Source organism: Crotalus tigris, unplaced genomic scaffold (assembly GCF_016545835.1).
Source record: "Crotalus tigris isolate CLP2741 ecotype Arizona unplaced genomic scaffold, ASM1654583v1 scf7180000023689.1477605, whole genome shotgun sequence".
Taxonomy (NCBI): domain Eukaryota; kingdom Metazoa; phylum Chordata; class Lepidosauria; order Squamata; family Viperidae; genus Crotalus; species Crotalus tigris.
This window is the reverse complement of record NW_024100120.1, coordinates 1,337,373-1,409,461: the sequence shown is the minus strand read 5'-3', so window position 1 is coordinate 1,409,461 and position 72,089 is coordinate 1,337,373. Positions and strand designations below refer to the sequence as shown.

At 41.2% G+C, this 72,089-nt stretch overlaps 1 protein-coding gene across 1 annotated transcript; it reads left to right on the top strand.

The window, feature by feature from the left end:
• The first annotated feature begins 30,258 nt into the window (after positions 1–30,258).
• Positions 30,259–52,015, top strand: SHOX (short stature homeobox). Its single transcript, XM_039320798.1, has 5 exons — positions 30,259–30,894; positions 34,583–34,791; positions 41,438–41,495; positions 41,573–41,661; positions 49,699–52,015. The coding sequence occupies exons 1-5, from the start codon at positions 30,594–30,596 to the stop codon at positions 49,942–49,944; spliced, it is 903 nt and encodes a 300-aa protein (XP_039176732.1). The 5' UTR covers positions 30,259–30,593; the 3' UTR covers positions 49,945–52,015.
• Positions 52,016–72,089: the final 20,074 nt, after the last annotated feature.

Sequence of the window (72,089 nt, the reverse complement as noted above, 5' to 3'; positions counted from 1 at the left end):
TGGACTCTCCTTTCCAAACTTCCCCCCCCAAACTACTTTCCTACCTATTATTCCTGCCTGCCCTTTTCCATACCTATCAACTCCACTCTCTCCTGTTTCCTCCCCCCCTCTAATCTGCAGCTCTACCTGCTGTTCCTGACTATTCTCCTCCATTCTTACTCCCTTCTCAAATATCCCCTCTCCACCCGTGAATATGCTTCCAATCTTACGTGCCTCAGGGGCATACCCCTCCCCCGTATTCTGGGCCGTACGATCAATTCCGATGTTCCCAAGAGTCTTCCCTGGTCCCCCTCTCCTTGCAATCCTCCATCATATCCCCCTCCTCTTCCTTTACTACCCTTACCTATCTGTGACCCTAATATTCCTTCATCTGTCCCCACGTGTGATGTGTCTATGGGATCCTCCCTCTGTCTAGTCATGTAGTGAATACCCCCCCCACCAGTCCTGGTTTCGCCTCTGACAATCGGCATCCGTCTCTTGACATGCTCTTCCTGCACTCTTAGTGCCTGGTACGCCGGGGGCAGTTCTATACATCGGTTGATGGAGTCTGTGTTGGAGAACCAGGCCTCCTTTAATAAGCGTCCTCCTTTGGAGGCGTCCTGGGCAATGGCTTCTGCCTCCTTGAAATCAAAAGAATGTCCGGTATTGATCATGTGCGTCCATATTTGAGAGTATTGCTCCTGCCTTCTGACAGCCAATTTATGTTCATGTATCCTCGTTTTTATTCGTTTGGCTGTCTCTCCCTTATAATTACATTGGCAGTCTTTGCAATGCACTCTGTATACGACCGCTGATCTTTCTCCCTTTGGCAGAAGGGAGTATCAGAAGCAACAGCGCGCATATTGGCACCTTACAATATTAAAGTTGCTCACCAGCCTGATCAAACACTCCGGATGAAAGTCATGCGCCCTAAAGAGCCATTGCCCTCGTGACAGGGCCACTCTTCCTGATTGCTCGTGACTGCCTCAACTGTTCTGCCCTCTCTTTTTTGCACTCTAACCTGGTATTTTCTTGCTTTGTCATCCTTGTGCTGTCTCCCCCTCCCTGTGCTGTTATCAGGAAGAGTGGCCCTGTCACGAGGGCAATGAGTAGGCAATTGGATCAGCAAGGGGATAAAAAGAACTTCCCACCCCCTAAGCCCCACTCTGAGGACGCTGGCAGAGGACCAGCGAAAGCTAAGTTGTTTTAATTTTTGTATATAACTGTTTTTATTGTTTTAAATGTGGTTTTAACAATAAATAACTGGAGTATACTCTTCCCGGAGATCGAAGATTGCATCATTGAACATATATGCATATATATATATATATATATATATATATATATATATATATATATATATATATATATATATATATATATATGTATATTCTGGAGTTGAAAAAAAATGTTCAGTCTTGTGAATGTAATTTTGAAGTGCTTAAATTGATTAGGTGATTTTTGCCTATAATAATATGTTCTGATAAGGTATGATAACTAATTGGATACTTGAAATTTGAGTAATGAATTGAAAGGAACTAAGGTTTAACATTGTTTTTTTTAATTAAATTAGTTATCACTGGAAGAAGAAATTAATGAGATTGGTAATAAGAAGAGGGTTGAGAGAGATTAAAAACTATACATGGTAGAGATATTTGAAGTGATAATTTGTTGATGTAAAACAATATTTGATTATGGTAATTTTAAATTGATAAAGCTTTAAAACAGGTGGAGTAGTAACAGAAATTTAAGCTAGAAATGGAATATATTAAATCTATTATGTTATTTGTGAGAAATAGAGAGATGATAGTGAATGTATTAAGTTGAGCTGTTGATGTATATTTTTCACCTTGAATTGTTTGTTTACCCAAACACCACAGTATGTCTAAAGTACTCTTTGTTAAAATTAAAAAAAAAAAACAATAATATATATATATATATTTTAAAAAGGCAGCAAGCCTCAAGGAAAGTGTTACAACTGTGGCAAACTCGGTCATTTTAAAAGGGAATGTAGAAATCAGGGGGGGGGGGTATGTCTGCAGCATCTTGCTCCCCTTTCTGTCTGGGATCGAAACCAAAAACAAAATGCCCAAAGTGTCAGAAGGGTTATCATTGGGCAAGTGAGTGTTGGTCGGGAAACGGTCAACCGGGCCGGTCTCTGGCCCCAGTCCAAACAGAGACAACAGACTAGCAATAGAAAATACTCCTGCAGCTACAAGAGATAGTGCCGGTATTGATTTGATACTGCAGGAGGAAGTGAATTTTAAATTTCCTGGGGAGGTTCAAGTAGTTCCATCCCAATTATCAGGCCCCCTACCACAAAATAATGTAGGGCTTGTCCTTCCACGGTCAAGCATGGGTAAAAAAGATATTTTTGTTATCCCCGGGGTGACAGATTCAGACTATACCGGAATTATTTATGTTCAATTGTGGACCAATTTGCCTCAAATTTTGCCCATTTACACTAGCCCTGCTCAGCTCTTGCATTTGCATTATTTTGTCCCATCAGGGGGAGAGCTAAAGGAGAGAGGGGAAGGAAGCTTCAATTCTACTAACCCAGCCACTTCCATTATAGCTACCATCACTACCCCGATCACATTTCAATGGCCCCAACAGATCATTGTGCTGCAGGGTAAGCCATTTGAAGGAATTTTGGACACTGGAGTGGATGTTTCAGTGATCTCTGCCAAACAGTGGCCTGCCACCTGGCCAACTGAGCCCTATCCAAGTGTGTGGGCTGTGGGGGGTCGTCAAAGTGCACGTCAAAGTGCGCAAATTCTTTCAGCCCATTTGCTTAATTCAGATTTGGTCATTCAGGTCCGCCCCTTTATATTAGATATTCATGTCAGCCTTTGGGGACGTGACCTACTCAGTAAATTGGGTGCCACCCTCATTTTGGAAGACAGATTACTGCCTTCCCGTTGACTTGGCTGCTTAAAGAGCTGGTGTGGATTGATCAATGGCCCATGTCACAAGAAAAATTGACGGCTCTCCACCAGCTGGTTAAAGATCAGCTGCTTGCTGGTCATGTTGTGCCTTCCACTAGTCCATGGAATACCCGTTTTTGTCATTAAAAAAGTGGCAGGTGGTGCTTCTTGCACAACCTTAGGGCTGTTAATGCCTGTATTCAACCTATGGGCCTTTTGTAGTGCAGAACGCGTAACCCTAATTTGATTCCTCAAGATCATGAAGTAATAGTAATTGACTTAAAGGATTGTTTTTTCTCTATTCCTCTATGCCCCCCTGATCAGGAAATGTTTGCATTTACTGTGCCTGCAGTGAACCATTCAGAACCTAATAAACATTATCACCAGACAGTTTTGCCACAGGGAATGCTGAACAGTCCCACATTATGTCACCTTTATGTCACTGCAGCATTAGCCCCTTTTCACAAATGTCATCCATTTGATTTGGTATATCATTATATGGATGATATTTTAATTGGAGCTCCAAAGATACAACCTAATTGGCTTTCCGAAATACAAAATGATTTAGGTATCTATGGATTGCAGGTTGCCCCAGAAAAAATACAGCTGCACTCTCCCTATCTTTATTTAGGGCATAAAATGTTGGAATCTTATTCTGCTCCAGCTTTTCCTTGCTTGAGCTTGCCCAAAGTTACTTCGTTGGTCAATTTGCAGCAATTGCTGGGCACCCTCAATTGGGTTCGCCCATATTTTTCTTTGCCTACACATTTACTTAGTCCATTATTTGACTTATTGACCAAAGAAAAACAACCTGGAGATCTCATAATAGTTCCATCTGCAGCACTTGCCACTGTTGAGTAAATTAACAGTACTCAGTTTGTGGACCGTATTCCACGTAAAGATTGTCAGTTAACTCTTCTGATATTCCCTACTAGTAAGCTACCTACAGGAGCATTAGCTGTATTAGAAGTGCAAAAAGTATATTGTATTGAATGGCTTTATTTACCCCATACCCCATCCCCAAATATTTTGCCATTTATCCAGGCTGTTGCTGAAATAATAACCTTAGGACGCACTCGAGCTTGCCATAGAAATGGGACCAATTTAATGAATATTGGTTTTCCTATCCCAAAATCTGATTTTCAATTTTATTTTCAGAATAACTTATCTCTTCAGTGCTCGTTAACTGACTATATAGGCTGTATTTCATATCATTTGCCTAAAGATCCTCGGCTTGCTTGTTTAATGACTTCTTCCTTTCCTGTCTGCCCACTACTTTCTCCTTCTCCATTGCTTCAAGCTCCTACTGTTTTTTCCGATGGAGGGGGAATGAGAGGAGTGATTGCTTACAAGGATCCTCATGATGATACCTGGAAAGTGTCCTACACTGCAGTGCAATCCTCACCACAATGCTCAGAATTATCTGCTGCTATTTTAGCTTTCCACACCTTTTCTCAACAGCCTTTTAATTTAATCTCTGACTCTCATTATGTGTGTCAAGTTATTTTTAATCTTCCAGGTGCTTATATCACATCCAGGATTGACCCCAATCTCATGGCTTTGTTTTTAACTTTGCGGCAGCTGCTACAAGATCGGAAGCATTTATACTTTGTTTCTCATATACGCAGTCACTCATCCCTTCCTGGCCCTCTTTCTGAAGGCAATAGTCATGCTGATGCTGCTGTTCATATTTTACCCACTTTATTTTCATATCCTTTTTTTAGTCACTCTTTTTTCCATCAAAATGCTAAGGGCCTGGCACAAGCTTGCCATATTCCACTCGACCAAGGCAAACAGATTATTTTGTCCTGTCCCCAATGTTCTGGGGCATCTCCTTCAGGGGACATAGGAGTTAATCCCCATGGTTTCACCTCTAATCAACTATGGCAAATGGATGTTACCCATGTTCCCTCTTTGGCTCCCTGAAAATATATTTATTTATCTATTGATACCTATTCAGGAGCACTTTGGGCCACGCCTCAATAAGGGGAAACAGCTAAACATATTATTTCTCATTTTTTTCAGCCATTACAGCCTTGGGTAAGTCCTTTTCTTTAAAAACTGATAACGGGCCAGCCTATTCTTCAGTGGCCTTTTTGCAATTTTGTACAACCTGGAATACTGTTCTTACTCATGGTCTCCTCTATAATTCCACGAGTCAAGCCATCGTGGAATGTGCTAATCAGTCCTTTAAGGACTGCCTCCACAAACAAATAAAAAAGAAGGGCTCTCGGGTACCCAATTTGTTGTGGGTAACACAACAGGTTAAAAAAGTATTATTTATATTAAACCAATTGAATGTTTCCATTCAAAAATTGACTGCTTATCAAAGACACTTTCAACAGAAAACAAGCTTGCCTCCCCCTCTGGTATATTATCGGGCTTTACCAGAGAAAGCATGGTTGGGACCGGTCCCTCTGATCACTTGGGGATGAGGCTATGCTGCTGTGCTTGCTCCTACAGGACCTTTGTGGATTCCAGCGCATTGTGTCTGCCCAGCCAAGGATATTGTGGCACCAGTCCCTGGATCCAGTCCCAGAAATGGCAAGGGTGACTCTAAGATGGCACAGCGACCAATCCGATCCCATCATGCCAGTCGGCCAGTGACGTGGGAAGATGTGAAGAACTTGACTACCAAAGCGCAGGCAGTGCTGCAGCAGCAGCAAGTAGAACAAACCCCCGAGAACTTGTGCGCTGCCATTTTTGCGGTTTTAACTGAAAATTCCTTAGCCATCATTTGTTTATGTTTGATTGTTAACTGCTGCCCTTTGGCAACAGCAGCTGTCATCCCACCCAAACAATCACTCAAGCAATGAATGAAGCAAAATCTATGGGTGCAGCTGGCTGACATCACACAAAGTGATGTCTTTTGCTTACATGAAGCGTATGACATGGAAAATTTGCTTTCTACATGTTTAGTCCCTGTTTGTATCCCTTCTGCAGTAATTCAAAACTTCACTGGCTTGAGCAGATTTTTATTAAATGAGAACTTTAACTATGGGACTATATCTAATTGGGGGTTCACTGCCTATTATCCACTCCCTGATGCAATTGCTTTGCACACCCTGGTGGTAGCAATTCCTGTAAATATAGCATGTGCAAAAATAATTAATTGTACATTTTCAAGCAAAAAACCTCACTGTCATCATATTCGCTTACCTGTTTTAAACTGCACAGCTTTTGAAGAGACTTCCTTTAATTTTGCCCATGTTTGGCTACTGCAAGGATGGTTTTTTTACATGTGGTCAAGAAACTTTTAATTATATTCCTGCTAATATTAGTGAAACGCAGTGTTGCCTCAGCTGGCTGATTCTTGTTTTGCTTTCCAAACAACAATTTCACTCGAACCGTTCTCAGTGTGGGGTCACGCTAGATAACACTTGTGATTCTGAGACAGCCTTACTTAATAAAGTGGAATATATAGTGCTGGCTGTGTCTATAGTGGGTGTGCCAGCAATTGCTGCTTGTGCTCACCTTAACATTAACGCTGTTGCGTGTAATTTAGCAAAAACAATTAATGCTACTTTTTCAGCTACCTCAGCAATCAACCATGAGCTGCAAGATTTGAGAAAGGCTATTTTACAAAATCATGCTGCTATTGATTATTTTCTTCTGCACCGGCATTTGGGTTGTGAACATTTTGAAGGAATGTGTTGTTTCAATATTTCAGATAGGTCACGAACCATCCAGTACCAGCTCAATATTTTACAAATTTACACAATTTGGCCTCTGATTTGAAAATTGATATTTTAGGATCTTGGTGGGAAAGCCTTTGGGCTTGGTTACCCACAGGATTATTGGGAATTGTCCTATGTTATTTAGTCATTATTTGTGCTATTTTGATTAGTGGGTGCTGCTTTGTTCAGTGTCTTCCTTCCTTTTGCAACATATGTATCACAGCTTTTTGCCTCAAACCCCCTCCCACACTGCCTCAGGGTCAGGTTTATGCCCTATATAAACAACTGCAAGGATGTTCCTTTCCTGATTATGACCCATTCACTAACCCCTCTTACAACAATGCTTTGGTTAACAAAACAAAAAAGAGTGAGATGTAGAGATAGAGTGCAGCACACTGCCACGATTCAAATACCTAATGATCTCACCTACATGATCTCACCTAGTTCACACCACCAGGATGTTGCAGAACACTGCCCCTGGCTGGTGCCCCTGGCTGGTATATTCTTAAGGACTGACGAGGAGAATCCATCAATAAAAATGCTGTTGCTATTTTATCTTTTGCTGCTTGGAAAAATTGTATAAAAGCAATAAACACTGCAAAGGCAGTCAGACATCTTTTCACCCTGCAATGATTGCTTTCTGATTCCATCAGTTGTCACTTCTGTTATTTGTATTTTCATTGGTGCCATTAACAAGCATTTTGAACAAAACAAATTGAATTGGCTAAAAAATTGGCTGAAAATTTCCCATTTGCTTTATATGTATGATTTAAAACTATTTGGAAAAACAAAAGCTGAAAAGCACTGAGGACATTAGCAGAGACATTGAAATACAATTTGGCATTAACAAATGTGCAACAATTGCTGTTAAGGCAGGAAAAATTGTTGAAGATAATGAAGAGCTGATAAAAGTAGTAACACCAGAAGAGGGGTACAAGTATTTAGGAGTTTTGGAAGCCTCTGACCTGTTGCACAACCAAGTCAAGGAAGCTACTTCAACAAAATACATAAAGCAAATCTTGAAAATCTTAAGATCAAAGCTAAGTGGAGGAAATATCATAAAAGCCATTAATACCTGGGCAGTGTCTCTAATATGATACTCAGCTGAAATAATTGATTGGACTCAACTAGAACTTTATAACTTGGATCGAAAGACAAGAAATGCTCTGCACCCAAACAGTGATGTTGATCGATTGTACTTGCCAAGATCTCAGGGTGGCAGAGGTCTCTTATAGGTGAAACAAACTGTGGAAGAGGAAAAACACTGCTTAAATGGCTACATGAAGAAAGCAAAAGAGCCTCTCCTGAAGGAGGTGAACAAGGGAAACCTCTTGAAAACAAGCTTGAACACAGAATATTGAAAAGAGACAATTTTAACTGGAAAAAGAAGCCTATGTTCAGTCAATACCTGAAGGACACTGAAGGAAAGGTGTATACAAAGCTAACATGGAGCTGGTTGAGATCAGGAATGGTGAAGAAAGAAACTGAAGGCTTTGTTTTGGCTGCCCAAGAACAAGCCTTGCAGACCAATTCCATGAAAGTAAAAATTCAACATCTCAGCAACAACAACAAATGTCGCTCATGCAATGAGAAAAAGTAAACAGTGGATCGCTTTATCAGTGGCTGCAACAAAATCTCACAGACTGATTATCTACAACATCATCATCAATTTGCCAAAATTATACATTGGAAGCTTTGCCAGAAGCTTGGGTTCAAATGCAGAAAATATTACTGGGAACACCATATTGACAAAGTTCTTGAAAATGAGCAAGTCAAGATCCTGTGGGTGTTTTGGATCCAAACAGACAGACATCTAGCCCACAACATGCCTGACATCACTACTGTGGAAAAGAAAAAAGTCTGGGTCATTGATATTGCAATACTAGGTGATGCACAAATTGAAGAGAAACAGCTAGAAAAAAATAACAAAATATTGTAATTTGTAAATTGAAGTTGAGCGACTATGAAGGAAGAAATCAATGGTTGTACCAATTGCAATAGGAGCCCTTGGAGCAATACCCAGAGGGCTGCCTAGATATATGGGAAATTTTGAATGTATCAGACCTGAATATCCTGACTTTGCAAAAAAATCACCTTACTCGAAACTGCCTATATACTCAGATGCTACCTTAATAGCTCTTAGGTTCTTGATTAGAATTTGAAATGTTAAGTTTTTACCAGTTCCAGACGATGAAAATGAAATTTAAGATAATAACAATAACAGTAACAGTAACAATAACAGTAACAATAACAATAATAATATGTTGACGATGATGACGACGACAATGATGATGATGATGATAATGATGATGATGATGGATATAGCAGCACCAGAATAGAAGAGAAAGAACTGAAGAAGAGAGCAAAATACAAAGACATGCAAATAGAAATAGAACAATTGTAGCAAAAGAAAAGAAAAGAAAAGAAAAGAAAAGAAAAGAAAAGAAAAGGGGAACTAATGTTATAGATTATAGATGCTTTGGGCACAAACTGAAGATAACTGGAGCACTACTTGAACTCCATTGGCACTGACAAAATCACCATCAGTCAATTGCAAAAGGGACATTTACTCAAAAGCGCTTACATCAACAATATCTTTAACATAATCAAAAATCAACTATACCAGGTTCTTGGGAAGGTCTCAATAGAAAGACATCTGGCTGACTGTGATGAACCAATAATAATAAAGAGTTTTCATATATGAGGAAATCCGTTGATGTGAAGAATTACAGCCAAAAAAATACATCAACTGTATAAAGATGAGTAGGAGGTACTGTCTTGGACTTTTTGACTTTGGTTTTGTATTTATTGAGTTTGTGTGTATGCAATAGAGATTAATCTGCATCTATGGTTGTTGTACTCCAGCCTTTAGATTTACAAATAATTGGACATTATTGCAAAATATAGCATAAATCTCTAGTGTCTAAAGAAGGGGGTCACAACCTTGTGATCTTATGTGACATTAAAAGTGGATGGGTTTTTTGATTGAGATCACAGCCATCGTTTTGACTATTCCAGACAATATAATTTAACTTTCTTTCTTGTTCACATTCAGCTTCTCAGCTTTTGTGAGCTGCTGGAATGGCTTAGAAAATGATTTTATTGACCATAACAATTCTCTGATCATTTGTCCGTATCCTTTTGACTTAGTCTCTGTGGGTAGCTGCCACAATGATAGCAAAGTTATAATACGAAAGTGCTATTTATTATATTTCATATCCTGTTCACTAACTGCTATATAGTTTTGTTAAGCCCCAACACCTAAGATATAAGAAATCCAGTTTGAATAAGGTTTATTTCTAACAGATTTTGTTTTTAATTCCTAAACTCCTATAGATTATATATTTATAATTCACATTTCATTAAAGAAAAATAATACACATACTAGATTTAGAATATATCTATAAAGATAAAGCTGGATTATCAGAAAGGCTGCATGAAGTCAAATTGATGTATTTGGATTGAGTGCTGGAGGAAATGAAAATTCTTGAAACCGGAAAAGAACAAATTGTTCAGTACACAAGAAAAACCAGACACACTAACAACATAGCTAAAGTTTAAATATTTGGGACAGCTTATGCCAAGGAAAGAAGAATTTGATGCTTGGGGGGAAAAATCAAAGATTTCAAAAAGAGGCCTAGAGGAGAGAAGATAGCTAAATGCTATCTGATGAAACAAAACAGGAATTTTCAAGCACTCCCATAAACAGTTATTGGCAGATAATTCTGGTGATGTGATGTTGATCAGGTCACCTAGAGTTGGAATCAAATAAACAACTGAACATCATGACCACCAAAATCTCAGTAAAGTTGATGTGTCTCTCCAATGTTTTGGCAACAGCATGCACAAAACAAAGTTTAATATTTATTCTTTGCATGATTACTGACATTGTTAATAGTAGTATGAGCATAATTTTGACATAAAATTGAGTTTTCTGAGTTTCACAACTACAGATAGTCCTTGACTTACAACAGAGGGCAAAATTTGTTGTTAAAGCAAGGCAGTTGTTAAGTGAGTTGTGCCTCATTTTATGACTTTTTGCCACAGTTATTAAGCAAGTCACTACAGGTATTTATTTAGCGTATGGCATATCATACATGGACTAGCAATATATATTAACATTTCACCTAGGTTAGTAAAACACAATAAAATATGAATGTTAAAAAGATCTATGTTTAAACACCAATGTCTAGAGAAGGGGTCCCCAACCCCTGGTCCGTGGATTGGCACTGGGCCACGGCATGAAACCGGACCATGCAAACAAGGGAAGCCACATCCATAGGATGCAGGCAGCATGCAAAACCACGCCTCCTCTGGTCCATGGAAAAAATGGTCCATGGTGACTAAAAGGTTGGGGGCCAGTGATCTAGACCATCTAACCATTGAAGTGCAGCATCATTTATATTAAAGAAATCAGATACTGAACTGTATATGCCCTCATCTTACAGCCAGTCATGATGTGATCTACAGTTTGAATCACTGTAGTAGCACTGGCTTTCCCCATTGACTGCTTGTCGGAAGCTGGCTGGAAAGGTTACAAATGGTGATCACATGATCCTGGGACAGTGCAACTGTCATAAATAGAAGCCAGTTGCCAAGTATCTGCAACAGTCATTAAGTGTGAAAAATTATCATAAGGCACTCTTTTCTGTGCTGCTGTAACTTTGAATGGTCACTAAACAAGTGGTTGTAAGTCAAGGATTATCTGTACTTACCAGAGGCAGGGGAGAAACTACCGTGTTTTCCTGAAAATAAGACCTGGTCTTTTTTTTCTCTTCCATAAGAGGTACCAGGTGTTATTTGTGTGTGTGTGTGTGTGTGTGTGTGTGTGTGTGTGTGTGTGTGTGTGTGTTTTCCACTTAAGTCCAGCACTGATAGCCCCACCCAGCTGGCCCACTTCTGCGACCGAAGGAGCAGCTTCATTCTGCAACTGAGAATGGAGCTTGGCCTGCATTTCGCAATCAAAAGCCTTTCAGGTTGGTTATCGGCTGCAGTGGCCTTCCAGAAAGACCTGTGACTGCAAAATGCAGGCCTGGGTATGCTGCAGACGAAGTGGGCCAATGAGGAGAGGCCTGGTTGCAAGGTAAGTGGGTGCGGGATGGGTGGGGCAGCTCCACTCCCCACCCCCACCCTAGCTTGATTTTTAGGTGTGTGCCTCGCCCCAAAATTAGGACTTATTTTTGGGGTAAGGCTTACATTAGGCCCACCCCCCCAAAAATCAAGCTAGGGCTTATTTTCGGGGTAGGTCTTACTTTCGGGGAAGCGTGGTATATCAATTATTTATTTACCTGAGGTACATCATAAAATGGTTTAAATTAGGATCTGAGAGTGGATGATAGCTGTTTGTGTGGTCAAGGGAAAACATTTGGATTATCATGACATTACAGTTCTACTTTGAACTACAAGCAGAGAATTTCAGTAGGGATGTGTCCACAATTATAGTTCTCCAGATGAATGCACTATTTGTGATGAAAAAGCAGAGCCTACAACTATTGCTGTATCTCAGAAAGTGAAGAAAGAAAATAGGCATATTGGAAAGCAGAGCGAGAATTTAGTTTCGGGCTTGGTGCAATAGTAAACAGCTACTGGGACAGGGTCTATGTATAGATACATAGTTCATCAGCATGCAAGTTCAACATGAATAAAGAAAAAGACAAGAGTCTTTGGGAGGTATGAGTAATTTTTCTTCTTTTGGTCACTATACAATCTCCATGATGGCCTTCCTGTTGCAGAAGTTTCTCTCTCCACTAGTGCTGTTTTTCCTACCAGCTACCTCCTCCATATACAGTACTTGAAGGGAGATAGGAAGAGACCTATAATAAAAAAGGATATTCATTCATTCATTCATTCATTCAGTATGGCAGCCCAGCTCCACCAATGACTCTGAGCAGCAAACAATATTAAAATAAATGTTAAAAAATATATTGTGTAATTGTCACAATCAACAGTCACTAGCAGAGTCAGGAGATGGGACCTTTCACAACACTCAGGGCCCAGGACCTGGTTATTTTGAAAAATCAGGAGAATTGGGGCCATCTGATCAGAAATGTTCCATAGGGTGGGTGCTATGACAGAAAAGGCACATATTCTGGGCCCACCAACCATCATTCCTTGACTGATGTGACCTGGAGCATGTCCTTCCTGCCATAGATTACGTGGGGGAGAAACAACTGGGTTTTTGCAGCTTTTTTACAAGTTTCGCTGTACTTGTCAGTTTCAATCACTTGAAAGAAACATACAGTCGGGCCAGTTTAAGTTCATCTACTGTATAGGACCTTGCTGTTTGTACAATCAGGACAGTTTGTCTCCCTCCTCACCAAGGCTATTTCTGCTTTAGTGCCCACACTTGTGTCACTTTGTTTTAAATTGGGATGTGTCCAAACAGGGTGTGTGAGGAGCCTTAAGCAAACCAGTCTAGAAAACTCCTGAGAAAACTCTTCCTCCCTACCCCATTCGTCCTGCGGTGTCCCTCCACTTTTCCCTAATGGCTGGTGAAATCCCAAAAGTGACCAGCAGCAAAGCCACAGGAGGCAGCCCTTCACTGTTGCTTATTAGAGTGCTGTTTTTAATCCCAAATTATGGATTTGGGGAGTTTTCCACAGTATCTATAAACCTTGCAAATAAATAAATAACCTGGCACTCTCACCAACTCATTCAACAAGGATGGAAAATTTGGAACTGGCAACTGTAACTAGTGCTTTAATTTAATCGTGAGGAAATAATAGAGCAGGCAGCCCCCCCCCCCAGTCACCTCTGCTCACCTGTCCGGCTGTTAGCTGCCTTTCACGCCCCCGACTAAGGAATTAGTGGGACTCCCCCACTTTCATCCTCCTGGATTCGACTTTGCACCATTCCAGGAAAGCGGGGTAAAAGTCTCCGCCGCCAAGACCCGGAAAGAACAGGTCAGCAGGGCCTTTGGAAAAGGCGAGGAGATGAAGTTTTTACCAGAAACTGAGGCATTTCGGGGGATTTTGGAACGAGCAAGACCCCAGAGAAAGCTTGGCTGGGGACAACTTCCACTTGACTGCCCTCCAACTATATCAAAAAGCCTGCTTTGGGGGGCTGGGGTGTCCTTCGGCTGCTTTGGAAGAGCCGGCGAGCTTTCTCCGTTCATTCGCTGGCAAAGGAATTCAGAGGGAAAACTCGGGATGTTTTTCCCCGGGAGCGTCTCGCGGCGGTGGCAGATTGACCTCATTGCCTCCATGAACGCCTGGCGGCGGCTTGGACTGCCCCGCGTGAAACTCGCTAGGCGGAGCGCGATAAAGCTACACGTTTGAATCAAGACTGAAGCGCGCTTTTGCTGCTCGGGTCCCAACACTACGGCGTCCTTGCTATCGTAGAGATGATAAGGCAGGGCTTGGAGACGGGAGATACTCCAGGCAGACCTGAATGCTGTACCAACAACTCTGCAGGCTTGATTGCAGTTACCAAAAGAAAAAAGAAAAAAAAAGGACCATTACAATTCTTAACTAGGGAACATATTTCAGTGAAGTGAAAAATGAAGATATTATGGATATGAAGTAGATAAGGAAGCATTTTTTTTCCTTCAGTACCTCAAAGGTGTTTCAGAATTGTTTTTCTGGCATTGCGGATCTAATCTTAGAAGCCATATCTACTCGCAAACAATTACTTGTTCATGATCACAATTCCTACTGGTCGTTCGTACTTTTGTTTGAAATATAACAGCCTAGTATAGCATCCTTGGTCATCATAAACAGTTTCTAAAACTAATAATTGTTAAAAATGTCTCAAGACAGTTTGTATGGAAAACCTAATACAGAGAGGCTATTTCTACCTACAAGAATATAATAATCCCGAGCAATGTTCCTTATTTATAGACATGGAAGGGATATTTAATTAATTCGATGGGATGCAATAGGGCATACATCCATTGGAATCAACAGGGCAAAGTTATGTAACTAAGAGGTCCATTGCTTTTAATGAGACTTATTTGAAATTGATCTGGAGGCTAAAAAGAACTGGGACCAGTAAATTTTGAACCTACAATTCTCAGTTTATTTTCTGAAAAAGAAAATGAACATTAACTTTAAATTTAAGAAATTTTTAAACATGCAGTGGCGTTATTTCCTCAAATATGCTGATCTATTTATCCTGTCCAAATTGAATTCTGACTTAAAGAGAAGAAATCCAATTTGCAAACTCTTCCTAGTCGACACTCCCAGGAAATCGAGAAAGCAGAAGCCCCTGCCCCTCTAGAATATGCTAAACATGTCCTATTTGACTTTTGGCATTAAGAAGCCCTTTGGAAATATTTTGTGTCCTATAGTGATGGGTCTTCTTTTCTGAACTCCAAGATCAGCTGACTTCAGGTGGCAGAAGGTTTGGTCAAAATAGAGGAATCCACATTGCTTAATTCCAATGTCTTTATTGTAGTATTTTTAGACAGTTTTATCATAGTGGCTAAAAATTGGAGTAGCGGCTGTCTATGCATTAATCTGAGAGCTTAAAAATCCACCCTATGAACTAATGTCCAGGGCAATGAGATCCTGAACAACTCAGTACATGAGAAGTGCTCCTTTGCCTCACTTTATGAACATTGAATGCTGCTTTGCTGCTTCTCTCATTTCCTTCACCATCGCACAAAAGCATTCCAATAGAGTGACCAAGTTTCATGACCAAAATTACCTAGAAGCAACTTTCAGTAAAGTTTACAGTACTCCCATAATCTTTTGCAGATTGAGTTGGAAGGAAGTCCCACTGTGCTCAGCGGAACCTATTCCTATTCAGATCAGAATTAATTTCTTTAAATCTTCCCCAACCCCAAAGACAAGGAGAAAGGTCCCATTCTTAGTGGTTCTCTCCTCTGAATAGATGCTATACCGAACTTCAAAACCGCTTGGCCCATCTTTTAGGTTCTAAAAATACAATTCCAGGGGAAGTCAGGATCCCCCAAAACGAATGGGACCCCTTGCTTCCAATAAAATAAAGATCAGGATCTTAAGAGATTTCCCTGAGCTCCCTTTTCACGGCTGAGTTTTATATTTCTTCAGCCAGAGAGGACTCTTCGGGTTCTCATTCGCTTGCCCTAATTCCAACAATGAAAAGCCTCGCTCTGTACTCTTTAACAGCGCTGTCTCTTCGTCTGGCTTGATTAAAGAGCAGAAAAGAACATACAAAACATCGAATAGAATTCTGAGCGCCATTCCCTATTCTAACAAGGCTGAACAGACTTCCGGTATCAAGACCGCGTTCAGCTGACTTTCTCATCCCTCGCCCCAAGTGAAAAGGGCTGATCTCTCCTGGTTGAACTCAGTTCCGAAGCAGAAACCCCTTAATGATTCGAACGAACTATTATCTAATTTCAAGACAGCTTGCTTTAAATACACAAACTAACAAGACCCACACCTCGTTCGGTGATGTTGATTGTTGAAGATAACCATTCACCAATGTGCAATATAGCTATTTGGGAGGAGGGGGGAAGTCAAACTGACGAGGCAGCAAATTGTTTACTGCCTAGGTATTGTGTATATGGGGGTGGGAACTCAAGCAGTTTCTTGAAGGGAAGAACCCTAAAGTTTTAGGTACAATTAAGTTTCTTTAAAAATCGAAGTTGCCCCCAGAATAAATTTCTTCTCTTTTCTGGTGGATGCTGCACTGGAAAGAATGGAAACTTATATGTGGCATCCTTCGACGTGGAACTTATCTAAAAAGAAAAAAAAAATCGAAGATAATTGAACAAAAATGAATCCGGATTTAACTCCTGTGACGATCTTTATCCAGCAGCCTATTCTGGTCATGATTTTTAACTTTATCCAGAAAAGCAGTGAAGGAAAGGAAAATGTCCACCTTTCCCCTCCTCTGCAGCAGTTCCACAAAGTGAAGTGATTGTGCGTGAAGATGTCTGTCTGTGTAGGGGTTATTAATTGATAAATGATGTCCTATTTTTACAATTCAAGATATTTATCTTAGCAAAGGTCTGTTCAGATGCTGCTGAAGTTCTGAAAAATCTCACCCAGTTCCCCATTTGGAAAGTACTTCTCTTCTGATATCCAAGGGTTAAGCTCTACCTCCAGCTATCCAAAGGGAGCTCTAAGAACGTCCTGGAGTTGAAAGCATTTTTTGGCTGAGCCCATCTCATATTCATGTGTAATCAGGTGGATAGAGGTGATTAGATTGATTTCTATGTAGCCAACCAACCTACTAAACCCATTTTCTTAAATTAGCTAAATTGTCAAATTGTTTATCTGGTTTGATTTCAGTATGCTGCAATAGGAACCCAACAGTTGTGACATGCACACAATAATTTGTAGGCTAGGGGTGGATGTTAATTCAATTAAGAGTTACTCAAACCTTAATGAAGCAAATTATAGAGGCTGTGTGAACCAGGTCTCTGGTTATCACTCAGGAAGAGACAAAAAAGAGTTCTGTGTCATTTTGAAATTTAATTCAGAAGTATCCTTAACAGATTCTTAATGACAACAAGAAGTGAAAAATGTATGGCAACCACCAAACTGGTTTACTTAAACTTGATTTGGCTATTTGACCAAAACTAGCAGTGTTACATTCCACAAAGTCTTGCCTAAGCCAATCAATGTCTCTGGGAGGAGCAACCATCAATCCAGCTGCTTCTAGAATAAAGAGACAAAGTGCAGGTCTGGACCTTAAAATCTGGCCATCTGTCTCATGAGAAAGGAAACTGGAGCTGGTGCTGGACAGGAATGTGGATTGTCCTTTCTCTTCAGTTAATTAAAACTTTCTACTCCAGAGATTGTTATGAATTATTCTGCATATGAACATTGACCTCTGCCCAGTCTACAAATGTATTTCCTGGAGGAATTGCATGAAGGGAAGGAAGGAAGGTGATGTAGATGATGATAAAGACTGTCCACTGTGGTGGCTTTGCCTCTTGCAAAGAGGAATGTGGTGCATGAAGCTGTACTGTTACCCTTCAGATACAAATAGCAATCAGTTTCTAGCAGATATTTTTCATAACTTCTCACCCATCAAATTTGTATTGAGAAACATAAAGAAACCTGTTGCCCCAATATTAAAACTCCAAAGTTTGGGTCGAAAGGTGATATTACTGTAAATGGAGCATTCATGATCAAAAGGATAGTTGGACAGAGGAGCTGTTGCATTCATTTCCTTTCCAACCACTTTTGGAAACAGGATTGACTGTCACTAACAAATCTTTTAATACAGAAATAACTGAATATTCCCATCATCCCTCCACTATTAAGAGCAATAATACATCATGTCTTCATTTTTGTTCTTTGAGGTTAGGTTCAATCAAGAAAAGGCTGCCTTTCAATCTCTCTTTATTAATCTGTTCTTCCTGCCATTGGAAGGAGAATAGGGGGGACTCTTAATGAGGATTCATCAGGTGAGCAGGAAACTGGGTGGAATACAATGGCTGTGTGTAATCAGAATTTTAAAACGTCTTAAAGATTTTAACATTGCCATTTCTGTAAACTGAAAGTCTATTTATAGGATGCACTCCTCTGTATGCTTCAGAACTAGCCACTCTGGTCATCATGGCTAATACAGTCTTCTGGAAGTTGTAGTTATGAATGATATAGGGAATTTACAGGTTTGCCACATAAATGTTTGTCATGTCAGTGTGATTAAAGCAGGTGGAAGACAAATGAGCACTCTTCAGAATTTTTGAATCCCAATTAACCAATGGAAAGGGACTAAGAGAGTTATAGTCCAAAACATCTGCAAGGCAAGAGGTCACCCATCTGCAGTTAGAATGTTATAAGGCATTAGAACCTGCGATAAGGATTGGAATTCCCTGTCAGCAAGAGAACCTATTTGCCGATTTGAGACCAATTATTTCTCGCTAAGTCTTTTCCTTATGTTGTTCTAAGGGTATATAAAAAAACAGAAAATCCCTGTCTTGAAATCTTGGGGGAGAGAGCAAAACATAAGAGCAATTAATTGATTATGAAGTGGCTCTAGACAATTGCTGCCTTGGATACCTTAGGGCTTACCCACAGTTAAATGAAAAATGGTTTGCTTCATCAAATTTTCTGATTAGCACATATTAGGCTAAAGTGCTGCTGGTTTGTGGTTTACTGGCTGAAGGAAACCCAGCTCCTAGTTATCCCACTTGACTGGGCATCAGAAAAATTGTCGGAAGAAGGAGACGGAGAATGTGCAATGTCTTTGGCTCTTTAGAAGAAAGGTGTGAAGTGAAAGTAATAATCACGGCTTTAGCATGGCATAGATTCTAATACTAATAATGATAGTGTGTCAATTTGCCTGTGGGAGAAGAATAACATCTCCGTCTAGCCCTTCTTAAGATTAAATTAGATTAGATTAAAGAGTTAAGAGAGCTCAAGTAAGGCTTAAAAGGTTTGCTGTCTGGGATATCTTTTTTACTTTGGTTTCCAAGAAACCTCGAAAGCCAGGTCTGAATAGTCCTGGCAAAATCACTTAATCACTTTTATTAAATATTTCAATGGGCGTTGTGTTCTAGGAGACGGAGATTTCCTTGATGGCTAGAGCAAGACATCCCGAAGTGCTCAGAGGGTGGCGTCTGAATCTGGGGCCGAGCGCAACGCGAGATCGTCTTCGGCGGGACCTGCTTCTCTCCTTCGCTCAGCCGCAGAAAGAGGCCGGAGAACCCGAGAATCGCGCCAGCGCCTAGGGGAGAAGGAGCCAGCCAGCATCCCCGCTTTAGCAAACTCACCCGAGCCTCCCCGCTAGAAGAGCTTCTCCCCCGGCCGGGCAAAGGAGGCTGCAGGGGGTGACGGACGCGTGAACCGAGCCAAGCGGCCGTCTGTTTCTTTTCGCCCTGAGCTTCGCCTGAAGCCAGAAACCCCCGAAGAGGGGGGAGGAAAGGAGCGGCGCCCGAGCTCCGGCCGGCCAGTGGCTGCAGCTGGATCCCGGCGTCTCAGTTAGATCGGCCGGAGGCCAAGCGAGCTCTCCCCCTGCCATCGGCATTGACTGCGCCAGCCGAGGGAGATCGAAAGCAGATGGACCCAGCCCCTCTGCCTTCTCGCCCGGCCCCGCCTCCTTCCCTTCCCGGCCGCGGCCGGTCCTCCGGGGCCGAGGTAGACCTGCCGCGCCAGGCGCCGGACTTCTTCCCGCTGAGCCCCTACCCCAAGCGAAATAGCGAGGCCGGGGGCTGGCGTCCAAGAGTAGGCTCCTTACCGGAGGCTGGACGAGTGCGCACCCGGGCTATCGCGGCTGGGACGTCGCCGCCTGGTAGCCTTTCCGCACATCGCGGGCGAGAGATGAGACCAGTTAAGTTGGAGCAAACTTAAAAGTGAACTCCGGGAGAAGCAGGTGGTGCCGGCGGACTGAGCAAGGAAGGAGAACGAGCGCGTCCACTGATCGTGTGGGACGATCAGCGCTTAGCGGCGATCCTAAATGCCTCAATAAAACCCAAAGCATTAGTTTGAGTCAGCCTTTGGCTAAATTCTATACTGTAAATGCTTAAACCCAAAAGATTAACTGCCGAAGAGCTGGACTCCTGCGCAGGTATTTTTGCCAACAAGCCAAGGTATTTTTGCCAATGAGTCATTAAGCGGTTTTTCCTCGAGTTCTTTCAGGAAGTTTTGGGAGCTCTCAGATTAACTCACAGTCTGGGGTTTCCTAATGATCTCCCATCCTAGGACTAATTAGGTCTAAGCCTGCTTAGCTTCTAAACTCTAAGTTTGGTCCATCAGGATCTTCTCCTTTCGAGATTGACACACTTACTTGAGAGTAAGCGCTACTAAATTCATTAGACTGACTGCTGTATAAAACTTTCTGAGAGGGCAGCATAGCCATGATTTTTGTCTCCACATCCACACAACATAGGTGTGACTGGTTTGCATGTTTGATTTTCTGGTGAACCCTGACATCTGAGATTCATACTGCTACTAACTAAACAAACCCTACATAATTTGTATAAAAATTGTATGCATTGATTATGGGTGCTAAAATCTCCACCTCCACTACTAAAGTGAGGAATGAAAAGATATCTCTACCATCACTGCCCTCCACCATATAATGATTTCAGTCCTATAATTAGCATGATATCATGTTAATGGTCCTACAAACAAGTAGTTGATTACTTATCAGTTCTTATGCTTCCCAGCTGTATTGAACAAATGAGAAAGTGGGTGAGCAAGAAGCAAAAGGAAGTTATTCCCTGGTAACTCTAACGGCCTCTTCAGAAACAGTTCAGATTAGCACCATCTCTTCCCAGTTGCAGTGACATAATCTGTCCATCCTTTCTAAAAATGTGTCATGTTTGTTTGTGTACCCTCAATGGTATAAAGAACAAATACAGTTCAATTTTTATAGCATCAGTTCTACAGCCCTGAAGGAGAGAGTAAGGTGGACTTAATAAAGAGTTTGATTTCAAATGTAAGTGCATGTGAGGGCATGAAAAATGAAATAAAGTATATTAATGTATGGAAGTGATTATCAAATGGTGTGCAATCCCAGAGAGATTTCCAGTGTACAATATTTCTAGGAATCACCTTTGTAATCTTTTCTGAAAATAGTGAGGAAATAACAGTTACTTGTAATGGCATCCTCAGTGATGAAATACTTTATGGAGGCTGGTTGTAAGACCTTTCTTTCTTTCTTGTTCCTTTCTTCCTCTCCCTGCAGAAAATTCTTCTGAACATTGGAAATCTATGAAAAGATAACCAATGTTTTTTTCCTTCTCCCATTAATGAATTTTCCTTTCTGCCATCCACACATACAGAAAATGACACAAGGCAGTGCAGGTTCTCCTCCACCCCCACGGCCCATGGCAGATTTCTATTTTAGTGAGGATGGAGAAAGTCACCCATTTTACTTTGACTTAAATATCTGGAAAAGAGAATCCATTTCCCCAAAGCTGCTGGGAGGTCAGATCTTCCAGACAAAAAATGACTATCCTGCCAAGAGAGTACCTTTCTCCTAGGGAGAGTATAGGTAACTCTGACCAACCAAATTTGTCAAAATCAACTGGAATATCTGGTTTCAGCTTTTTGGTATCAACAACACTAAAACTTTCAGTTCCAGGGGGAAATTTTTTGGTTTGATAATGATAGGCACAATGTGGCCTTTCAGGTTTGCTACATATTCTAAACTGAGAGATGGGTATGGGTTACAATTACAAGGATGTCCACATACTTTCTACATGGGAAAACTCCTCCTTTCATAAATGTATGTGAAGAGGTAATTTTATGGCCAAAGAAAGGCTACTGCAGTTACTTTAAGTAATCATCTTTGTTGTTGTGAGGTTCTCAGGGCTGGGCCCAGTTCATGCTATGGAACTGAGCACAGAGTGGTTCTGCTCATAAGAAAGCAAAGGAATAAAATTAAGCTACTTTGTGGGTGTATTGTCATATAATTACAAAATGGGCATGTGGATACTCACAAACTGATAGAAGTCCCTAGCACAGTGATGGCAAACCTTTTAGAGACCGAGTGCCCAAACTGCAACCCAAAACCCACTTATTTATCACCGGGTGCCAGGTGGGCGTGGCCCACTGGTTGGGCCTGGCTGTGGTGGTCATGGCAGACTGGATGGGTATGGCCAAGATGAGCGTGGGGAGGGATGGCTGTGGGGGCTGGGCAGGGTTGGGTGAGATGGGGGAGGGTCTCTGGCAGGTGGGGCAGGAGGCTTGTCCTGCAGGATGAGGCATGCGGGTGAGGCAAAGCAGGGGTGCCATTGTCGCAGGGTAAGGCGAGGCAGGGGCTGGGGCGGCTGCTGCCTGACACCATCGGCCACCGCACACAGAGGCCAGCGAGTGCATGGGGGCCGACAGTGTCTGTCAGCAGCCACAGCCTGCTGACCCCTCAATTGGCGCACTCTGGGGCTCCACAGCCCACTGCCAGCAGTTCAGAGAAACCTCCTCTGAGCTGGACGGATAGCTGACAACTGAGCAGGCGATGCAGTGGGACCAGGAAAAGGAGAGCATGCAAAGGCAGAAGGGATGGGACAGAGGGGAGAGAAACCAGTCGTGCTGGGATGCATCTGGTCACGTGGGACCTTGGCAAGTTAGTGAGCGGCTGGTTGAAGTGGGATGGTTGCCATCTCTGGGTCACGGCGCACGGCGCACGTGCCCACAGATTGGGCTTTGAGTGCCACCTCTGGCACGTGTGCCATAGGTTCGCCACCACTGCCCTAGCAGAATTTTGAATTGGCTGCCTTCTAAATTAAATTAGATTTTCACAATCTAATTAAAATGAGGTGCCATTGCAAATGAAGGAGGTTCCATACAAGGCTCCTCAAATAATCAGCTACATTAACTATTATCTTAAACAGACTGTGACCAGGGAATAACATCTTTAAAACTCTGTGTGGTTCTACCTGGAATTCCTAAGCTTCCACCTTGCGATCTTCAACTCTTGGCCACATCTTTTCTACAGCAGAATATTGTTCCCCAGTCTGGATAAATAGTAGCCATACCAGACTGATTAACACACAGCTGAATCATACCATGTGCATCATATGGGGCACAATAAGGACTATCTCCACTTTCTGATTACCGGTTTTGAGCCATATTCCTTCACCATGTCTACGAAGGGAAAATGCTTTACTGTGAGAGTATAGGAAAATAATAACATTCATCTGTCTATCAATGCAGATACCACTGATGCTATGAACAACGGGCTTCGCTCCAGACATCAATCTATTAGGACAGCTAGAAACTTAAGGATAACAACTTCAATCTGCTTCAAGTCTGGGCACAAGAATGGTCCTCTATTGCTCCTCTATTGCATTCTTCAGAGTGACACATCATCCCCCACTTTACAGCCAAAACAAAAGAATCAATTTAGCTGCTAAAACTAGACTGGCAATCTAATTTCACTCCTCAATAGGATTAGGACTCAACACAGCAGGTGTGCTAATTCATAAATGGGAAAAACTCTCCTCTTTGGACTGCAGCAGTGGTGCTCCAAAGCAGACAGTGCAACCCTCTCAGCACATACCAGAAGAACCCTGGAGACTTTCTGTATGCAACTCCATTATGAATTGGCTATATAAATAGTCTACCTTTGAATTTATAAATAGAGTAAATAGTTTCATATTTGATCATTGGGAATGTAATTGTGATATGTTTTGTTAACATTTTCGCCATATACCAAACAAACAAACAAACTACGTTGGAAAAATACATGAATTGATTGTTTATGATGATCAGTGTTTTTGGCGCCAGCCAAAACTAACTCTGGTGGTCCTGAGTGAAAGGATTCCCATCCCGGTGTCCTCCTATGGTCCTACATTTTCGTGGAAGGAAAGTGTAGAATTTCAGAGGCAAGCACCGAAGACACTTCAAAATAAATCCAAACCATTCACTTTGCTTGGATCACACCCTGCAGGCTAATATTTGCCAACAGGACATGTTGCACTCAGTCCGTGTGATCCTCGAAGCTTCCGGATAAATCCTTCTATCTTAAAAGCAACGCGGGGCCATCTGGTTATCTCCTAAAATATAGAAGATAAGGGGAGAATGTTCCAAAAAGAAAGAGAAAAATGACAAGTCAACCAGAATCAAGTGTGATTCTGAGGGTAGAAAAATGTGCAAGGGCAAATTAGCTCCCTTTCAGGGAGAGGCTGAGTTCCAGCCTTCCCTGCCGGCTCCAGAGGCCCCCCCCCTTTCGCCTTGGTTCCTCCCACTGCATTTCCCTCCTGTGGTGACCACCCGACCAGAGAAATGGTTTAATTTGGGTTATGGGGAGATTAAGAGGAGAGGAACCACAGGACAAGGAAGACATATTTCGCTCCCTGTAATCACACCTTTTTATTACATTTTATGGATGGGCAATGTGGCCGGGATGGATCAATCCAATCCATTCATAATCAGGATTGAGGACACCTATTTGAATTAAAATCTATTAGCTCTTCCACGAGAGACGTGGCCCAGGCCCAAATCAATAAAACGCACAATAGAGTCTCACTTTCTATTTTTTAAAAAACCCTCTCGTATAAAATGTGCTAAGAAAAAAAAAAACTCCTCTTGATCGATTCGATCCTTATAAATATTTAACCGGCCTAGAAAAAAGGGGGGAAGGGGGGAGCAATGAGAACTTAGCGGAGGAAATGGAAGGCTATCTTAGTTAACACACCCAGCGTTCAGATTATAAAACATATTGTCCCGGGATTGATGTCTTTTGGAAACGGTGTGTGTGTGTGTGTGTGTGTGTGTGTGTGTGTGTGTGTGACTGGAGAGACAAGCTGGCTTTGGGAGAGTTGAAGATGATTTTTTGAGAAAGACCAAGACCCGGGTGTGTTAGTGTGTGTAAGCCAAAAGGGGTCAGGCGGGATCCATAGTGGGCCGAGTAACACATTCAGGGAGAGAGACTCAAATGCTGAAAGTGAGAGAGACTCAAATGCTGAATTGCCCAGCCAGGCGGCGGAAGCCTCGGGCAGAAGGTAAAAACAGTATCTCTCAGCGCTCCACCCACTCACCACCACTTCCCTGCATTAGTCCGGGATTGGGCTAGGGCAGAATTGGCCTACCGGTCCGGTCCGGCCGTTGCGTGGCAATCCTTTCGGAAGCCTAATTAAGGAGAACATCGCCAGAGCAACGTCCAAGAAAGAGCCTATAGGGAAGGCGAATGGAAATGCAGGAATAGCAGCGCTCTCTGGGAAAAAATTCCAGGCAAATCCCTGAGAGCTCCCTGAGATCTGGCCATTCGGCCGGGTGATGCACATTTGGGCATCCCTCCCCCGCGTTTCCCAAACTGCAGAACTTCTCGTAAAGACTCAGGGATGCCGAGGTGCGGATTGAACCGGCTTTTTTTGGGGAGGACGCTCCCAGGGAAACGAGATTTTAGCCTGGAGGGTGACACACATAACCACACACCATTCCTGCCCTTACAAGAGGCCTATCGATCCTCCTCCTATGCACACTGCCAAATGTCTGATCCGGGAAGCCGCGGCTAAGGACTAGGGACTTTTGGAGGCGAGGGGAAACAGGCCAGAGATCCGAGGTGCCAAGCCAAGGTCAAGTCCTTCCTCACCCGAGAAACCCTACAAAGGAAGAGGTCGCCATCTAGGGGCAGAGAAGCCACCAGGAAAGCAGGACAGCTACAGGAAGGTGCAGCTTCTGTGCAGATGCCTCAGTGTGTGCCTGCCTATTGAGGCCCCCATTCTTCTTCACAAAGCATCAGGGATTCGTTAAAATGTTAGGAATTCATATTTTGTTATCGCCCCGTTGATGCTTTTTCAAAAATAGAGATTAAGAATAATAGTGGGAGGGAGAATCCATCTTTAAATCCATCTTTAACAGGTCAGGAAGGCAAGCAGAGATTGTTTCAAATCGTAGCGGAACAAGGCAGATGGAGGATCGCGTTTCTCCGAGAACCGGTTGATTCGATTTCAGAGGGAAATAGACAAAATCAGGACTTAACCTACCCACCTCCAACCTCCCCCCCCCCTGCACCGACTAGTTAGCAAACTCGTTAAGTTGGTCTGTTTCCAGATCTGAGTCTACCGGGGCGCCCCCATAAGAGGTAATGATTCTCCAAGGACAGATCGCGGGAAAAGAGCGCCTGCGAACAGCTATTCCTTTTCTTTCTTGAGTAGGAAAAGCTCCCATCCCCACTCCAGGGATATAGCCTAGGCAAAGCAAAGGGACCCAAAGGTGGATTCAGGGATTTCATCCAGTCTGGACCACGCGAAATAGGAGACGCGGAGAAAGTCCGCTCCTCCTACTTGGCGATTAAGATCACAGTTTCCAAACCGGTCCTCTTGAAAAGCAAAAGTTTGGGCATTAAAAAAAAACTTTTCTTTTGTGCCCCCTTCTTTCTCGCTCTACCTTAGCTTAATTCGTCAACTGCTCCGAACGAATTCGCATTTGTGTTGAATATAGGCGAACCTGTCGTTGACATGGGATATCGTAAAAACGTCAGGAGCAAAAATATGACAGTGGTTTGGCTTCATGGTTTCAGCCCCGCTTTGAGATTACTGCATAATTGGGAATGGCAGAATCCCTCTGCTCTCTAGGATCCGAAAATGTCCAAAACAGAAATGCGCTCTCTCTCTCTCTCTCCCTCCCTCCCTCCCTCCCTCCCTCTCTCTCTCTCTCTCTCTCTCTCTTACACACACACACACACTCACTCACTCACTCCCTTTCTCTCTCTCAAAAAAACAGTTTAAACAACTCCCATCTACCAAGAAAAAATGGCCTCTGTCAAGCATACAGTGTAAGGTCATTTTCTAAGCACCCATGTCTGCACGGAATCCGAGGTTAAAGCGTCTTGTCCAATCGGGTGGGCGGGCAGGGCAATTGGTGGGGACACAGACATTATTGCTGAGAAGGAATGAAGGGACATTTTCAGGTACATCTCGGAGCACATTTCTTTGATGCTTGCCCTTCCCCCTTTTCTGATGACCCTAAGTAAACTCTTAAACAAATAAACAAATAGGATCTATCTGGATGGTTAAGAAAGCGGTTAAACATCGTAGCAGAGTTTTAGCAAGAAATATAAAGTATACACTCTGTACTAATGTTAGCATGGGGTTTATCCTTTTCATGTAATTGATTCGGTTTAACATGGGGAATTCATTAATTTGGAATTTAGTTAGGAAATTGTCCCCCCCCCCATTCGTTTGAAACAGACTTCGTCAGAAGATTGCCAAGGCTGTTTAAACTTTTCAAACACGCCTAGGGTACAGAGGGAAAGAAATCCAGGCGTCGGGAGATCACATCTGCATATCTTGCCAAGACCCAAGATTGGAAGCGAATAAGCACTTGACTTTATTCCTTGGGTGCAGGGTTGTAGTATTTGAAAGGGTCGGGAAAAGATCGCAACTGCACTTGCAAGAATGCGAGTGGCGGGAAAGATGATTTAGGAGGGTGTGCGGAAAGACAAGAGGAAGAAACTCTCCCCCCTATTGGTGAGAAGGTTAATACCTCACTGAGGTCCAGCATTTCCCAATTTGGTGCTGTTCAGCTGGGTTGGACGGTCCCTCGGAGCCAAATAGAGGGATAGGGGGATAGGGATGATGGAAGTTGTGGCCTAACCCATCTCTGGATTGAGGATTTCAGATTCCTTCTGGTGGTGTCTGTAGAGACAAAACAAAAATATATAGCAAAGATGAGAACCAGCCGTGCAAGAAAGAAAACAGAAAAAATATCCTAGGAACTGTTCCTCAAACAAGTACCCAGAAAACAAGCCAAGATTGACTGCATAACATTTGGGGCCAGAAAATGGCTTCTCTGTTTGATGCTCGCTTTCTGAAATCACTGCTATCCCCAAAGAACCACGGGCCAGGTCCAAGGGCAATCTACATTTCTGATCACCTCTGGCTTTTTTAGTGGCTGCTCAGGTGGTTTACTTCAGAATACTTGCCTAGAGGTCTTAATTCACTGGCGGGGTTGCTTTTATTCTGTCTAAATTTGAACTTCCCTGTCTCAGGTGCTGGAACTGTGTGAAACCTGCGATGCGATTAATTCCTTCCTCTTGTATCCAAGCAAACCCTGCGGGTCGATTTCTCTGTTTCTGACCAATCCGACAGAGTTGTTGCACGGCCTAAAGTGAGATAATCACAATGTGCCCCGAGTTTCCTCCAAGAGATACAAAGGAAGTCACTAGACTATTGAGAAGGGTGGCGGTGGTGGTAAAGTGAGGTGGTGAGGAAAAAAGCCAGATCTGATCAGACAACAGGCTTCACATAGGCCCGGTAACTTCTCCGAAATGTCTGCTTTAGAAGCGCTTTCTCATCCGGTGCTGCCTTTAGGCTTTCCAAGCCGCTTGGTTTACTGGCGCTCGATTGGCGCTGTCCTCGATTGGCGGTCTTCATTGACCGAACCCTCCTTGTACTCCTGAAGCAGGCGAGGCCCCTCGGAAACGTCCGGAGATCCGCCGGCTATACCGAGATCAAACGGCCAACCCTAGTTCCTCCAGATAATTTTTTAAAATTCTCGCCGGAATGGATCTCCTTTTTTAAAAGCGCTTTTATTGTTTCCTCTTCTTTTTCTCCCTCCTCTCTTCTCCCTTGGTGGAAATGCCAAGACTGCTGCTGTTGTGGGTATCAGCGGATTAATTAAAAAAAAGGCCTTCAGAGAAAAGGGGGGGGGGACAGGAAAGAAAAGGGAGGGGAAGCCCTCTACACTAAAGGAGACTCACTCCTAAAAGTGCAGAGAACGTGTATACTTAGTTTTGCAGAATCATTTACAGCACTCAAAAGATTCACTGAACTCGGGAGCAAAATTGTGTGTGTGGATTTAAGTCTGGGCACTTCGAGAGCGCATGCACAGAGAGAAACAAGAGGGAAGCGAGAACGTGACCTTGCAGACAAAAACCCCGAAGAGGCGCTTTCCCCCAGGGGCTGGAGTAACCCTTGAAGGGGTACAGCGGAACGCAAAATCGGAGAATTGTCTTTCAAACTCCGCTGACACCGGATCTGCTCTGATGCGATCTCAGAGTGAGACTGGGGGAGTCTGTAGGAACGTTCTGCCAGCCCCTGACCCCTACGGCCACACCTTGATTCGAAGGGAGTTCACTTTTAAGTACAAGCGCTGGTGTGAACTCAGCCTTAACCGGAGGGAAAGGGGGGCAGTCCGTCAGCCAGCGCGGAGCTTTGCTGCCTTCGGTCTGGGCAAACCTCTCATCCCCGCTTAGACGAATCTCCCTCCTTCCCTGGGGCGATTTGTAGACACCGCTTCGATCTACAAGGGGGGGGGGTCGATTCAATCGCCTCGGGTGTTGCTCTGGCAGATTGAGGGGCCGCAATAAGAAAGCTCAAGGGAAAGCCTTGCGGGGCCCCGAAAATGCAGGTTGCCTTCTGAGATCCGCTTTTGCCTAAAAATTTCCCGGATCTCAGCGATATTGGCTTTGGGGCACGGGGTTGCGATGCAAGACCCGCAAGGGGCCGTTAGGTTTTCTGGAGCAGGCCTTTGCTTGGTGAAACCCGCAGCCCCCAGAAGCATTTTTTCCTCCAGAAACTCGCCCATCTTCAGGCGGTTACGGAACACAGGGTTGCATTGCCTGCAAGGGCAAACAAGCCTGCAGTTTGTCAGGTGAGAATGGAAGCTGATGGGCTCTTTTTCTCTTGGATCCCGCCCCCTCCCTTTTGATACCTGAGGGCTCTCTCTCTCTCTCTCTCTCTCTCCCCCCTCTCTCTCTCTCTCTCTCTCTGTGTGTGTGTGTGTGTGTGTGTGTGTCCTGGCCTAACTTGTAACAGAGCGGCAAAAGAAATAAACGCTGTGGGTCTCGCCACCGAAAGTCTGCGGGGGGCCCACAGCGAAACTACCCCAAATTGAGAATTTAGGGAAGGGAAGGGCGACAAAAATCAAGAAAAATCCAACACTCATAAAAAAAATACTGAGCTCTCCAGCTGGACCGGATTTACCTTTGGATTGAACCATCAGCTTATTTCTCTCTGGCTTCTCCTCCCCGGCCCGCTTGTCCGCCTCCTATAATAAGTCCACAAGCACTCGCGAGCAGGCAGTAAAGGCTTCTTCGACTTTTGTCCCCCACACACTCCCCTCATCGGCTGAGTTCCTGCAAACCTTGGCAAACCACGCCGGCCAAGAGGTACCTGTGGGGAGGGGGCTGGGAGGGAGGGGCTCATTGGCTTTCTCCCTCCGCCTCTTTCTGCTCTTTGGTTCCCGAAATCAAGGTGCTGCGGACGCCAGCGCGTGATGAAACGTAAAACAAGCCAATTGCTGGCCCGAGGAGGGGGAAAACGTTCTTCGGCGTCTGGGAAAGAGGCAGTAATTGCTGGAGACAGCGAAAGCTGGGGGGGGGGGCTGAAGTAGCTCAGTATAAATAGTGGGATCTCAAATTAAAAGGCATAAATAATAGCGGGACTGATCTAACCCCGATTCAGCCTCTTCTGTTTGTAGAGCTCCTGGGCAAGGGGTATCTGAGCGCGTGCCCGCTCATCCATACATTCACACATAGGCGGGAGCGCGTGCGCGCTTCTACACCCCTCCCTCCCCAGCCTGGACCCCACGACCAGGACTCCAGAGCGGAGCCGCATCCGACAAGTAGCGCAAAGCCCAAGAGCAGGATCCCTGGCGGTGGAACAAACTGGCCTGGCGGTTTGGAGGCGGCGGGTTTTTTCAGGGCCCGGCTTCTCCCCCTTCGCGGCCGGGTCGCCATGGAAGAACTTACGGCGTTTGTGTCCAAATCTTTTGACCAGAAAAGCAAAGAGAGCAGCGGCGGTGGAGGCGGTGGAGGCGGTGGAGGCGGTGGCGGCCACAAGAAGGAGTCCATTACGTACCGGGAAGTTTTGGAGAGCGGGCTGGCGCGGACTCGGGAGTTGGGCGGCTCCGATGCCACTGGCCTGCAGGAGCTGGCCGAGGGCGGCCCCCACTGCCCGATTCACCTTTTCAAAGAGCCTGGGGAGAGCGACAAGGACAAGCTCAAGGACTTCAACCACGCCAACAGGACCTCGGAAGGTAAAGAGGAATCTGTCACCCCCTGCCGTCTTGGGCCGTCCCCTGCTTCCCCCGGGTTCCGCTTTGACGAAACTGTAGAATAGAGATGGGGACGAAGGGGGTGGTAATAACAAGAGTAGAGGTGGTGGTGGTGGTGGTGGTGGTGGTGATAGCAGCTGAAACAGCAGCAGCGAAGAGCATTCAAATAGGAAAACGAATCTCAAACTTCAGCAGTCCCGGGTCCTCTTTCCTTTCTTTAGGTGAATTTAAACAATAGAAGGAAAGAGCTTTCTTCATCGGCTACCACGCGGCCCGTTTTCCTTCGCGGCCAACTTAAAATCGAAGCATTGGGCAGAATTGGTTCTAGGGCTAATCTCGGCGGAATAGCTAGAATTATTTTAGTTAGGAGATGTGGGAAGGTTTGTGTGTGTGTGTGTGTGTGTGTGTGTGTATGTATGTATGTATGTATGTATGTATGTATGTGGACCTTTGGGGTGGGGAAGAGCTAACAAGCTCAAGATGAATTGGCCGGAGGCTTGTCAAGCAAAGGGAATAAGAATCCGCTTGCTTAGGATATTCTGCAAGCCTTTCACCTGAATACTGCACTGCTTTTGGTTCTGGCCTTTAAGGGTTTGCCGAACTGAATAAGGATCCCCTTTTTTCAGTTAGGGCTACAGTATAGGACACTATAAATACGGTCCAGAGAAAAGGGGAAAAAAAAACAATATAGGAAGTTAAGCAAGCATTTCTTTGGCCACTTAGAGGGAGTTTCATGCCACTTCTGCTCCTGGGCAAACCCGATAGAATTAAATCCAAGTATCTCTTAGGTTCAAAACGGAAGCATCGCTGGCTCCTGGCAGTTTCGGTGGTGACTGTTTAAGCTGAGCAGGGAAGGGAAGGACCACTCCTTTAAAAACTGTAATTCGTTAATCCAACTAACTGTATTTTAGGGGGTTCTTCTGTTCTAAATGGGTTCAGATATACAGATGTTCAATCATTGTCAGAAAGACCCTTTCACTAAAGTCTCATGTAGTATCAGCTGGACTTGCCTTATGCTTTTTATTTATTAGATCTGTTGTGATCTAAAAAAGATTGGCTTTAGGATGAAGTGATAATTTATATTTCCAGAGGTTACTGTAATGATTTTAAGATCGATCGATCTCTAGCTATCTGTTTATCAGTTCAAGAATGACTGAATACAAAGTTATAACGATTATCTAGGATACTCAGGCGCTAATAAACCCAAGCACCCGTATTATTTAGAAAACACTGTAAAGATTAAATAGTTTTACAACATGCATGTATGCATAACCTCCCAAAATGCATGAATCCATGTAGTCTGTATATCACATCTTGAAAATGTACTATATACAAATATCTATTGTCTATCTATCTATCTATCTATCTATCTATCTATCTATCTATCTATCTATCTATCTATCTATCTATCTAATCTTTATATAGAAAAATGATTTTCTAATGTTTACCAAACGTGCTGTTTATCCACAATATCCAAATCTCCCCTATCCAGCGGCATAATAAATATCGTGGATAAAACACCCAAAATGTGCTTGTAAGGAAGGGCAGCTGGGTGGAAAATGGGGAAACTCTGGGCTGGAAGTCGGTGCCACAAAACTCGATAAAAGTCCCTGGATCGAGACTTGACGGGTTTAAAAAGAATCGAGTATTCGGGACCATAGTTGCTTAGATTTCTATAGCTTTGATCAGGTGGTGTAAAAAAAATCTAACTACAGTCTCTAATTCAATACTATGGGCTCCCCTCCCCCGCCGCTTTTATGCTCCTTGGGAGACTTGGACTGGGAATTCAAGTAGGCTAAAGCTCTAAAAAAATCTCCGCTACAATTTTCTTGGGCTGCAACAGTTAAATCCTCTTCGAAATGACTTTTCAGTGTGTCTCCTAAAATGAGTAATCTCCGAATTTTAACTTTACAGTATAGTGAACTGATTTCATTGAGTAGGGGGGCGGAAGTTAAAGGAAATGAGCAGCCGGTTTCCATTGCAGCCATTTTTTAAGGGTGCAATTATGGAAATCCATCTTTAAGGAACACATCTTTTGTGCCAGCTAAAAGAGAAATTCGGGAGCTTCTTTTGCTGCACGTGCCAAGAGAAAACTTTTGCTAGAAAAGGGAGCCAACAGGGCTCAATCACACTCCTTTTCTAAAAATGGTGATTTTTGAACCTGGGAACCTAATCCTGAGCTTTCCAGAGCAGCCCCTCAAAATCAAGGCGGAAGTCCCTCTCCTTAAGCCTTCGGAGACCGCTGCTTTCTCCAAGACAGAACCAGGGCAGAGGGCTCTGTTCCACCAGCCACCTTTCATACTCCTGTCCCGAACCTGCCCCATTCCTCCTTGGCCGGGCCTTACAGGGTGCCTTCTTACCAACAACAGGGCCTTGGGCGATTACTTTTCTTTCTAGCTTGCCAACTTATGCCCACACATTTTTTCTTTCTTCCCGAATTTGGAAAAAAGGACTCTCTCCTCTCTCCTCGCGGATCCGGCTAAAATTCTCCTGCGCCCTTCCCTGTTCCTCCTACGGTTAGCTCCCTGAGGTCGGGTGGGCTATGCGTGTGCTGGTGTGTTTCTCATGGTAGCAAGCCCTTTGGTGTCTAGCGAGGATTCTTTCTCATAGCCAATAGCTCTGGAGAGGGGACACAAGTAGAGTGAAATCCTTGGGATCTGTTAACATTTGTACAAAGTGGTTAAGAGGAGGATCCCCCCCCCCCCGCCTTCCAGGTTTCAAGCATATAAGAGCAAGTTAAGGACATTTCCCATCACCTCTTCCTGAATGAAGACGTGGTCCGCTCTTCATTTTATGTTCTTTTAACATCCCCCCTCCCAAGTCTCACTTAAGCTGACGGTATGGAACAGCTTTTAACTCTGATACGAAGGTCTGTCCATCTCTAAGCTTTTGCTGAGCCTCTGCTAGCCCATTTCTCTTATCTAGCAGAACTGGACCGGTCTTAACACAAAACCAAGCTTAAGAACACTTAGTACTTGGATAAGACACCATCTCTGTCTGTAGACTAAACGATAAAGTTGAAAACTTTCTGCAGACCACTTCCACATGTTTGCTAAGAATGCTATTACATGGACCTGTCTATAAAGTTAATAGGCAACAAACTCATGTATGTATGGAGAAAATGCACCGCTTATAATAAGGGATGGGGCTTAAATTGATTTCTTGTTACCTGTTCCCTGAATTGTTTACAGTATCATGAAGGGCAGACTGTGTTCTGATTATCGAGATTTGAGTTAATTCTACATCGAATACCAGAGCTAACATTATAACACTTCGACTGGTGGAGTTGATTCAGTCTTTTGAATTGCCCACAAGAAAGAATTGGAAATAGTGACTTTTAAAACAGGCAGATGGCAAGATTAAGGCATCCCTGTTGCTCAGCGAATCTGTCTGCAGATCACCATCAGGTCTCCTATCAAAGGAAAGAAATCCCACGAGACCCTGGAAGTATCTTTGCGAGAGAAGAAGTTTGCTTAAATCATCCCTTAGACTCCTTAACAAATATTGACCAAACCCTATTTGAGTTACTCTCTCATCTTTTCCTATTCTGGGCTCGCGGGGTCAATAGCCTGTTCGATTAGTTAGGAAAATTTCTCCCTCTTTGGAAGAGGCTTCCGATACTCAGCTCTGATGTTTTTCCTTTCTCCTTTTCTTCGTCTCCCCACCCTAGGGATCTATGAATGCAAAGACAAGAGAGAGGAGGTGAAATCTGAGGACGAGGACGGTCAAACTAAGTTGAAACAGCGGAGAAGCAGAACGAATTTCACCCTGGAACAACTGAACGAGCTGGAGAGGCTATTCGACGAGACGCACTATCCGGATGCTTTCATGAGGGAGGAGCTGAGCCAAAGGCTTGGGCTGTCTGAAGCTAGGGTGCAGGTAAGGAGGAAGAGAGATCGTCCGTCCTCTGTTCTGGACATTTAATTCAGAGGTTGGTTTCCTTATCGAACAATATCAGGTAAACGCGTCCTGGAAGCTGGGGAGAGGATTGTAGCTTGGACTACTGTGGTCGGTTGCTTGCCCCCTCGGAGCCTTTCGTTTCCACCGAACGCTCGGCCTCTCTTGATCCCACTTCCAACCAATCAGCTGCTTGATTTAATAGATCCAGCCAGGAGCGAAGAACCTTTCGCTTTTTTCTTTTGTTTTTGTTGCACTCTGTGATGAGGCGGGGATAACGGCTATAGAAAAAGCTGGGTGCTTAGGGAGTAGATAATCCAGAGCGGGGGGGGGGGGATGTGCCTCTGTTTGACTTGCATAACAAGAGCATGAATTCATAGGGCCCCATCTGCTCTTCTCTCCCTGATGCCCCTTAAAATATAACGTCTCTAAATCCTTAAGAATAGGTTTGAATTATGTACTGATAATTCGCCAAGGCATCTGTGACCTGTGTGCATCTCTATATCTCCTATCATCTTCTCCCTGTCTCTTTTCACCCATCTATTCATCTCTGGGGTTGCCATATTAGGGCAGCAAAAAGATACAAATACTTGTAATCACTGGTTGAGTGTGTTTGAATATTAGTAGTTTGGGTTGGTAGTTGAGCTGTTGGATTGATCTCCGAGCTTGGCGATTTGGCTGCAAATGTTTCCTCTGTCAGAGCACAACTCAAAGCGCACTGAAGGCGTCCCCCCCCAATGGAGATGAAACGTTTGCAGCCAAATCGCCAAGCTCGGAGATCAAACCAACAGCCCAACTTGTAATCACTTACTAGTAATTAGACCTACTAGCTATCTGGACTTCAGTTCTTCAAACTGTTAAGCCTAGGGTTTTATTAAAAGCTACTGGCCACCTTTGATGAACAAATGGACTCCAAAGCTAAAGTAATGTCAGTATTTCTAACGGTGTTGCATTAACAATGATACTTAATATCGGTCAGATATTAAGTAAGGAAAGGGATTTTGATAAAATTATCTTGTGGGATTATAGCACAAGGTTTTAAAGTCAAAAGCAGGTGAAGAAAAATTACTCCAGGGAGTTTACCGTTCTTTCACAAAACAGATTTTCCTTGCCTATTTTATGAGATGAGGGAGAAAGACATCCTTAGGAGAATCTCAACGAGATGCTCTGATTTCAGACTCAGACTTAGTTTCCATCAGATCGACTTCCTCCTGGATTTAATATTATTGAGTATGTTCTAAGCTAATAGCCAGAGTTAGATCTCTAGAGACCAGCATATACTCCTGGGGAAACAAAATTGTTGTTTAGATTGTAATCAATAATCGTTTCCGTTGTAATTTCCCCCTCCAAATAATTGATACTTATTCTTTTTCTTTTTTATGACAAGTAATGGGAATATTTCATATACATTTGCCGATTTTGGAAAAGAAACAATAGGGAAAATGACCAAGAAGGTTGCAGTGATTTCAGTTCTCCCCATATAATCGGCTACAATAAATGAATTAAGAGATTAAATTTTGGCTGAAGGCGACATAACTTTTACGTCATGTTTTCCAGTTCCTTACAAGAGAAAGGTTCCTGTAGAGGGCTTTGATATAAAGTTTCCATTAAAATAAATTATTTGTAGCATTTCTCTAAAAATAAATTACTTGTAATTGAATTCTGCACTCTTTTAAAACAGTTTATTACTGGGGTTAATCCAGCACCCTAACAGGATATTCATAGTTACAGGAAAATTGGCGTTCCAAGTGTTTGCAGGTTTTTGAAGTTCTCCGCTCCCCTTAACCGTTTCCCTCCTCGAGGCAAAATTGACCACTCTTTCACACGAAACCCATAAAGGCCATATACTCCGAAAGAGATCAGCCTGATAGAAAAGAAATATTTAAAAGAGAACGGGCCTCCGAGAAAAACGACAGCCCTTAATTAAAGCATGAACAAGGTTTGATGTGCCTGATAGGAGTAGATCAAGATCTTATTCTTGTTTGGTAAAAGGAAGGAACGGAAGAGACTAGGCAGACCCCCAGCCCCTCTTCCATTCCAAAACAGATATTTTAGTATTTCCAGAATTCTCTTCTAATCCCAGTCAATAGCGCCTGTCCCTTGTTGTTAAAGGATCTAGTTTCAATTTAGTGTGGAAATCTGCTGCAAATAAATTGGAGCTCCTACGGTAGCTACTCCTTATTAACCTTTTATTTTTAGTGTTGTACCAGCAACTCATATCGCCCAGCTGTCAGTGTTATAATTGAAAGTTATGAGACTGTAGTGAAGGGTAGGCAGTAATTCAATTACGAGCAAATAACTTTGGGTTTTATGGCGCAGGGCTAAATTAAATGTCATTATTCACTGTCTCTAATGGAAATCAAAAGGAAATCAGATTAAGGCATTTGTGAAAGAAATCACTGAGTGATCCTTAATGAAGAAATAACTGTCTAAAACACTGTCCTGCGCTTTACTTAGCATATTCATGACTAGTTGGAATTGATCGGGAATCACACCCGGGCTGATTTATAAAGACTCTGCGCTTGGGCTAATTCATCACTTCCATGTCTCCTACTCACTTTCTCCTTCGCCTCTTCCGGAGCTGAAAAGGGAAGGGGCGTTCTGCCATGTTGAGCTGGCAGACCCCTGGGCTTAAGTGGACGGGACCGAGGGCAAGAGCGGGGCTCACGGCCGGAGAGTCAGAGAGGTTTAGTAAGGTATTAAGGAGGTTTCGCTAAGAAGACCTGTCTGTCTATAGATCCGCACTTGGCAGAGGATCCACCTTTGTGAGTGGTGTCAGACTTCTTACCCGAAGCAGAGAAAATCAGGTTGCTCTTGGGTGCAGAAAAAGGAAGGACCCGCTTCTTTTCACGCCAAACCTCTAGAATTTAGCTACTTTTCCTCCTCGGCCTAGGAAGCTAAAAGCTCCTTTTCCCCAACGTCCTAAATGCATATCCGTCTTTTTTAAAAACCATGTAAACAAATTAGAGAGACTTTTTCAATAATTGCCGATTAATTGACCTGGCTTTTTAAGATCAAGAATTTATCTTGGTGGATATTATCACTTATTTTTATGTCAAAGCTGTGGTTGATGGCGGTTATGGTTGGAGTTTTCATTTCAAGGGAGATTCGTTTTGCTCTGGGTCAAAACAAAATCCAGTTAAATCCGAAACTCTCCGCCTGAAATTGATTAAAGCTGTTAGTCTGAAGACACGCCTACGAAAAGCCATTGTTTCCCAATGGAGACGAAGGAAGATAGTTTAGAGTCGACTGGGAATTTTATTTTGTTTGTTTTTATGCTGGGAAGAACATTTCGAGAACCTCTTAAGGAAAACAAGGGGTGGTGCTGCTGATTTTTAGGCAGAAAGAGTAGAGGAGAACCACGGAGAGAAAAAGAAAAGCTCCTGTTTAAAAAGTTTCAGGATTCCTCAAAAACGCTTTTTTATTAATTTTAATTTGGCTACTCGGTCGCATATTGGTGACTGAGGGTGGCAGTGGGGAGAGGGAGAATATCCCACGTGCTGCACTCTAAAGACGGCGGATTCCTGTTCAAAAAACCATTCCAGTAGCTCTGGATAATTAATGTCCTTGGAAGCCTTTCTTTGCACTAATTACTCCGTTGTAAATGGCCATCATTAAGGCAATTGAAGAAAGCTTGGAGGCGAAATGTGATGTAGGAAGTGCAGTTAGTATTAATTAAGCGTATGATCAACTTGGCAAGCGGAAAACCTCGGCAGGGGCGGGGCAAAGGGCCACGGAATCAACTCTTAGATTTGATCTGTCTCCATCACAAGCAGTGGCTGGTAGGCTGGCTGGCTAGGAAAGCAAAGGGTGGGCTTTGCAGGGAGGCTGTATCTTTTCAAACAAGGTTTGAAACATTTCTAGCGGGGGATAAACTCCTTGGCTACTGGTAGACCAGTGAGATGCTTCACAAGAAGACATTTCCAGAAGTAGGATGGGCAGATTTTCTGGATTGCAGCAATTTTAAAGTAAAATACAACAAATCAGCTGGGAGGGCAGGATTTATATTAATCTGTTAAACCCAGATCTGGAAATGTTTTGATTGCCTGCTGGAAGAAATACCTGTTTCCACAGCCAGAAAGAATGTCAAAAAGACATATTTACATAGACTGATTATGGATTTAGCCTCATATCCTCAACCTAATTAAAACAGAAGTTTAAAAGCACAACTGAAAATCAGCCAGACTTGATACTTTCCCTAGTGCCTTGTAGTGACTTGTGTTTTAATCACAACCAGAATTGCATCTTCCTTAACTACAACATTCATGGATGATGCAAAGGCCACAGGTGTCAAATTGCTGGCCATCAGGCGGGTGCATCATGCCAAAACTGTGCCCACCCCATGGCCAGCAATGGGAAAAAAGTCAAGATAAGTTGCCACATGTCACATGACATTGCAAGTTTGACACCCATGATGCAAACTCAATCCATGTGATTTTAGGGTTCATTGGGTTATAAAAAGATGGGCTTCCCTCAGTCCAGTTCATCTCCTGATGACTACTTGGATGTGTTTATGTTCTGTAATGGTATGGAAATGCTTCATCTTTGCCTTCTTCTGAGATTGTAACTTCGTACTGCACTCAGATTTCCAATGCTCTCCCTTCTAAATACAGTAGCTAACTAAGTATAACTTGATTTAGCTTTTTCCTGATCAGCCAAGGTTATCTAGATGCTGCCACCTAGCTGTAAGTATATGTGTGGGAATCCCAAAAATTTAGTTGAGAAAAACATGATTCCATTGAATCCTAGCTAAGCATGTTCAAAGAAGATAACTAAAGTGTTGCAATTTGAATTAGTTTTCAGGAAGGTGGATGTGACACTTAGAACTGAATTCACACTTCATAACTGGAAGACTTGCAATCTCAAGTTTCTTCAGATTTTTTTTTCCTCCTGGGGAGGAAAGCTATTGCAAATCTAGACAGCATACTAAAAAGCAGAGACATCACTCTGCCAACAAAAGTGCATATAGTCAAGGCCCTGGTTTTCCCAGTGCAATGTATGGCTGTGAAAGCGGGACCATAAGAAAGGCTGAGCACCAAAGAATTTGGAACTACAAGAATAAAGGTTTGCACTGTATTCTTGAAATCCAGACTGAGAAATTTCAGGGTGTTTTCCCAGCTTGGAAATTTCCATAGAATGTTGAACTACAAATCCCAGCATGCACCACCCCAGAAAGGAATGTTGGGCTCCAGATTAGCAAGTTAAAAATACTTGAGCATAATTTTTGCTATATAATGAACTTTCCTTTTCAATTTCCACAATGCTTTAAGCTTGTAAACATGGGCTCCCAGCATGTGCGAAGGCAGCTAGGATTGTCACACTATTGAAGGTGGGTGGTTTGATTTGGAGAACCCAGCCATTGGGTTGGAAAGGCAGCTTGCTTTTCTTCTTAGGCCCTTCAGAGGCAGCAACCTCAGTGGGAATGGATCTGGTCTCCAAGCAGGTTTGTGTAGGTAAGCTCAAGAGATGCTGCAAAGTGATTTTGAATTGGATTTTATCTCCTTGTAAGGAAACTTCTTATGGCTCTTAGGCACATCGAGGAAGACCTCTTTACAGTGATCCAGGCACAGTATATCTTTTTGCAGAAAGGGATGCTGGTGATCTATTCATATCAGCAGCAGTGAGTCCAATCCCACTTTCCCCCACTTGTAGGCTATTTAATTGGATTTCCCTTTCGGAAGGAGCTAAAACTATTTGCACCTGTAGCCCTTTCATGGAAAACTGTCTCAGGCCTTGTATCATTTTGATCCAATTACTTTAGTAGTCATAGGGTTATTAAGACTCAGAATGCTAGTTAAGAAGGTGGGCAAGACATATACAGCCCATTTTAGCATAGAACTGGGACAGTTAAGTAGGTGTGTGGATGCAAATAACTTTATGCAGTGAATGTCCTGCATCCTTCCAACTCTTACAAAAAAAGGTCACATCTGGATGGTTTGAAGCACATCCCCTTAATCTGCATTATGCTGGCAGTTTTTCCCACTCAGATGCCATTCTGATGGTTGGACTATAACTTCCAACATTCCCAGTGACCCAGCCCTGGCTATTGTCATTTGCAGCTGAAGGGTGAAACATTTTAACACATATGGAAAACAGGAGATTGGGAAAGGCAGATCCACAACTGAGTAAGGTGGGAAAAATGGAGGGGAGTCAAGATCCCATTAAATTTTAAAATTATAATCTGTTGAAATGTTGCTTGAACCCAGTGGCATTTAATCATGAGTAGAACCTCAAGGGATTGTATTATACCAGTATTCTATTACCAATTTTTTCTTAATTTAGCCATGAAGAATAGGTTTTTATCCTGTGAGCATTATTGTGTATGGCTTTTCTAAAAACCATCTCTTGATATCAAGCAAACAAACTGAAATGAAAAGATTCTCTGCTCAGGAACTTATTCTGAGTATTAGAACTGAACAAAAGTTACCTGAGACATTTGTCCTCACCTGCTTATCACAACCAAGAACAATTTCAGATCTTCCTTCTCATACCAGCATTTCTGTAACCACATTTTTCCCCATCTTTCTAGCTTTTAAGAAAGTTTGGGGAGTCATAGGCTAATATCCCTTAACTCAAGGCTGCTGCTGACTGCTTTTACTACTGCCAGCATCTCTTCTCCTCTTGGCAGGTTTGGTTCCAGAACAGAAGAGCCAAATGCCGAAAACAGGAGAACCAGATGCATAAAGGTAGGTCCTGGAAGGAAGTGGGGACAGGATCTGACCTTTCTGAAGACTCTTTCCTGACTCTATACCTTTGCTTGCAGGTGTGATCTTGGGGACAGCCAGCCATTTAGATGCCTGCCGAGTGGCCCCCTACGTGAACATGGGAGCCCTAAGGATGCCTTTCCAGCAGGTAGTTTATCTGAATTTTCATCTCCAGGCTGACCTATCTAAGATAGCTGTTAAGTTAGCATTTGGACAGAGGGAGAGAAGAAATGTGCGATAGAAGGACATATTCTGTATATCTGTACACAGAAGGGTTTTCATTACCAATAGTTCCTGGTGCCTTGGCTCCCTGGCCTTGAAAATAGAATTCCAAAAAGTTTTAGCAGAGTAGGTTTATTTAAAAGTCGTCCCTTCAATATTCTGTAGAATTCTAATAAGCAGGCTTAAATCTTTGCCATACTCTTGTAACATAGTCGCTCTGTGAATGAGATGGGCGGTCTCTAAATTTGACATATAAATAAATAAGAATAAAATAAAATAAAACTATATACCTATTGATTGTGACCAGCATCTCAGTTTGATTCCAAAATACTTGCTAATAGGTAAAACTCCAGCCAAAAGAAGATGTTGCTGAAGTGCATTGGCTGAATTTCAGCTTTTTGAGCACTTTGAAAAGGCACACATCCAAAACAAGTTATTGCAGTGAATGCAAAGTGAGAAATCTTTCCAGCTGTGTGGGATACATCCTTAGCATGTAGTCTGAGTGAGTGGAAAATAGGATTTGGTTTTTTTCTTTCTGTCCAAATCCACACACTATATTTCTTCAGTAGGGCTGGTTTTCTTTAGATATGAAGAATAAGCAGCTTTGAGTCTGGTTAGTACTTAAATTGGAGAGCTCCAGGAAATACAAGGATTAGGAAGTTGAAATTGAAAAAAAAAAAAAAATCCAGAAAAAGGAAATGGCAAACTACAGGGGTAGGATGTACTGGTGAAGTCAAGCTCAGTCAAATTCAACTCAAAGAAAACTTTTTTACATGATGTACAATGGATCTTTAGCAGAGCTAAATTCTTGTAGCATCAAAGCTTAGTGGTATAGCCTGTTATATACTGCTGGTTGGAAAGGAAGCACACTGTGAGTTGCTGATTGGCTAATCAGTAGTAGCAGCCTGTGTTTTGTGCTCCTCGTCTGAAAATTTAGGCACCCCCCCCCCGTGAAATCTGTCAATGACTGATGAAGGCTACATTGTACACACACATATCTCTGTGCAGGAAATAGAACAAAGTTGGCAGATTAATCAGGAATTTTTGGTTATTTCCCAGAATTCAAAGGTGCTATAAAGCCATTTAAAATGTAGAACAAGATAAGGGCAGCATAACACAGGGGAAGCATTGGAGGATTTTTGTGTCAATAATAACTGAGAGGAAAGGACTTTAACATAGTGTTATACTACCCTATCACAGGATGTTATCTATATCTTTAATACTTTCACAATTATTACAGATGTAGCCTCTGTTAAGGTTGAACATGGAACAACTTGATTTCAAATAGCACAAAGAAGGCAGTTTTGCTCATGACAAGGAAAAACAAAACTAATGGGGACAGAGGCAGCTATGTTAGCATTTGAACATGGATCCTGTATTCTTGAGTGCTAACGTTTTTCCTTCCCATCCCCTTCTACTATTTTTCTTTCTTCTTAATGTCAATATTTTCTAGGTTAGATGATTATCTAAAATCAAGTATATTCATAACATTAAAAAGAAACTTATGTGTAACACTGCTATTGAGTTTATTTTTTGCATAAGATTTTGTTGTATGTTAAAAAGCCTAAGTAATAACATCAGTTCTGCTGGGCTTCTTTTGAAGCTATTATTTAACTTCTTTTTTAAAATTAAAAAAGTACCATCATTTTTGGCTTTTTGGAGTAAGGAATTTAGTGGGTGAATGAAATAAGCCTATCTGTGTTTTTCCTACTTTAATTCATCAGAGGAGTTGTGAGAAAAAATTTAGTCTTCCTCTTTTTTCCAAGAAACATTTTTTCTTAGCTATTTTGTAAAAGTCTTTCAGGGAAAAGTGGCAGTCTGAATAAGCTGTTACAGAACCATTGTCCAGCTTTATTTGTGAATTTTTTTGTGGAATTTTAGGACTGTCTCTAGACTCCCTTGCATGGTATTTATAATTTTTATATTTTCATATCAGATCCTATATCATTTCTCTTTTGAGAGAAAACCTATTAAAGGGAAAATGAAGGAATGTGCTTTAGTGGAATGCATGTGATCAATAAATTTTTATATGTAATGGTAGAAAGCTAAGAGAATTTGGAGTCAACATTGTAAAAAAGAGCCACATTGATCACCGACAATTAGAGCAGGAGGTTGCATAGGAGGCATAGAGAAGCCAAATGATTCTAAAGCAGCATGTAATTATTCCTTCATTTTCCCTGGGTGCTTGGCAACTGACCTCCATTTACAGCTTTTTGCAGGATCCCATAGTCATGTCACTGCAATTTATGACTGGCGTCTACTGGTTTCCACAAAAAATTCCATTGTGGACAATGGGTTTGCTTAACAATTCTGTTGATTTGCTTAAGGACTGACACAGAAAAATGTTCTAAAATTGGGTTGGTCACTTGATGACTGCTTAACCAGCATGACCTACGACTGTAGTTCTGGGTTCAGTGATGTTCATAAATCAAGAACTACCTATACTGTACTTTTATCAAGGTCATCTTCCTTATCCTCTACATTTTTATTCCCCAAATAAACTCCTAGGTAAATAAATCTGGTTTTGGCACATGTGATAGCTAAGTAGTGCAATACAAATTCCAGAAAGAAGAATTTGCCTGAAGGAAAATAAGACCAGAATCAAAATTAAAAGGGAATGAGGGGAAAAAGCAGGGGGAGGAGAGGAGAAGAAATATATAGTAGATAACTACACAGGAAAAAAGAAAGAAAAATAAATGATGTAAGCAGAAATGACTGCCAGATACTGGATCTTTGGAGCAAACCAAAGGAATGCAGGGATTGGAATATTCAGCAAGAGGGAGACTGTGGAAAAAGGAGACTGTTACTGATTAAAAAAGAAAATGAAACTCCAACTCAGCATAGTATCTTGTATTTTAGATTTTAGGGGGCAAAATAGGATAATAGAATTGAGATGAAAAAGTCTTGCAGTCAGCATGAAAAAGAAATGTTGCAGGTTAAAGCTGAAATACATTTTACTCCTAAGGACTGTGACTGTGATTTTCCAGGAGAAGATCTGCCCATTTTTGTGTCAGTTGCTGAAAAGTAGAATTTGAGAGCAGAAGACTTTGTGAAATTCATTTCCAGTTTCACTAAAGCAGGTCCAATGAGTTCCACAATAATTTTCCTGAAGAACAAGTTGTTCCATATACAGCTTTTAAACAAACTGTATAAAGATGTTAGTTAAGGGACCTGATTTTTTTTCAGGAATTTGTTTAGATCTTTATACCAAAAGCCAGAGAACTCTTGTGGAGTTTTGCCCCTAGTGCCTTGTATATATCACTCAACTCTTTATATTCTATCCTCCAGTGCTTGATGTTGATTGCCCTACTATATCCCAAGAGATCCAGTATTACCTATAGGGATCATCCACCTGGGAAATCCTCCATTAGATGTGGTTACCAGCCATCCATAGCCTTGTTAGAGCAGCTGAAAATCACAATTCTATGTATCTAGCTGTTCTGAACCATTCCATTTTGATACGTTCATCATTCTCTGTTACAGCATTTGTTTTCAACTGCAAGAATATCTGTTGTACTGTGAGTCTACTATCTCTTTAGCCTGCCCTTGGTATGAAAACAATACACTTATTTTGGACTGCAAGAAACTTAAGAATAGTATGAGTTAAATTGCCTGTGAAATAGGATATAAATATTTTTCAGGAGAATAGTATAGTTGGTACATTTCTAAAGGAATGTAGATGGCCTGAGATTAACAATCCAGAAAAAAGGATGGAATTAATACATGTGGACTAATTTTATTTCCCATGAGTTAAAGATTAAAAATAAAAGAAAGGACGCCAAAATCAGTAATTGGAAGTACTAAATAAAGAGGAGTTTCTAGTCAATTTTGGCAGAGTTATTTTTAGTCCACTCTGAAAAAACTGTATACAAGAAAGAAATCTGTTTTGGTCTGATGAGCTTGATTATAAATTAAGAGAGCCTGTGAGTTTGAGTTATGGTAAGAAAATCTTCTTTTTTTGACAATGGTAGACCATGATGCTTCCTTGGCTGTTATAAAATTAGAACTAATGGATGGAATAAATATTATTCCTCACCAATATGTAACTTTACAAGGGCTTGGAAGCAAAGATCCTTATTAATTACCAGTGACCAGAATGTTAATAAAGTAGATGTATTATGATTTGAAATAGGTGCAATGGAACATTAATTCATGTTCTTTATTAGATAAAGGTTCATGTTTGTACTAGAAGTATCATGTTTGTACTAGGAGTATCCCTTGCCATCACTCAGAAGAAAGGGCTGTAAAGAGTGTGGAAGGGGAAATGCATAATAGCAGAAGAGGCAGCAGGAAGCATTGGGGACAACACTGTATAAACACAAGTCTCTTTAAAAGAGAAGTAATAGAAGTAATAGAAGAGTGAAGAAGTTTGGAGAAGATAGAAGAGAATGCAGAAGAGCTGCACTTTTGGCTGTTGAAAAGCATGAAGATGCAATAGCAGAAAATTAAGGAGAGACATTTGTAAAAGCTTCAGATGTAGTACTAGAAAAAAGGTCACTGGGGACAGTTGTTAAGAGGTGTAATGAGAGGCAAAGCAGGAAAAACAGCTACAGCAACTTTTTCTCAGAAAAAGGAAAAATATTATAGAAGTGGCAGTAATGGATTTGCAAAAATATTGCATAAATCCTTGGACTCAAGGTAGCACTGTGGTTAGAATGCAGTATTGCAAGCTGACTTTGTTCACTGCCAGCAGTTCGATCCTGACCAGCTCAAGATTGACTCAGCACTCCATCCTTCTGAGGTCAGTAAAATGAGGACCCAGATTGTTGGGGGCAACATGCTGAGATTTGTAAACCACTCAGAGAGTGCTATAAAGCACTATGGAGCAGTATATAAGTCTAAGTGCTAATGCTGTGCAAGAAAAACAATGAAATAAATTCTTACTCCAATGATACTGAGCGGTCACCTGAAATAGAAACTGAAAAACAGTGTTGAGGTTGCTAGTAACATATGAAAAGAGGAAGAAATTAATGGTGAAAAGGTAGAGAAATCAGTGGAACTCAACAATTGAAGGAGGATTCAACTGAATCTGAAAGCAAGTCTGGTGCTGGATGTTTTAGCTGTTCACAGTGGACGGAAAGTGATATAATTTCAACTATTCCTATTGAGCAAAGAGTTGCTGGAGTTGCAGACATTTCCCATCTTATTAGGAAAAGAGGAAATCAAAGGAAGAAATTTAACACATACCAAAAATCAGTAAACCAGTCTAAACCATATCATTTGTGGAAGTAAGGTTGCAAAGATGATAAAGTTAAAAAAAACAAAACTGTTAGGAATAGCACTTAGTACTTAGACTTATATACCACTTCACTCTCTAAGCAGTTTACAGAGTCAGCATATTGCCCCCAACAATCTGGGTCCTCATTTTTTTGATATTGGAAGGATGGAAGGCTGAGTCAACCTTGAGTCAGTGAGAATTGAACTGCTGAACTGCTGGCAGCCAGTAATCAGCAGAAGTAGCCTGCAGTACTGCATTCTAACCACTATACCACCATGGCTCATGGTTTAATGTAACGTAACAGAAAATGCATAATTGAAAAGAAAAAGATGAGATTGTAGATATTTTATAAAGACAGTAAAGGGAAAAAAGAATTGTTTTATATATTTAAAGTGAAGTAAGTTCTTATGTTTGAATCCTGTGTCCCAGAATGATAACAATGCTAAGCTGAAAGAGAAGGAAAGATGTCTTGAAATGATCAATGCTTGCTTTTACTTGAATGTAAAGATGCTTCTTTATAGGAAAAAGAGGCAGAGGCTAAGAAGAGGCTAAGAATCTGGGGAGAATGTAGAACAGATTAGAGAATAAAAATACAGAAAGGAAAGGGACACAATCAATATATTAAAAGAAACAGAAAAAGCGCTCTTGTGATAAACAACCCATAAATACCCCACTTCTAAATATTCTATATCTCATCCTGGCTGTCTTTATGAAATTATTATTAAAGTTTTTATTGTTTAAAAAACCCAACATGCTATACCTGAGGCATCATGCTTTCATTAAGTGAGGCAAGGAGAGATTTTGAATTGAGGTCAAATTCATCATTATATTTCTGCTGAAGTAAACCTAGTTTTATCATAAGATGCACACTATCTTTTGACTGGTAAATCCTTAAGAATCTGTCCAACCACAACAAAGGCCAGACCCTGGGCAGGAATGTGGCATGGGGGAGGGAATAGGAGGGATGAGAGGTTCTATCTGGAAAAGCTAGTTCACAATAGTTCCAAAAAAGGACTCTCTTAGTAACTAATATAAATAGGTTAATAAGAGAATGCTGTCAGTTTGAGTGGTATATTCACACAGTGGCATTATGCAATGGTAGATTAAATTCTGGGTTATAAGAAAACATAAATGCATCTTGATTATGAGTTTTTTATTTTTAATCTGTGAGTACCTGTTTATCTATTTTTGAATATTAGTGTTAAAAACAAAAATGGAAATCAAAAAGACTAATAGCGTTACTGCGGTAGGGTGTTGGTTTACGAATATCCTGGTCATTTAAAAAATGTGGCATTTTTTTTGTCTGTAGACCATGCTCTATTTTTAAAAGATGTGGATTGCAGCTGTGATACCTGGGGGAGGGTGGTGTTAAACCTTTCAGCCTGTTTTGTAGGAGTGGTTTAAGGGACAAGATTTAACATACCCATTTTATTTTATGGAAAATCACTATAAACACCATCAAAATTAGTATGATCTTGGGGCTGTCTCACATCCAATTAAGAGTTATAGGATAGTCTCCCTATGTGTAAATTACCACAATTTGACAGGAAGAAACTCTTATTTCAAAACCATACCTAGCAACTCTTGATTTTTAAAGCAGAAATGGAAAACTTTTTTCAATAAAGGGCTCTTGAAATATTGGAAGATGACCTGAGTTTATGATGGGTGGAGCCAGATTTTAATAGAAGACGGATCTAGATGAAGGAGAGGATGAACCCATTTTTTAGTGTGAGTGAATCTTGCATCATTACTTCCCTCTGCCTCTTTTTGTGCTACCCAATTCCATCTCTGTCTTCCTTTCTCCTTCAAGCACTTCAAGCTGAAGAGTTAACTATTTCCAAAGTGCAAGAATGGATCAATAGGAATTACTTAGATGATACTAAGTATCACATGAAGTTAATTAAAATGTTGTAGAGTTCTTACTCAGCCATAGAATTTTTTTCTCAACTATTTATTTCATACTTGTGTGCCCCAGAGAGATAAATGGTAAATACTCAACCTTCAAAGAATTACAATTACTTAAATAAGTAATCATTTACAAAGCCAAAGAGTAATGCCTGGTAAAGAGTAAGGGAGATGACCTTGACAAAAATGTGCAAGAACCATTACCTAGACCAGTGGTTCTCAACCTGTGGGTCGGGACCCCATTTGGGGTTGAACGACTATTTCATGGGGGTCGCCAAACAACGCAGTCCACCATTTTCCCCCCCTTTCCTTAGCTGTGCTACTCCCTTTTATTCTATTGGCTTTTGAAAGCCAATAGAATAGACTCTCTTGAATAGAGTCTAATTCTATTGGCTTTCAAAAGACAATAGGAATTGTCCAGGCTGTCTCTGCCCTGCTGAGCCCGCCAAAAGTCCCATTCTGCAAATGGTGCTGCACCAGTTGAGTAGTCCTTGACTTACGACCGGTTGAGTAGTCCTTGACTTATGACCGGTTGGGGGTCGCGGCATTAAAAAGGTTGAGAACCACTGACCTAGACAAAGAGCTGAAAGAGGGTGGAAACCCTGAGAAGCAAGACCAAGCATATGCCACTCTGATTCACTGGGGCATGAGAAAGAGGGGGATGACATAAACAAACTTGCAATATTCTATTATCATGCCCATCTCAATAAAGTATATTCTCCTTGTGGAATTGTTTTCTTGGTCTGGTAGGACTGACACGCCCATTTCTCCTACTGGAATATCTGTTGGAATATCTCCTGTTAATCTATTTTCTTTATGGTTCTTTTATTTCCCCTCCAGGTCCAAGCTCAGTTGCAGTTGGAGGGGGTCACCCATGCTCACCCTCACCTCCATCCTCACCTAGCTGCTCACGCCCCTTATTTGATGTTTCCTCCCCCTCCCTTTGGACTCCCAATCGCCTCCTTGGCTGATTCTGCCTCTGCAGCTGCAGTTGTGGCTGCAGCTGCCAAGAGCAACAGCAAGAATTCCAGTATCGCTGACTTGAGGCTCAAGGCCCGGAAACATGCTGAGGCCCTGGGGCTTTGACATTTCCTTTCTGGAAGCAGTTTCATTGGCAGGATGGACAATAATTTCGTTTTCTCCAGCTGCCATCCATGCTTGGCTGAGACAAGGACAAGTGCTAGATTTTGAAAAGCTTGGGAGTCCTTATAGATGCACAATCAGCACTGGCCTGCTTTTTCTTCCTTTCTTCTTTCTCTTCTTCTTCATCTTCCTATTTTGTTCCAAGATGTAAGAAGTGATTCAGTTGATCTGAGGATTTAAGGACCCACCTGTCTACCTTTTGATTTTGGCCAAGTGCTTAGTGCTGCTAATTGCAGTCAAACTTTTTCACTCCCACCAGATGCACACTGGGTCTGAATTTTAGGTAAAAATAACAACTTTACAAAAGAAAAATAAACAAGAATACTTTGGAGAGATAATTCTTCAAATTATGTGGCATCTTTGAATGTTGGAACAATTGGTACTTGACCATGGCCAAAGTGATCATTGTGTCAGCCTAAAACTGTTCACTGCTATCAGTTTTGAAAGTTGTGCATGTACCTAACATCTAACACCATTTGGAAATCACAGACTCTACTGAAACAAAACCCAAGCTTGAAACAATTCCAGGGGCTGGTCTCCATTACCATGACATTTCTCCTTAGTTGCCAAGTATACTCTAGCTATTTCATAAACTGCTCATGAACTAATTTAAAACATGGAATTTCAAATCACAGATAAGGTAGTTTAATCTGGACATAGCTGTATATTTTACAAGGAGCTGCAACAACACAAACGTTTGAGAGACAAAATTACACAAAAATCAGAGGTGATCTAAGAGGTGATCATCTAACAATGATAATGAACAGAATAATAATTAACCATCTGAACAAGCAGATATGCTTGTAAGACAAGGACAGGTTGACTTCCTTGCTTTGCTTTCCAGATGTTTGGATTTCTCAGAAAAAAAAATCTCTTTGGCTTGCTCTTAAGAGATTGATTCAGCTATCAAAGATGGACATGCAGTTTTAAAAGCATAATACTGATGCAGTGTTACATTTAGTGAAATGCAATTGAGTGCAGTAAAGTGCAATACTATAAATATTTTAGATTAAAAGTGAAAAATAGCAACACATTCTTATTCTGTTGGTAACCTACTCTATAGAAACTGTTACCTGGTCCTTGGTGCTCAGACTTAAGAATGATCATTTATTGCCAAAATTAGATAGTCTGGTTTTTCTATGGTATGGTGAAGAAATATGAATTGCTTATATAAAGGGAATTGCCATTATTTTGATCTGGTTTATGTCCCATATTTCTGGGAACTAAGCTCAACTGCCTGTTTTAATTATTATAATTTTAATTAGTGTTATTATTTGGCAAATTGTTTTAAAATAAGGAGCAACAATCAAGAAAATGTCATATATAGGTGGATAAATTCAGTGTGTGAATTGTATAAATGCATAGAAATAAATCCAGTTTTAGGCACATTAAATGCACCTTCATTGGAGTTTTCAAATGAGTAAAATCTGTAATATCCGTCATAGAGAAAAAGGGAAATCAACTGAAATTGTATTACCAAACTGGCTGGGATTATTATGCCTATGTTTCTCACTCGCGTGTAAATTTATTTAACCAACTCATTAATTTGGTGCATGATCTGGGGAGAAATATTCATCTCCTTCTATAACTGTTTGCATTTGATACCAACATTTCACTGATGGAATCTTTGCTTCTCAACAGCATACAGTCATCCAATCTTTTGCCCTCAAATGTATTTGTTTTTTAAAGCAATTAGTAATTGAATATTTTGTTATTTTTTTAATCAATTTATAAGATATATTTAATTTGTGAGTTCATATTTTCAAACTTTGCTCCTAATGTTGATATTTTCTATTGAACACTCACTCTTAACTGTTGGCATATTACCTTTCACCATTCATTTATTTGGTGTAAATTATATTTTGAATATACTTAAGAACAGATACATTTACCTGACTTTCCTATGTCTTTGCAAAAGCCCCAGTACCTCTTTGTGCCAAGACTATAATAAAAGCATAACATTAAATGTATCTACAGTCTTGCACACAGGTATACATAGGACTGCCACATTTGAGCTGTAAAAATCTGGATGCCATTAGATGACAGTAAAGAGGCACAGAAAACTCTGTTGCCATTTAGTAACCTGAATTTGCAGCCTAAATATGGTACGCCCATATGTCACATAGAAATACTGTATGTATGGTTAATTGCAATTTTAAAGTTGGTAATAGAGAAGTCAGAAGTCATGGCATTTTTTCTCTGTGAATTATCATGTAAGGCTTTAATGGAACTTTTCATGTAGCATGATGAAAACCCTTTCAAAATTTTAATTCTTTGGATGCCTTGGATAAAGCAAAGTTAAACTCGTGGGAGTTGAAATCCAACTAACCTGTAGAGCACCAGGTTGAGGAAGAGAGAGCTATGGAAACTATCAGCAAATGTTTTCTGCATGCAATGCCAATGCAAACTAGAGAAGTGTTTATGGTATGTAATTGTAGAACAACAGTAAGATAGCAGATATTTCTCCATTCTGAATACAGATGGAATTAATTAATTTCAGTGCAATCAATCATTTCCCTTTATCATAAAGAACTAATCTACTTTAGTGCATAGTTTCATGGGAGATTCACCGTCTCCGCCTATTACAGTATATTGATTTGCTCTAAATTCATGCTCTAGTTCATGCTCAATTCACTTAAAGTGGAACCGAATTCACCCTAGGATAGGAATAATGGAAATTATATTTATGGAAAGTTTGATGAACACATTATCTTGTTATGAACCTGTTTTCAATAATATTTATCTCTCATAATTTGATTCTGGTTTTAGAACTGAATCTCCTCTAAATCAATTCAAGAACCATTGGTATATTTATGGGATTTTCAGATTATGTAATGGACTTCTATGGTTTCTATATATCTTCAGATCAGATATTTTGGGAATATTTGCCAAAGTATAAAACATGCTTAGCACAAGTGAAATGGACTTGTGCTTACTTGCTCTTTTGTGTCTTCAAAATCTCTTTGTATGCATATGTTTTCTTAATAGGCAAATTCTTGGACATTGTAACTTCTTTGTAGCATAACTAGTCTTATAACACACTTACGTTTTGTTTGACCTATTATATTTTGAAATATTTATTACATTTGATTGATCCCAAAGGAGTTTTTTCATGAAGCAACTGGGCTTTCTTGTTTTTCTTTGAAGATGTTTCACTTCTCATCCAAGAAACTTCGTCAACTCTGACTGGATGGTAGGGAATGGAAGGATTTATACTCCTTGCAGCTGGTCATTTGCATTCTTTTAGAGAGTCATTGAGGCCACCTGGAGGTTTATCTGTGTCATCAGGGTCAACTGAGTAGTGCAAATGGGTGTGGAGCCTTCTTGGTACTGCTGAAAGGATTGTTTTGTAGACTTGGAGATAGATGTCATATCCCCCCCTCTGTTGAGAGAGGGCTGTTCAGTTTTGACATAGATGGTCTCTTTGACTCGTCTTTCAAACCAGTGGTCCTCTCTGTCCAAAATGTGGACTTTTCTGTCTTTGAAAGAGTGGCCTTTGTCTTTTAAATGCAGATGGACTTCCAAATCTTGTCCTGATGGGTTTGTTCTCCTATGTTGTGCCATGTGTTTATGAAGTGGTTGTTTTATTTTCCCAATGTACAGATCTGCACATGACTCACTGCACTGTACTGCATATACCACATTGCTCAGTTTGTGTCTGGGTGTTTTATCCTTGCGGTGGACAAGCTTCTGCCTTAGTGTATTTGTGGGTTTGGAGTATGTACATATGTTGTGTTGGCTAAAAGTCCTCCTGAGCTTTTCTGATATTCCTGCAATATATGGAATTGAAGTTTACAAAAAACCCACACAGATAGATCAATATTTACATTTTGATTCTCACCATCCACTGGAGCACTAAATGGGAGTTATCAGAACCCTACACCACAGAGTTGAAGGTCTGCCTACTAGCAAAGATGGGAAAGAAAAAGAACTAAAACAGTGGTTCTCAACCTTTTTAATGCTGCGACCCCCAATCGGTCGTAAGTCGAGGACTACTCAATCGGTCGTAAGTCAAGGATTACTCAACTGGTGCAGCACTGTTTGCAGAATGGGACTTTTGGCGGGCTCAGCAGGGCAGAGACAGCCTGGACAATTCCTATTGGTTTTTGAAAGCCAATAGAATTAGACTCTATTCAAGAGAGTCTGTTCTATTGGCTTTCAAAAGCCAATAGAATAAAAGGGAGTAGCACAGCTAAGGAAAAGGGGGAAAAATGGCGGACTGCATTGTTTGGCGACCCCCGTGAAATGGTCGTTCGACCCCAAATGGGGTCCCGACCCACAGGTTGAGAACCACTGAACTAAAACATCAAGGAAGCCCTCAGAACATGTGGCTATCTCAAGTTGGCCTTCATCAAATCCCAAAAAAGGAACAGTTGGCGTGCCATACTTGTTTATTCTTGTTTTAAAATACAGTATGGAACCTCTGGGAAATGGTGGCAGTTTGATGTGCAGTTTTGGACATAGGTCTATTCTTATCTCTCATAAATTCTTGAGGGAGACCTTTAAGGGGTTAGAAAATGTCAGCAAATCTCCCCCCCCCAAATTTCCCCATTCTTGCAATGTTTTAAAAACTCATTTAATGCTTTATGAACTTATTTGATTACAGTAAGGGAATGGCCCCATTCAGTAAATGGTGGATTGCAGCTAGATTTACTTAATGTATATTTATTAAAATAGATACCCTTTAATTCTAGTTTTAGTGACCTATTCTAAATATTCCTGATTTGAAATTCAATGCATAAACTGCTTTAGGTTCACTTTCAGTTTTTTAAAAAACTGTTTTTCTAGTACAACTTATTTTGTCTTGATATGAAGAAAGATACAAGACAGAATGTTGTGCTTAAAATTACAGTTTCCTTTCTTGGTGGTCAGCTTCTAAAATGCAAGTGGTTTGTAAGAATATAGGAAAAATTGTGACTGGGAGGTGTCCTTCCGAAATGGAGGCTTAACAACTACTTTTTGCTTTAGGAATAATATTTTTTTGTTTTTGTCCTTTGTTCTTTTGTTTGTGTCAGATAAGGAAAATAGAGGAACAAAAGGTGCAAGAAAGTTAAATATTTATATTACTAGCCAAGGAAATGAGCTGAAACTATTGCTCCAATTAGAACAAGAATTCTGGTATAAATGGAGGAGTTAATTGAATCCTGCCACATCCCAATCACTTTTCAATGCAGCCACATTTTTCAATTAGTAAAAAACTTTCAAGCAAGTGATCTGTCAAACATATTGAGAGATGATTTCTGCATATAAGACGACTATGCTACACATTCCTCTTCCTGTTTAAAATGGTTCAGTAACTTAGATAACTATTACCATCTCTCAAGCTTGAGTTAGTTAGGAATACATCAAAAAGGTTCTGGAATCTCTTGCTATGATGGTTTCACCAGTTCCATTTTGCAGCAGGTCGTGTCCTATGAGGTAAGAGCTGCATCAAAGGTAGAAAGTTAGGGCTGAATTAGTTTATGTCTGGATCTTCTGCTGTAAGATGCATGTTTTGAGGACTATTTCCCTTCCTTTAAAACTTCCAGTATTAAGAAACATACAAACATACAAATACACATTGCTTTGTGAACCGGATGGTTCTATCCAAATGAAGTGGTGACAGGATAAGAACAAGTCATATAGTTAATTTCTGATTACTGTTGTCCATATAGTAGGGATGGACAATCCACCATCTATATACTTTTTCTTAATAGAATTGGCTTCTAGCAGCCTGCGCAGACATGGCCAAGGGAAGATGGATGGTTGCAGTTTAAGCATATCTGGAGGGTGATGTGGGTCCTATGTTTATCTTGCATTAGAATGATATAAGAACTGGTGATAATATTGTATTTACTCCATGTGGTACAGTTATAATCTCTGAGAGACTGATCATGGAATACTCATTTGAAGAAAAGTTATATTTAACATTTGGGTGCTGGTGGTGAGGAAAAAAGAGTTGCAGTAAGTGATGTGATGATGCAAAGTGAGAAGGCTGTGTTACGCATGTGTTTGGAGCCTGGATTTTCTGATTCCCCTTTATCTTGTGGGGAAGAGATTTCTTTTTTAAAGACATTGCATGTATTTTAGAAGGTACGCTACAAATTTTGTGCATTTCTGATGCAAAATGGGGGGAAGATGTGCAGCTTATTTTGGACAGTTGTGGCTGAAGAGAACTCAAAGGCAATATAGAGGTTTGGGGCCAGATGTGGTGATGAAGGTCTGCTTTTATCTGTCCCTGATATAAGTACAGATTGAAATCAATTAAACTGCATTTAATTGTGGTTAGATTGTGGTCTCACTGTTTTCCTCCTTTTTAAAACCATTCTGTCTGCAGTACTGTGCTATGTTAGACTTTTCTTGTGAACTTATACTCAAATATATCCAATGGTATGTAATATATTTTTCTTTGTAATATATTTGAAATCCTACAAAATGAGAAGTTCTAATTGGTTATATATTCTATCTCTTTTCAGTTTGACTGTAGGTTATTCCTCTGAAATAAATGTGTTGGTAGGGAGGTTCAAGATATGTACTACATATCAACTGTTGTTTATCCAAAGTCACCCTAATAGCTATGGTTGTCAGATGAGAAAGTTCAGGTCCACACATGAAGGTTCAATTAAACTGATTTCTTGGTAATCATGCTTATGTATAGGAATCTATTCAACTAATGGTTAATTAGCTAAAGGCCAACAGGATTCAAGGGAGGTTAGACTTAGTTTTCTTGTGGCTAGGCAGGGATTCTAGACTGATCACATTTTAAGTCTGTCCCAAGTTCTGCCAGTTCTTCTCCTGCAATGGTGAAGGTCAGAAGATAGAACATCAAAATTAATTGAGGTGCATTATTTGCTGATATGGCATATTTAATAGAAAACAGATGAAGAACATAGACAATATCAAATTAGGACTGGAAAAAGGATTTATTGAATGCTGCATTTTAATGAAAATATACTATTATCACAGGCAAGATGATATTTTGTTTTTTATATTAATATAGGTGAATATTTTATTTATTTATTTTTAAATGTTAAGCATATGATGCTTTAATTCTGTTGAGTAAAAACTGGAGAATGCCTTCTATTTTCAAATTAATTACAATGAAATTGCTTTTCCTGAACCATGAACAGCCTGTGTGATTCACATTATCATTTTTTATCCTGGATTGATTCTGTATACACAGTTTACAAATGTATCAGGGATTTCAGTAATGGTAGTGATAGTGGTGGGAATCCTATCTAAAACCAATGGCTCTTCAATTATATAGCCCTGTATTATTGTGGATTTTTAAAAAAGAAAGTTGGACACTTTTTATAATTTGAGATATTATCAGACAGATAGGATCTCAGTCTCAAAGTGTTATTATGTTGATTCACTTCATATGAATGTATATCCTGTAAAAATGATATGTGGATAAACTTATAAATATTTGTAATCCTATGTTAAAGAAAAACTTGAAAAGAATGATGCTAAAGGAACTCTTTCATAATGGGAATCTTTTCACTGAATATATAAACAGATTGGTTATTATTTTTCTCCTGTGTGCTTGTGTGAAAGGGAAGAGACAGAGCATGTGGTATAATATAGAGGTATATTTATATATAATATAAATGCCTATGTAAAGGACTGCACAAAGTGGATTGATCTTTTAAATACCACAGAACCAAAGTAACACATTGAACAAGAGATACAAGAAATGGGATAGAACAGTGGTTCTCAACCTTTCTAATGCCGCGACCCCATAATACAGTTCCCCATGTTGTGGTGACCCCCAGCCACTTATACATCATCAGGTGCCAGGGGCTTGGCCAAAGAAAAGGGGAAAAAATGGTGGGCAGCCTTGTTTGGCGACCCCCGTGAAATGGTCGTTTGACCCCAAATGGGGTCCCGACTCACAGGTTGAGAACCACTGGGATAGAAGAAGTGGGAAGATTATTACAAGGTAATAATGATTTTCCCAATGTACTCCAAGTATTGTGATTTTCAGATGATATTCATAAAAATATTTGAAAATTCCATTCACGCCCACCATGACTGAAAATATTAAGAAGTTTCCAAGGTTCCTCAAAATTTCTAGGAACACTGAAAACCAGCATTTAAAAATAATGACTTAGTTTAACTAGGACTGGGCAATTGGTTTCTCTCACTGTAAAGTCCCCTGGCTTTCCCAGTTTGCAAGGATTTTTTTAAATATCAAAATATCTGTGAACTGAACATATCATACACATTCAACTGTCTCAAAAATGTAGAGTGTCTCTCCTAATTATTTGTCTGAATATTCACTGGAGCATACAAATGACAAATGGACTGAAGTTTTCGCATGATCACTGGGAATGTTTTTAACCAGATAATAATCTTTTGATTAATATTTACAGAGTCTGAAAACAGGTGATTTCCTGAGGGAATGTAATAATGAGAATGGTTCTTTTGATGCAGGCTTGAAGATGAATACCATCTCACATAAATAATCTAAAAATAGCTTCTGAATTAAGTTAAAGTGACAAAGAGGATTAACTAGACTGCCATAAGCAATTCATATTCTTTCATTTGAATCAGATTCTATTCATAATTTATATTTGAAATCCTGGATTACTTAAAGCTGATTAAATGTTTAATACTTTCAATCTTGTAAGATAGATAAAATCCAGAAAAATAATATTTATTTATTTATTAAATTCTATTCTGCCATAAAAGGTACAGAGGCTCCCTTGACTTGGGTTTAACCATAGCAACAATACAGAAATGGATTGTAATTACACCCTTAATTTCCAGTCAGATCAATAACTCTTGAATTTTCTTTCAGGCTTTTGTTCATGAAGTAATGTGGTCAGACTGTCCTTAGCCTTTTAAAAGATCTTCCAAGGTTGGTGGGTGCTTCTACCTGGTGTAAGACATAAATGAAAATTGTTTCATTAAATAATAAAAAGAAGTAATAGTGAATAAATCTTTGTTAATGTTCAGCAAAATTGGCTTTAAAACCAAATTCGTGTTAAAAAACAAAAAAAAATTGTTGCTAGAGCCAAGCACTAGATATGGGAGAACATAAAGCCATGAATAGTACTTGTTCTTGACAGTAATGGCACAGTGGAAGAAAAAGGCCTTGTCAGACCTGCCTTAGCTTGAGCCTCTCGTTAAGAACGATTCTTAACTCCATTTGTTGAGAAAAATATAGTTTACTAGAAATCAAGTGAATTACAGTAGTGCAAAGCCAGAACTGAAATTTGCACACCGAAATCACCATGTCTAACTTTTCCCTCCTGTAATTGCCTCCCATCTCTGTTCCTCCCATGTCCAATCAAATTCAAACAAGATGTTTTTAGAACAGTCACTTCAGGCATAGGTTTGGTATGCAGCTGAGTTCCATTCCCAGCCATCTGACCTTGAAGGTCCTCTGGGAGAGATGCAGTGAACTTTCATTTCTCTTGAAGCCTTCCCCCTCCCATCTAGCCCCCTTCCCTGTTCATTGTAGCTGATACTGAATGGTTGCAATGAGCAAGCATGAGATGGCAGCTGACAGGCCTCTTCTAAAAATCTTAAAAATGATCATGCTTGTTAGTGAGAATTGTCTTTCACATAGTTTGGTCTCAAACAGTACAGGTTTTTATAATTGTGACTAGTACTTTAAATTGTATCTGAAAATGGACTGAGCCAGTGAAGCTGTTTTTTTTTTTTTAAGAAGGAAGTTTTATGTTTCCAATAACTACCTCAGTTAATAGTGAAGCTGCAGCAATATGGACCAGAATATATCTAAAATTTATATATTGAAATCCCTTGGATCTCTCATGTTTGCTTTCTTTCAGTGAAATTATGGGGCAATCTAATCTAATAAAAATATGTGCAGTCAGACTTTCAGAGATATTTTTTTAAAAGAATTGTACAGTTATTTGGAACTCTAATTTTAGTTAGCCTTCAACAAAAAGACGTGATAAATATGAACTCCCTGCCCTTGTTCCAAGTCAGACATGTCAAACACAAGGCCCGGGGGCTGGATGTGGCCCGCAAAGTGATTTCATGTGGCCCACGAAGCCATCCTGGAAACAGTGAGGGAACGGCCCCCGCTGCCTTGGCCCTGGCCCAGGCCAGCCGGGAGCCAATGTACAATTTTGTAGTGGCCATCTTAACACTTGCCCGGGTGGACCATGCCTTGGCACTTGCCCCGGTCCCACCCCCTTCTCCCAGAGACCCCCAGATCTGTCCCACTCCTGCCCAGGCCCCCATAGGCACCCTTGACGCAAATGATGTAGAACTGGCCACGCCCACCCAGTAGGCCAGACCCACTCCATCCACACCCACCCAGTAGGTTGCACCCACTCTGGCCACACCCTCCCAGCCCCCCCCAGGGTAACCACAATGCTGATGCGGCCCTCAATGAAATTGAGTTTGACATCCCTGTTCTAAGTGGTAAATATGGATGGCAAATCAGGTCTAGTTTGGTGAAGAGATTAGAGTACCAGAGTAGAAACCAGGAGACAGTGAATTCTTGTCCTGCTTTAGGCACAAAGTCAGCTGGGTGACCTTGGGCCAGTTATTTTCTCTCAGCCCTAGGAAGTAGGCAATGGCAAACCTCTTTTGAAAATCTTTACAAAAAATCTGCAAGGACTTGTCCAGGCAGTCACCAGGAAGGTTCACACACCAAACAAATAACAAAACATGATAAATAATCAAATTAACATGGTAGCTATAGATATTCTGTGTAATAATATGTAAGCCTATTTCATTGGTGTGAAAAATAAAGAGTAGCCTAAATGAGCAGCTATAGAACCTATTAATTTACACATTAATAACATTTCATTTATCACATGGAAAAGAATCATAGGGCTGGAAAGGACCTTAGAGTTTTTCTAGTTCAACTCCTTGACCATGGCAGGAGACCTTATATCATTATGAACAAATGATTTCTTGAAAATCCTTTCTTGAAATTTTCCAACGATGGTCCACTCATAACTTCTGGAAGCAAGCTCTTCTATTGGTTAATTGTTCTTACTGTTAAGAAGTTTCTCAGTTCCAGGCTGGATCTCTCTTTAATCATTTTCCACCCATTGCTGCTTGTCCTACCCTCAGGAGCTTTGGAAAATAATTTGACCCCAACCTCTGTGGTAGCTCTTCGTGTACCAGAAGACAGTTATCATTCTGACCTAATTTTTCTCTTTGTTAGGCTAGACATACCTAGTTCCCTTAACCGTACCTCATACAATTTATTCCACAGACCATTTATCATCTTAGTTGCTCCTCTCTGCACTCTTTCTAGGGTCTCAGCATCATTTTTTTGTATCCTGGTGACCAAAATTGGAGGCAGTATTCCAAGTGTGGCCTCACTAGTATAGTATAAAGTGATACTATCATGTCTTGTGATCTTGATGTATGATCTTGCTGAATCATCCAGCATGATCTTGAGAAATTAACCCTCTGTTGTTATAGCCTAGGGCTGCATTGGCTTTTTGGCAGCTGCAGCACATTTCTAGCTCATACTTAAGTGTGGTCCACTAGGACATTAGGATGCCAAGATCAATCTCACATTACTAAAGAGCAGGTACTGCCTGTTCTACACCCATGCATTTGTTTTTTCCTGCCTAAGTGCAGGACCTTACTTTTCTCACCACTGAACTGCATCTTGTTAGCTAGAGCCCAATGCTCAGGGCTGTCAAGATTCTTCTGAATCTTGAATCTGTTTATCAAAGTGTTAGCAATTTCTCAAGCTTGGTGTTGTCTGCAAATGCTTGATGAGCTCTTTTTCATCTCCTCATCTAGATCATTTATGAAGATGTTGCAGCACTGGTTCCCAACAGAATCTTGCGATACTGCATTGCATGTTTTCTGCCATGTAGGAGTAGTTCCATTGAGAACTACCCACTGAGTGTGGTTGGCCAGCCAACTATGTTTCCATTTGGTGGTGGTACTCTCTATATTGTATTGTTTTATCTCACCAAGAAGTAGGTTGTGGTCTATTTTATCAAATGCTTTACTGATGTCTAAGTAAACTATATCCACAGTGTTTCCCTTCTCCATTAATTTAGTCACTTCATCAAAGAATGCAATAAAGTTTGTCTGGAATGATCTGTTTCTGAGAAACCCATGCTGATGTCTGGTAATCACTTTGTTCATTTCTAGATGCTCACAAATCTGCTGCTTAATTATCTTTTCTATGATTTTCCTGGGTATTGATGTCAAACTTATTGTTCTGTGGTTTCCTGGATCCACTTCCCCCCCCCCTTTTTTATAGATTGTAATCACATCAGCTCTTTTCCAGTCCTTTGGCAGTTCCCCCATGCTCCAGGAGTTGTGAAAGATTTTGCTCTGTGGTTCCAAGGTCACATCTGCCAGCTCCTTCAGAACCCTGGGATGAGAAATGAGCATAGCTGAAAAGAGTAATCAAAAGAATTTTAACAATTAAAACAACTGTGTCACATAAATAAGCAATTTCCCTCTCTCATTTATACTTTGAAATAAGTATACATTGCCAAAGGTTACATATCTTTTCTGATTTTCAGAAGCTTATCGTTTTGAGGCTTTTCATTCCTGCAATTTTATCTATTCATGTTTTCTGTTCAAGGCGAGAATCTCTTTTCCATTCTAGAAACCTATGCCAGAGGCAATCTGGATAGGCATCTCTCTATTTTACTTTGTAGATTTTGCACTAAATTAAATACAAATAAATGCAATAACAGAAGACAGCCATTATATGTTCACAGTTTTTTTTATCATGTTATTTCATCACTGGAAGAATTTGTGTCTCTGATTTTTTTATTCTTCTAGTAGCAAATAATTTCAAATATTTTTACATTGTCTGATGAATATCTTGTATTTTAAAAAGCTGATTGCTGATAAATACTTATAAAATTTGGGATGTGCTTTGTCTCAAGGGTTGCTGTGGTAAGTGGGCAAGAAAGCAGTGATTCCCCTCACAATCTCTTCTAGAAATATCTATAAAGCATTTAGAAATAGGGAGGGAAGTCAATGGAATAAGAGGTGTTTTAATTCCTTCTCTGGCCCATCAATTTTTCCTTGAATTTTTTTCCTATTGCTTATAGCAGTTTTGTTCTGAACTGCATTCTGAAAAAAGAGTCTGTAATATAACATTCATTTATTTAATCAACTTTTTAATGAAGTCCCCTTTTATGATCAAGGTCTCATGAAGCAACATTCAAGAAATGGTAGTAGCATATATGCACTACCTATATTCAGTACCCCTGCAGCAGGGTACAAGTACCCACTGAATCATATAGGCCAGAATATAACCTGCACACCCAAATCTTAACATTGAGCAGCCTTTCTTAACTATCAATATTTATGGCCACCAATGATCAAGAATGTGTTAACTGCACAAATACATATCCTTAAAATGGGGGAAATAGATAAAGTTTACAGCCTGTCATGGATTAAATTTTTAATTCATGGCAATATTCCTTAACTTGAAGGACTGGCTTTAAGCAGTTTAAAATGTTAGAGTCAAACTAAAGCCAATGTAGCATGCTTTAGAGAACACTGATAAGGCCAGGCATTCCGGTACCAACATAAACTGCCAGTTACAGAAGTTATGTATAACTGGGGCAAGTTATGGTGAATGATTTTTCCTGTATTAAGTGTCATATTAGAGTTTGACAACACATTCCAAAATGCAGGAAAAAGGGAACTAAAATCCAACCCATTTTACCTTTCTGCATTTTTGCAGAGGCCAAGATGTAAATACAAATCTGTTAAGATAAAATACCATTTGACATTCATTGTTATGGATAGGATAACTGAAGCACCGAAGTAGCAATCGTTAGTGTCCTAAATATTTAATATTAACAAACTTTCAAAGCAGTTTACTTCTGCTTTTCATTAATCAATCCACATGTGCAGAAAACATCACAAAACATAACTTATGATTAATTGGAATAATAACTTGAATCAGCAATGATTACCCAAAAGGGGAAAAACATAGTGAAGAAGACCCAGATAGGGAAGACTATTAAATGCCATTTGGATATCAAAAATATTGCAATCACCCCACTTTGCATCTTAAGAAGACAGAACTCTTGGAATAATTCTTCCAACAGGAATCCTTTATTAAGAGAAAATGGTTGCAGGCATTCTAGACAGGACTTGGGTCCAAGCTCTCCCATTCAAGGTTTTAATGGGTTTCCCAGTAGCCCCACCCAATCCCCCCTACTTCCAGTAACAGTCTCAGGCGTTACATTCCCATCCCTTTTCCTTACTGCCGGCTGGATGGAGACTTCAGAGAAAACTACATGAAATAGCCTCCTTTGTTATGATTAGTCCTTTTGGTGCTATCCCCATTCAATTCCTTTGAAGTTGTACTGAAGGAAGTGAGGGCCATAAAGCCCCTTTGTTCACCCCCTTCTCTTCCTTGTATGACAGAATCCAAGAAGGCAGAAATGGGGTTTTTCTATAAGTGATAACTAGAGATGAAATATAATTGGATTCTGACATCCAGCCCCCTCAAAAATAAGAGAGATCCACCTGAAAGAAAACAAAGCAGGTATAAAAGTTAGTCAGGCTTGTTAGGATACTCTGTGTGAAACTTCTTTAATAGCTTCGGGGCTCTGACATGACATTTATGGACCCACTCGTTTTGTGAGGCAGGGAGGTGTTTCCAGGCAACTAGGTACTGAGTTGCTCCATGATATCTCCCGGAGTCTAGGATTTCCTTTATTTTGAAGTGTTGTTCGCCCTCTACCATGATTGGAGGTGGTGGTAGGGGGATTTTTGGCCATAAAGCTGACTGATGCTCTCTTTTCAGCCAGCTGCAATGAAAAATTGGGTGTATTTGCCTGAGATTTTTTGGTAATTCTAATTCTACTGTTACTGGGTTTATGATTCTTTTAATTGGAAAAGGCCCTATATATATTGGTCCAAGTTTTTTACAGGGTTGTAGGGACTTTAGGTATTTTGTAGATAGGTACACCATTTCACCTATAATGAATGGTGTAGGCTCAATCCTTTTTTTATTGGCTTGTGCTTTGTATGCCTGCCTAGCTTCATCTAGTGCTTTTCTAACTATTGGCCAGGTGTTTTGTAGTTTTTCCATCCATTCTTTCAGTGATGGGATCATTGGTTCATTTGGGGTTAATTCTGGCATGGGGCTGAAACTTTGACCATTGGCTATTTGAAAAGGAGTGTAGCCTGTGCTGGAGTGGACTGCATTATTGTAGGCAACTTCTGCAAAATGGAGTAAGTCCATCCAATCACTTTGTTGGAAATTTAAAAAACATCTCAAATATTGCTCAAGTACTGAATGACAACGTTCCGTTTGTCCATCTGCCTGAGGGTGATGGCTAGATGTCAGTCCCTGAGTGGTCCCTAAGAGGGATAAAAATTCCTTCCAAAATGCAGATGTAAATTGCACTTCCCTATCAGAGATGATGCATTGGGGTGCCCCGTGCAATCTGTAAATGTGCTGGGTGACAAGTTTTGCTAAGGCCTCTGCAGTGGGAATCTTTTGGCAAGGGATAAAATGAACCTGTTTGGAAAACAAGTCCGTGGCTGTCCAGATAACAGTATTCTCATTGCTTTCTGGCAATTCCACTATAAAATCAATGGCTATTTCCCTCCAGGGTGCTGAGGGATTTGCCACTGGTTGTAATAATCCTGGCGATTTCCCTTGCAACCTCTTTGCGGATGCACATGTTGGGCAGCTGGCAACATAACTTTCTATGTCCTTTTTTATTGATGGCCACCAAAATTGCAGTTTAATTAAGTGTAAAGTTTTTACAAATCCAAAATGCCCTGCTGATTTTGTGTCATGGCAAAGCTGCATGAAAGTGACTCTTTGGGTTGTTGGTATATATAACTTTTCCCCTATCCAAGGTAACCCATCTCTCATTGTGCACACATTTTTGTTTTTCTGGAACCATTCGTCTGTTTCCAAACTTTTTCTGAATTCAATTCCAGTTTGGCTGTCCAGTTGTGGTTTTAATTTAGCTTGGGTTCTTGTGGTTACTGGTGCTGCCAGTTGTGACTCTGCCATCATTGGTTTAAAGTCTGTGGTTCGTGCGCTGTTATATTGGGGCATGCGAGACAAAACAAGGATAGGAACTTGGTAAATGTTTGAGCTTAAATTGGAACTGGTGAAAATGCTGGGACCAGCGGGCTTGTTTGGGATTGAGTTTCCTGGGTGTTTTCAGGGCTTCCAAATTTTTGTGATCAGTCCACACCTGGAAGGGGATTTTGTTGCCTTCCAGGAACTGTTGTAATGTGAGTACTGCCCAACGTATTCGATATGCCTTCTTTTCCCATACGGGCCAGCGCTGTTCTGTTTCCATGAGTTTCTTGGATGTATATGCACAGGGTTGCAATACTCCACCATCGTTTTCTTGTAATAGAACAGCCCCCACTGCCACATCACTTGCATCTGCCTGTATTACGAAGGGCTTGTCCATATCTGGGTGTCTTAGTACTGGTTCGGCAGAAAAAAGTCTCTTTAGTCTCTCAAACGCTGCTTGGCACTCTAATGTCCATATTAGTGGCTGGCCAGGTTTTACTGAGGATGCTCCCTTTGCTTTTAGTAAGTTGGTGAGGGGCAAGGCTATCTGGGCAAATGAGGGGATGAATTGGCGGTAAAAGTTTGCAAAGCCCAGGAAATTTTGTAGTTGCTTTCTTGTGCGGGGTGGTGCCCAATCTAATACTGCTCTGACCTTCTCTGGGTCCATTTCAATGCCCTGGGGGGATATGCGATAACCTAAGTAGTCTATCCTTTCCTGGTGAAATTCGCATTTTGAGAGTTTGGCATATAGGTGGGCAGCTCGCAGTTTCTTTAAAACCGCTCTGACAAGGTTGACATGTTCCTCTTTTGTTTCAGTAAAGATAAGAATGTCGTCCAAGTAAACAAGGACCCCCTTAAACAGGTGCTCCCTTAGAATATCATTGATTAATTGCATAAAGACTGCAGGGCCCCCTTGTAATCCAAATGGCAAGACTTTGAATTGATAGCACCCCATGGGGCAGTTAAATGCAGTCTTCCATTCGTCCCCTTCCTTAATTCTCACGCGATAGTAAGCTTCCCTTAGGTCTAGTTTAGAAAATTTTTTCCCTTTCGATAGGTGTGACAGCATGTCTTTCATGAGGGGCAGAGAGTATAGGTTGCTTTCACTGATTGTATTCAGGCCCCTATAATCCACGCATAAACGTAAAGAGCCATCCTTCTTCTCTCTAAAAAGGACCGGGGCAGCCACTTTAGGCTTGGCTGGCTCAATGAAACCCCTCTCTAGGTTTTTTTTTTTATGAATCTTTCCATTTCCTCCTTCTCCTTTGGGCTCATGGAGTATAATCTGGGCTTTGGGAGTTTTGCCCCAAGCTTGAATTCAATGGCACAGTCTGTGGGTCGGTGGGGGGGAGCTCATTTGCCCTCTCTTCACTGAAAACTTCAGCAAGGTCTCTGTATTCCTCTGGTATTTCTGTTAGTCCCTTTTCCTCTCCCATGGATGCCTTTTCTATTCTTGATTCTGGTAGCCCCCCTTGGGGTTTTAAGTTCATAGGGTCCCCCTTCGGGAATTTGATTTCTGTCGTCCTCCAATTTACCCAGGGGTTCCATTTTTTTCAACCATTCCATCCCTAGAATCATTGGGCATAACATGCCTGGGGTCACCACAAACATTATGTCCTCTTCATGTTTGCCCAGGGAGAGGTGTATTGGTAGAGTGGCTAGGGTAGCTGGCACCCCCCCTGCTATGGATCCATCTAACTGGCCAAATGAGATTGGTTGTTCCAGTCTCCTCGATGGGATGCCCAGATTCCCCACTAGTGTTGGGCTAATGAGGCAGCGGATTCAGCCAGAGTCTATTAAGGCTTTCACCTTCACAATTTCGGGCATGGGGGAAATTAATATAGTCATTGTCTTGAGGATGGGTGCAATGTGTCCACTTACCAGGGGTTCACCCTCCGAGCTGTCATCTGAGGCGTCTACCAGCCCTGCGGTATAGGTTGGAGTTCTTTCCCCCTGATGAGCAGAAATGGGGAGTTCCGCAGTTTCCATCATTCTCATGGCAGTTTCTTTTGGCTTAGCTGAAGTCTTTCCAGATTTGCTGATTGGGGATCTGTCTGGGTTGTGGTGGGGGGCTTTGGAGCGGCATTCTACAGCTCGATGCCCTTCTCTTCCACACTTGAAACACCCCATTTGCTTCTTGGCTGTAGCCAATGGTTTCACTGGTTTGTGTGTCAGCTCAGGCGGGGGGCGGCTCCATTGTTTTCCTCGGCGGTGTCTTTTCAATATGTCAATCTCTGTTTCCTCTGCCAAGATGTACCATTCCTCAAGTGGGTGTGGGTCCCCTCAGGGCAGGCAAGCATCATATAGATCATAATTTAGTCCGTCTTTGAAATGGCTAAGGAGGATGTCTTCTGGCCAGTTCAGTTTGCTGGCAATGGCCCGGAATTCTTGTGTATATTCAGCCACTGGGCGTTTGCCTTGCCTCATCATTTTTATCCTTTTGCGGGCTTTGCAATTAGCCAGGGGGTCTTCATATCGTCTTCTCAGAGAGGACATGAAATGGTTGAAGTTACTGAGTTCTGGGGCATTGGAGTCATGCAAGTTCACCACCCAATCTGCAGCCGGTCCGTCCAGGGCAGATTGCATGATCCGGATGCGGGCTTTGTCACTGGGGATGTCCTGCCCATATTCCTCCATGTAGTTGAGGACTTGGGTTAGGAAAAACCCCAAGCATGTTGGCTCCCCTTTGAATTTCACCTCCAACCGCAGATGTCTTGGAATGGATCGGTGCCTCCGTCGTTGGTGGTAGAGTCTTCTGTCCAGATTGCCATCTGTGTTTCGGTAGGGGGTGGGGACTACTGGATCAGCAGATGTCCCCGGGGCTGCAGGTTTCACTTCCCCCTCGGTGTCTCTCCCTTTGCAGCTCCAGGAGCTGGGGCAGCCGTAGGGCTCAGGATTCTCCTCTCTTAGGGAGCTGAGAGTTCTCTTCATCAGGTCAATAGCTTTCTCTAGGATCCAGTCTGAGTATGGTGCCCAGCTTTCCCCCTCTTCACTTGAGTGCAGGGATTTCTCCATCTCCTGCTTCCATTCTGGTTGCTTGGTCCCCTGTCTCAGGGTCACCTTCCTTGATTCCTTTCCCCACTCACTTTTCTTTCCAATGCCCATTGACCAGCGAGGCTTGTGGTCCCATGTCTCCACCACTTCTTCTCCTGAGGACTCTGACTTCTCGGATCCCAACATCTGGCAAGGTTCCAATTGGGTCAGCGGCTCTCTTTCCAGGGAGTTTTCCCCCTCTCTTGCTCCATTGTCTGACATGGTAAATTTTTGCAAAATCCCCCGGCAAGGGTCTCCCTTCCAGGTGGATTAATTTTGCAAGTCCTGTCTAATGTAAGGACCCACCCCACTTTGCATCTTAAGAAGACAGAACTCTTGGAATAATTCTTCCAACAGGAATCCTTTATTAAGAGAAAATGGTTGCAGGCATTTTAGACAGGACTTGGGGTCCAAGCTCTCCCATTCAAGGTTTTAAGGGGTTTCCCAGTAGCCCCACCCAATTCCCCCTACTTCCAGTAACAATCTCAGGTGTTACATTCCCATCCCTTTTCCTTGCTGCCGGCTGGATGGAGACTTCAGAGAAAACTACATGAAAGGTAAATAGCCTCCTTTGTTATGATTAGTTTTTTTGGTGCTATCCCCATTCAATTCCTTTGAAGTTGTACCGAAGGAAGTTAGGGCCATAAAGCCCCTTTGTTCACCCCCTTCTCTTCCTTGTATGACAGAATCCAAGAAAGCAGAAATGGGGTTTTTCTATAAGTGATAACTAGAGATGAAATATAATTGGATTCTGACACTTTTAAGCCATCCATTTTTATTTCTATATTTGTTAAAGGATTACTTTGCTATGGCTTCTAAGAGAATTTGGAAGATAGAAGTAATTGGTGGAGACAGCAGTTTGTACTGCTGATGCAGAGGAAGTCTGTTTAGAAATTTGCCAAATATTAAAAAAAAATAATACCACCAAAATCAAATATCACCAAGGAAGAAGAAAATATCATTAGGTACTTGAGAAGAAATGAAAATGTTCTTGTTCTTGGAACAAAGGAAATACCAGAGCTGTAACAGACAGAACAAATTACTAAGATAAAAAGTAAAGCTTGCTGGATTCTAATTTATACAAAATAATCCCAAAAGTGTCGGAATCCCCAAAGATTGTTGGCATGAACTAGACAGGCATGAACAAGGCAGAGGCTTTTGAGAAACTTTAACAACATAATCAGGAGCTAAGTGGTTACTGTAATTCAGAATGGTGGCCATTTCAAATAGATAAAAATAACTGAGCAGATTGTTCCTGGCTTGGAAAATGTACTCTGGACAGCATGCATAATACTGTATGAATCTAAGAAACAAATAACAAGACCAACTAAAAATAATAACTGTTATGGTTCCGGCTAATGAAACACTTCAAGAACTTCCTGGCATATTTTCTTAAAAGTCATTTATTGTTACAAAATATCGGCACAGGCATAACAGAAGTATGCCAAGATCTAAATTCTATTCCCGTGAGCAATTAAATTATCAGCATGTTCCCTCCTCCAAATTAGCTGTCATATATCACTTTATCCAATTAGTATGAAGGTCAAAGGTTTCCTTCCTCTCTCTTTCCCTTTAACCTCTTCTGCTCTGCATTAACTCTAAAAATACCAGATAGTTCTGCATATTGTCAAAGCAAGAATATACAGTATTTGCAGCATTGACAATAACATAAACATACATATGATTTTTACAAGATTAATAAACATGAAATCTCATACCTTCTTGTTAACAATATTGGAGCATCCACTTATAGACTGATATGATACATTCCAAAATGTCTTCAACTTTGCATTAGAAAGCAGCATATTTTGTTTAAAAAAAAAATCACAGCATATTTTTTTTCTCCAATAGTTCTTCTGTAATAGCCCTCTCTGCAATTATAAGATCTTTTACCTCCTCTTTAATATCCAAAGCATTCATTTTTAAAGCCTCTTGTAAGTCTTTAAGAGAAATTGCAGGAGGAGGGGAGGGTGGGGGTGATTTTGGTTTAGACTGAGAAGCAGGTTGAATCATTGGGGAGGAGATAGAAGCTTTAGGGACAGAGACCAAACGTTTTGAAGCCATTCTGTTAAATTCAAAGGAGCAAAATTCTTGTCTCTATAATATCACAGTTCTTTAAATAGTAATAAAAAGAAAAAGAGAAAAAGAAAAAAAGGAACAAAATTCTTGCCTCTATATTTAAAACATGAACTGTATCCAACTTTTAACTTTGTTGCAAAATCAAACAAGAAAGACAGTCACCATTTTGTAAACAATAAAAGGGGGAGAAGATGCTTGCAGGAGTTAAAGTCACAATCAACCTTAAATCCACTTTCTCCTGGTCTGCTCCATCTGCATTTAAGTACTCACAAGCCTCCGAAAAAAGCAGATGTGGGAGCGGCGCCTTGCTTCATCCCAGAATTTCGGGACAAAGACGTCCTGGAGTGCGGAGTTGGCTCAGGCTCCGAGGGAGCTCTACCCTCCGATCCCCAAAATTATGGGGATCCAGGGGAGCTCTTTCCTCTAGCTGAGTGGCTCTTCTCTTCCCTTTCTCCCAGGGAAGAGATTCAAGCAGCGGGACAGCTGATTATCAAAGTCCCGCCGGCTTTTACATGACCCAGGAACGGGCAGCTTTGTGAAAAGCTGCCATCGTCGCTGCTTGATCCACCGGAAGCAGGTCAGAGATGATATACTATTTGCGTTTCAAGGTCTTGCTCTGCATATTGAAAGGATTGATGATAAAATGGAGGAGATTACTGAAAATGCAGCAAGACTGGAATTTAGAATGGAGGAAGTGGAGAACAAGATAGAATCCACACAGGATGAACAAACTATCTCACAATACAGAGAAATGGAGTTTGCATTGCGTATCAGGGGACTGAAAGAAAATTCCCAGGAAGATTTAAAGATGCTTATTGTTAAAGATATTGCTTTTAACCTTGGATGGAGACCAGAAGTAGTTGGGAATGAGATAGAAAAAATCTTCAGAGTTAACTCACAGGTTGCCAGACAGAGAAACCTACCAAGAGATGTGGTTATTTACTTTTCCAGAAGATCTATTTGCAATGAAATTATACAGGCTTTTTATAAACAGAGGTTTCAAATTGCAGCT

What these genes read in the sequence shown, in the direction of transcription:
- SHOX (XM_039320798.1), top strand. Translation starts at nt 30,594, where the DNA reads ATGGAAGAACTTACGGCGTTTGTGTCCAAATCTTTTGACCAGAAAAGC. An exon ending in CGCCAACAGGACCTCGGAAG is followed by an intron (nt 30,895 to 34,582) that starts GTAAAGAGGAAT and finishes TCCCCACCCTAG; the next exon opens with GGATCTATGAATGCAAAGAC. An exon ending in GGAGAACCAGATGCATAAAG is followed by an intron (nt 41,496 to 41,572) that starts GTAGGTCCTGGA and finishes CTTTGCTTGCAG; the next exon opens with GTGTGATCTTGGGGACAGCC.